The sequence below is a fragment of the Leishmania martiniquensis genome, chromosome 33, assembly GCF_017916325.1.
Source record: "Leishmania martiniquensis isolate LSCM1 chromosome 33, whole genome shotgun sequence".
Lineage (NCBI taxonomy): Eukaryota > Euglenozoa > Kinetoplastea > Trypanosomatida > Trypanosomatidae > Leishmania > Leishmania martiniquensis.
The window spans coordinates 49215-117976 of NC_090168.1; the positions used below are offsets into that span (position 1 = coordinate 49215).

Consider the following 68762-nt stretch of genomic DNA (forward strand, 5'->3'; position numbering starts at 1 on the left):
AATAAGAGGACTCCCACCCTTGAGCCCCCTACCTCACACAACCAGATCCAATTGTGACGGGGTGGGAGAGGGGAGGAGTAGGTGTGCACACCTCTGCTACACAGAAGCAGTGCTCTTCCGCGCATGTTTGTTGCTTCTTCTCTCGGTCTTTTTTCTGTCGTCTCACAGAGATGGCTGTATCCGCGTACGGCTGCGGGCACCGGGACTGTCCTCGCATGACACGTTCGCCATCGCTGTTCCATTGAGGCGGCGCTTCTCCCAAAGAAGTTGAAGCTGTGCAGCAGCCGCGTCCATAGCGACAGCAGCTCGTCTCTCTTCTCCCATCCGCTCTGCCACTTGGCGAAAACGCTCCCGTTCCGATGTCGATGCTGAGGGTACCCAATAAATGAATTCACAAACTCCGCCAGGTCGAGTTCGCACGAGCGCAGGAAAACCTTACGCGGCAGCGACGGAGCCCGCACAGGCACCCACCACCCCTTTTCCTACCCTCTCTGAGATTCAACAGCATGAGATATCCAGCAACGCAAATTATGCGCTTTCGCTGAGTGAGTAAGCAGGCTAATAGACATGCACAAGCTGATGTGGGAGTGCACTTCAGTACGAGTGTGCGGTACGGCAACAGCCATAGGAGAGGAGGCAGTAGTCGAACAAGGGGTGTTGCACGCGTTAGAAACGGTGCCGCACGTAATTGCGCGTTCGCGGCTTCAGCCGCACACTCGCCATGGTGATCCCACTGAGTATGAGAAACAAAACAGTGCATAACGACGGAAGAAATGCAAGACGGTAGAACTTAAGCTTCAGCACCGACTTCAGCTCTGCTTCACATGTCTGGCCATACTTGGCGTTCTCCGACGAGCACTGCGAGGCGCACATCGTCCGTGGCCAGTCCGCCTTCTCCAACGTGCGCATGTCGAGCGTCGTTCCGTTGGAGGCCTCGAGGTAGCACGCCGTGGGCGCCATGAATGCGACTCCGAAGACAACTTCGTCAAGAGAAACGCCGCGGCAGCACTCGCTCTCCTTGAAGCCGGCACACTTGAGCTGCTTCTGTAGGTCGCACACCATATCCGGCTGCGCTGCCACCATCTTTGCCCACGATTCCTGCAAGCCGTCGAGCTCGCGGAGACGAGCATAGAACAGGAAGCTCACCAACGCCCCGCACAAAACTCCGTAGAGGAGCAGCAGCGCTGCAAGGCACACCAACAGGGAGGAGCGCTTGCCATAACAGCCCACAACGCACCCGACGATGCTCGTCAAAAGGAGAAGAGAGCCCGCGATGAGCGCGAGCGTGCCGCTGCTCGAGCAGCTGAAAGCAACGAAAGGAAGAGCAGAGAAGAGGCAGCCGGAGAACCACACGAGAACCGCCGCCCCAAAGAGGCCAAGGGCGCCCGAGAGAAGACCGATGAGGATGCGGTACGTCTTGAGTCGCTGCCCTCGTGTACTTCTGTTACGATTCGGCGCGCCGTTTAGTTGCCTGTACACATCGCCCACCCAGTCGAAGTCGTCCTCCTCGACCTCCATGGCGGCAGACGCGGCAGGTGCACTTGGCTCCCTCTCCTCCGTGAGCAGACGAGCACTAACCAGAATGCTCATACAACGATGAATGATACTTATGTATATATATATATATATATGTGCACACAGAACTACATATATATGTGTGTGTAGAGAGATAATGTTCTTTTTCTCTTTTTTTTTCGGGACGCAACGCGACGGCGAACCGCTTCCTACGGCGGTCGTACGAGCAGAGAGTGTGCGATCTACTTTGAAAGGGGACGCGTGCGTAAGCGGAGAGAGGCAAGACAGGAGGGAGCGCAGCAGAGATCGACTGTGTACAAAAGAACGATGGGAAGTTGTGACAGTGGAAGGGCGTCAATGCGCGCGAAAGAGCGAGCGACGCGAAGCAGTAACTTCGCCACACGACACAGATTGTGCTGTCGCCGTGTCTGCTGTGGAACTTAGCACGGCTGAGCATCCCCGCCGAGAGAGGAGAGCTAGCAGAAGTCAGCGAGAGGCTGCCGATGCAAAGAAAAAGCAGCTGCACGGCGAATGCGGGCACTGTTGCAGCGCACCCCGATCTCTTTGTTCGTCACACAGCGATGTACTTTCACGGCCACTCCGTTTCGAGGTGTGTCTCTACGACTATCTGCCGTTCTTAGATGTGAGAAGAGGTAAAGATTAGGAAGGCGAAGCAGGCCCCCTCTCGTAGGCGTCATTCCACCTTGCGCGAAACGCGTTGGCTTCCGCGTCGTAGGCGACACGGAGCTCTGCCAGCGCCAGGCGGCCGTACCGACTCCCGTAGAGTGAAAAGGCGCGGTGCGGATTACCGTGCGAGACGGGGTGCCGCCGCCAAACGCTTGCGTGATTCAAAACTCGCTCGGTCACCTCAGCATCACTCGGATAGACGGGGAAAAGCTGAATGGCCACATAAGGCTCCGTGGTGGCGCCACGCGGCTGCAATGTGAAGATGAGAGTCACCTGCTCCACCTCCTCACCCGGCCCTTGCTCCTCTCGCACGCGCTGGTAGATGCGCTGCAGAAGCCCATCGGCAGCCTCTGCATAGAAGGATAGCAGCCGCGTTTCTACCTCGTCCATCACAGCAGGGGAGCCGCCACAACCGCCGTGCGCCTCTTCCACTTGCAGCAGCTCGTTTCGAAGCGGAGCACAGACAGTGCTGAGGGTGAAGCGGAGATCGGCGCGAGAGCGGTAGTGCACGTACAGCGGCTCCGACGGCAGACCATACACTGTCAGCTCTCCATCTGGGAACGCGGACGAGTCGCCATCGCTGCTCTGCCGTAGCGCGCTCGCACCGCCCTTGCGCAGCAGCAAGGACATGTATGTCTGCAGCTCCGCCCCTCGTGCACGATCCTTCAGGAGGATGCTGTACATGCCTCTGCTTGACACGCGGCCGTACGAGATACTCTGGTACGGGTTCTTGTCCGAAAACTGCGGCAAGCAGCGGTAGCGAAGCCCCACCACTCGCCGCGTCATCATTGTCGTGTCTGCCCCCGCCGCCGCGGTAACGCCGGCGAATATATTGCGCTCCAATCCCAGACTCCCGAGGGCTTCTGCAGTGAGCTCATCGCGCCCCACTAACGGCGAGCCAAGCACGGCTAGTCGCGGCAACGGATGATACAGGACCGGCGTAGTACTCTCCTTAGCCGCACCCCACGCCAGACCGCAGCCGCCAAGGGTTCGCAGCTCCTCCGGCTTCAAGCCGCAGTCCACACTCGCGCAGGTCTCACGCCCGCCCGCCTCGTCGCACGACTGCACCAGCGCCTCTACCCCAAGTGCCGAGACGCAGGCACGAGTAATATCCCGGTGCAACGGAAAGGGAACTATTTCTGGGCTCGCGTTGTTGGCCAGTGGCACCTCAAAAAAGTCTGTCACAGAGTTGTCTCGACTCCCTAGGAAGAGCGGGCGGCTTTCCAGCACACGGTGCGCGTCGCCATCGGCCTTGAAGGAAGGTAGCACAAACAGCGTCGCCGAGAAGCGCATCGGCGATTGGCAGTCCTCCAGGAAGGAAGCCGTATAGTGCTGCAGCATCGCATAGACGGTGGCAAGCCCGACGCCTGCGTCAGGCACAGCAGCATCCTTGTTGGCGTCTGGATGCGAGGCGCACTGCAGGTGCGCGAGGTACGACAGCATCAGTGAGAAGGTGCGCTCGGTGGCGTAGAGCATGCCGGGTACCGCAGGAGTTGATAGAGCCTTGCGCGCAATGCTGTCGCACAGGGCGCGCTCCGTGTTGCGCAGAGAAAGGGGAAACCGCTCCCAGTCGGTGTGCATAATGTTGGGCAGGTTCGGAAGCCGAAACCGCATGAACGCCCAGTCGAGTTGATCGTACGCCTCCTCCTGCAATGGTCGTTGCGGAGACGCGTCACCGCCACGCCCCACAACTCTCTTCTTTTGAGAGGCAGCCGTGTAAAAGAGCTCGCGCGGTCGCACCGCAAAGAGGGAGAGCGGCAAGGTCGGGGGAAGGAGCTCCTTCGACAGGGACAGTCGGGGGCATGTCTTTAAACTGTCGTACCACAGTTTAGCCTCGCCCGCAGTGAGACAGAGGCACAGCTGCGGTTCGGACAGAGAGGCGGGCCCTTCGTCAAGCAAAGAGATCTGCTGCGGGCAATGCGACGAGAAGCAGCTCCGCACCTGCTGCTCGAACAGCTCGAGCTCCCACTGCACCTCTTCCTGATGCCTCTTGCGGGCAGCCCACTCCTCTTGTACCACAGCCTCCAGTGCGACGAGAAAGCTCGCCTGCACAGCCTCGTAGACGGCTCCACTCATAGGCCACGGTATCATGGCAGATGCCGCGCTTGCCCCTTCATCGGAGCACCACCATCCCCGTCCAATGCAGCTCAGCAGACTTCGGCGAAACAAAGGCTCTGCGCGAGCCTCCAGTGGCTGCGGCGTGGCTCGCGGCACCGGGTCGCTCGGGAACAGCAGATCGCCAACAAGGCCGCGAACCCCATTCACCTCGGCCACTCCTACAGGCAGGATCACCACGTTCTCGTAGAGGAGGTCGTAGAAAGCACGTTGAACGCGCGCGAGCAGAGGCTCGCCAGCGCTGTTTGTGGCATCCTGCTGGCGAGCATCCACCTCAAAGAACAAACTCAGCTTGGAGAGGAAATGCCGAGTCCCAGAAGCCGCGCACACGCTCTTCCCGATACTCGCCGAGGAAAACTTCGTATCGGTCTCTGCAGCGTTCTTGCGCGTGTCATCATCAGCCTCTTCCTCATCCATCGTGTTACTCGCTTCGCCGTTGGGATCGGGTGAGAGCAAGTAAATGGCTCTATCGACCCCACGCTGCGTCCACGTCAGGGCATTCTCGTCCCTCCCCTCTACCACCACATCCAAGACAAATACTGTTGCGCTCTCGTTCGTACCATTGAGGGAGAGTGACGCCACGTATTCCGCCGTCTTCGTCACAACCCAGTCCTTTGAAGGCGCGTGCTGAGACAGCAGAAACGTTTTCTCCCGGTAATGGCTACACGACACGCGCAGTCGCGTCTCTTCGTCTTCGCTGGTGCCTGCCGCCGAGATGAAGACGTTGACACTATTGGAGAAGAATGTCTCCCTGGATGACGGGTAGAAATGGACGACGCTCGTGCCCGCATAGCCGGCGTTGCGACAGCGCTTCTTCCAATCGGCAGCTGTCGACACTGTCGTCACCTCCACCTGCAAAAACACCCGTGCACCATCGTAGCAGCGCAGGATGGCTGCCCCTTCCACGTACCCCTCCAGCCGCACCCGACCCAGTGCCAACCCAGCAAGTGGGAAGAGAGTGCGCAAAGGGCGGTGCAGGTACACATGTGGCTCATCATTGGGGTCTCGGTGAACATTGCCACACCACAACACTGTCGCCCACAGCTTGCGTGTCGCGCCTACAGCCGTAGCGAAATCGCGTTTAACAGGTGTCATTCGCCGTCTTACCTTCCCTCTCCGGAAGGCGTCGCCCCACCACTCTCCGCTGAACGAGAGCAGCCCGGCCACAGCGCTAGGTGGAAGGTGCAACGCCACTGCGAGAGCTGCGCCATCGTCTGCCGTATAGGCCTCCGCTGTATGCTCGGTACTCCTGTTGCTCGTGAAGCCGCTAGAAAGCGCCTCCGTCGCAGCGACGCCGACAGAACGACAGAGCTGTAACCAGTTGCTCGCACGCGGCACCCCGGCATCAGCAACGCGCCGAATCCATGCCAGCTCCAGCGTGACCAATACCTCCCCAACATCAGCCCCTTTCCGTTCCTCCTGATTTCCCCCGCAAAGGAGCCAAGCCGTTCCGCGGACGTTGGCGAGGTGCTCGTACGTCTCGAGTTGGGTGTTGAACGCAACATCCTTGTCGCTGGGAAAGACCGCGTGCACGTGAACGAGGAGCTCTCGGTGAAGAAGACCCCTCTGCGCCCACCGCATTGCAGCAAAGCCCTTCGCTGTCGACGGCGACTCGCACACAGTGGCGTCAAGAACCAAGAGTGGAGGAAGATGCACTGCATCGGCACACTTTCTCCCTGTTAGCCATGAAACGCGGTAGATATCCCCTCGCATGACGTCCTCCACAACACATCGGTGCACCTCGCGAAACAACGCAGACCGCTCGCGGGTGTGTAGCTGCGAGAGCCACGTAACGCCCAAACTGTCAGCATCAGCTTGTGACTCTGCCTCCAACAGCGAGGCGAACCTCACCACACTGGGACGCACGACGCAGGCCACCCCGGCACGTACGAGAGTCTCTTGCAAAGAGCACCAGTGCAGCTCCATGGTGCGGTCACACCTCGACTCTTCAGAGAAGAGCACATCACCGTACCCTTCCAGTGGAAAGTTGCTATAAAAGTCCTGTCGCAGGTAAACGCGCATAGCACTATTCACCTTTCTCAAGACAGCTGCTACGACGCTCGTCAGCTCCGCTGAGGTGCCGCGCGGCACGTCTACGGCCGTCAGTTCACAGCTCACTTTACGCCCATAGGACGGGACACTAACGAGAAAAACGTTCTTGGCAATCCACTCAACACCAGAGACGCACACGAGCGCTTCGTCCCGCCGCCATGGCTCATCACTATCGCCGATGTCGTGCATTATGTAAACTTCTCGTCGGAGGCGAGGTTCACGCGCCTGTGCACCAGGTCCGCGTCGCCCATCGTCACCACCGCAAGAAGAGCGATTTTGCCGCAAGGCGGTTATTCCGGCCCAACAGCGAACAGAGAAAAAAATGAGACGCCGCAGCGCAACGGTGCCCAGTCGGTCGCAGGGGCGGAGGAGGTGTGAGCGGTGGAAGGAGGAAGCAATGTGAACGAGTGCGCGCAGTTTCATCCAAGCGGATGGTCCTCTGCCATGAGTCTGTTGTTCGCATCCGCAATGCTGTTATTTCGCCCTGACTTTGGCGGGCCATGAAGCACCCAGCCAGCCACACGTATGGCCGGCAGGCGCGTACTGCGATGCAGTCGGATTCGACCGCTTTGTTAGACCATCGTGAGTGTTTGCGTAACCTCGTGCACGTGCCTCACAATAACAGTCTCCACGCCGAATCCACGCTCGAACATTTCTGTGAATTGCCTCTCAAGGGGCTCTATGCAACGCATCACATCGCTCCTCTCCTCCTTGCCGGCAAATACCTCCACAGAGCGTCAGTGAACCCCCTTTCTTGTACAACCCCCTGAGAACAGGCAGTCAGAGGCCTCACGCACACACGTCACTTAGTGATCCATCGACACGGCACGGCGGCCAAGGATTCACACATTGAATCAGCACAGGCCTGTGCGGCTCAGCCCTCGGAGAGGCGCGTACGCCATCTCTCCTCAGCGCCGCCATTCTCTGTCCTGACACACGAGGCAGATGCCCCTCCACCCCTCCTCCGCCCTCGCGTGCGGCAGGGCCATCGCGTGGTGCCGCGCGGCCCGGCAGACACAGAGGGGACGGCAGGGCGCCGCCGCGGCCGAGCGAGCGCGGCCTCTACGCCTACCCCACCACCACCCACCGCCCAGCAGGCCGGCCACCAAGTGCCGCATCCACGCCGCGGGCGGCTCAGGCCCCCCCTAAGCAGAAGGCTGTGGGGGCCGGGTGTGATACGCTCCCGCCATCTGACGGCCTGCCCCGCCACATCGATGGCGCAGGCGTCACCAGCTCCGTGAGCCGCTCCGGCGCGGCGCCATGCACGACCAGGCCGTCACACATCGTGCGCGCTCGACCCTGCACCACCGCCACAGGAGGCTCGGCACGGGCAGGGGGATAGGGCGGCCGCTTTGACATCCCGGCACCGGCAGCAGTGCAGCACCCCTGAGATGCCTCCGCGCTGTGGCAGTGACCTCGCGGCCATGAGAGGACGTACGCCAGCCGAGTGGTCACACGGAAATGTTTCGTGGGCTTGCCTAGAAGCGTGAAAAGTCATGCTCACTTACCACAAACGCAGCCTCCTCTAGGTTGGGCGCCGCGAGTGTCAGGAAACGACCTATCGGCGTCGCTGGCCCTGGCTGCGCCGTGCAAAGGGCTGGGGTACACCGATTGGGGCTACTCGGCGTCGGGCACAATAGCGAGGCACCGGCTTGCGTCCCAGGAACCGCAACGAGCCGCGCGAGCGCAGGCGACACGCCCAACGCTGCGAAGAGGCTAACGAGGCGAATCAAAAGGCACTCCGCCGCGATGACACTGCAGACGATGTCGGTCAAGTCGACCAATATCACCGGCGACAGCTCCCGATTTTCGGCGCCTGCCGCTGTGTCTTTGACGCAGACACGGTTAGAGTTCAGCAACGGAATCTCTGTCGATGATGCGCGGCTCATGTCGAGTATCCACTCAGCCGCGTGCTCCTCAACGACACGGAGCATGCCTGATGTCACAGACGCGCTGTTCTCTGCAAGATTTATCACGACAACAAAGGTCGAAGAGAGCTGTCGCTGTCGCTCCATGCGTTCTCTTCGCCGTGCCGTGTACCGACGCAGCAACGGAGCGGCGCATCGACGTGCCGTCCGCTGCACGCGGCGCCACCAACAAATGGCCTCAGGATTCACATTGGGCGGCATAGACAGCGGTGTGACGATATGATCGGGGTAGACGGCGGCATCGGTGCGGCTATAACGCAGCACTGCACCGAGAGCTGCGAAAATATGCAACGGACTTTGCCACAGTTGGCAGCGCTGGCCGCAAGGAAGGTGTGATTCGCGTCCTGATAGTAACTTAAAGGGCAGCCGCCCTGTGGCAGAAGAGTGGTGAGCTCCAGCGCTTAGCCTCCATCCGTGAAAGCTCGATGCGCAAGGAGCCCCATACCTGCGCACGAGACTACCGCAATCACTAAAGCGAGCATCGTCGAGAACGTGTAACGGCCCCACATCAACGATTCCCTCGATGTCGTGCATGAGGACCATCGCCTGCCTGCCGTCCACCGAGACCCCCACGCAGTGGCGTGTGACGAACCGCTTCCCGTGCCAGCCACTCAGCTTCACCTTCTGCACGTCCCAGTCATCAAGAGCCTGGCCATCCACCTCAGTGATAGTGCGATACACAATGCAGCACAATGGTTTAGAGACTGAGGACCCATTCGTCTCGTTGCGCTCCGTCAGCTCCGCCCACGCGCACAAGGCAGCCCTGCGTGCCTCTGTGGCAAGAGCAGAGATCGCTGAGGCCTCTTCCTCCTCCACCAATGTCACAGTGGGGCACACCACCTCAACCTCAGCTTCCACATCCAGCCACGCCCGCAGGCCTGCCAAAGCACGCAAGCGCAAAGTTTCTGACATGTTCACGAGCGCCAAACGTGGTCGCACGTCCGTAGGCGTCGGCGACTGATTCCCTTCATCTCTGCTCCACAGCGCTTGCGATACGCTAGCCTGTTGGCTACGCACAAGGCCGTAGCCAATGTAGCCGCTTATGCAGGCAACACCAGCAGCAACGGCAATCCTATGCCCTAAACCACGCTGCTCCACTCCCGATGGATCGAGCGTTTCTTCGGCGACGCGCAGCGCATCTAAGGTGGGCTCCACCATTACTGCAACTCCAGAGTAAGGCTGCCGTTCACCTCAGCTACTTGCACACGACAACGCCGTTGCCTTCCAACACTGAGATGTCGAGATAAAATGTGTGGAATAGACAATTACGCCCCCTTCACAGTGCATAATCGCAGGCAAAAGAAGCGCAAGGAAAGAGAGAGTCAGGAGTGACCTGCTGATTATACAACAACGAGTGAAATGTTTTCCTCAGAGCCGCCATTCTCTGTCCTGACACACGAGGCAGATGCCCCTCCACCCCTCCTCCGCCCTCGCGTGCGGCAGGGCCATCGCGTGGTGCCGCGCGGCCCGGCAGACACAGAGGGGACGGCAGGGCGCCGCCGCGGCCGAGCGAGCGCGGCCTCTACGCCTACCCCCCCACCGCCCACCGCCCAGCAGGCCGGCCACCAAGTGCCGCATCCACGCCGCGGGCGGCTCAGGCCCCCCCTAAGCAGAAGGCTGTGGGGGCCGGGTGTGATACGCTCCCGCCATCTGACGGCCTGCCCCGCCACATCGATGGCGCAGGCGCCTCGGAACGGGCAGGGGGGTAGGGCGGCGGCTTTGGCATCCTGGCACCGGCAGCAGTGCAGCACTCCTCCTCCGTCATGCGGGTGAGGAGAGGCAGAGGAGACACAAGGGGGCCCGAAGCAAGCACGGATTCAACGCTCAATGCGCAAAGACAACAACGGGAACAGGAAGGGAGAAGCGACCCGCAGGATGCTCGCAGAGGCGCAGTGGGCGACCCTGACGTCCATCTCTCCCGTATGGAACGCAGTTGGCTAGAAGTGTGCTACCGTCTTTGAGGCTCGCTTTATATATATACAAACGTCCGCGTGCCGATGCTGACTCTACTCCGTTGGGTACGCGGACTTTCACCTGCGGTACTGCCCTGATTCCCACTCGGCCTTGAGAGGGGGTGGTACAGAAGGGAGAGTGCGTTGGAGGTTTCTTGTTTTTCGTTGCTTGCAAGCTTCCCGTCGCGCGCTAGCCGTCTGTTGGCATCTCACAGGCGGCAGCGGCGGAGTGTAGCGTCCAGAAAAAAAACGCTAGCACGCGCGCGTAGAGAAGGCATATAAAGAGAGGGGGGACAGAGACAACGCGCAAGTGGACACACACTGTCGAAAGCGAAAAAAAAGGCAAAACGAAAAAAAAAAGAGCGCCGATGAAGACAATGATGAAAGTAGAAAAGATGTAAAAGGGCGGGTACACCACACCCTGCGCGTCCCTCGAGGCAGCGCGGTGTGAGCGTAAGCAGCGCATTGCGGGGAGTGTGTGCAAGAGAGGAAGCGAGAGACGAAGTGCGAGGAGAGGGGAGGGCAGAAAAAAAACGAAGACGCACACGGGCACAGAAAAGGCGATGCCCCTCCTCTTCGAAGACAGCGCTGCACAGGCCTCCTGTGCAGTCATCATGGCGGTAGTGCGTGTGAAGACACACGTACAATGTCACTCAAGGAGAAGGGCATACACGCAGAGCGAGAGAAGGGAGGAGCAACGGGCGCGCCCTACCAGCGCAGCACGGCACCTTTCGGAAATCCAAGACGATAGCGTTGCAGGGAAGATGTGAGGGTCAGCTCTGCAGCCACTCGATTACATGAAGAGATTCGTAGGGATCTCCTCCTCCACGCTGCTCGCGCTACTTCGGTTACTGTCGAAGTCGCCAGTAGCGCTGCCAGCGAAAGAGTTGAGGTCGGACCACTCTTGGTCGTCGCTTGTCGAGTCGGAGGAGGAGAAGGCGCTATGCTCGCTGAGCCCCGATGCGTTTGTGGCATCCTCGGCCTCTTCGTCATCCGCTGCCCTCCTACGCTTCTGTCTAGCGCTATTCGTTGTGCCTAAGTCATCGTCCTCTAGATCTACATCGGGGCTGTCCTCCACGAAAGAGATGTCGCTGCTGCTCGCGCTACCATCCTCCTCGCCTTGACCGTCCTCATCCTCTGCCAGGACACCTCCCTCACGGCAGTCCGCCATGAACAGGTAGTCCAGTGCTTCAACCTGCCCTGCAACGGAAACGAAAGGTAGCCCGCCAGTGCCCTCACTCGGTGCTGCCGCCCCTCCCGCAGGCGTCGGAGGCCCGCTTCGTCGCTCCCCTCGCGTAGCTACCGCGTACGGTCCCGCGCGAGGGGGAGCCGCCCACCCCTCCCTCTCGGAGTGCGGCGCGGGGTTCCTCGGTGGATCACGGCCACCTCCGGCAGCAGCGGTCATGCTCCACGACAGTTGCAGCGACGGGCATTTAAGTACATCGCTTTCGCCGCACTTTCGGTCGCCCTCAGCACTGTCCGCCCCCGAACCCGTCAGCACCGCCCACTGCTGGAAAAGAAGCGACAGTGCTCGCAGGAAGACGTCCCCCATGGCACGAAATACCGTGGGACTGTAGTGCACCTCTTGCCTGCACACAGCTGACTCGGGTGCCGCTGCGTCGTTGCCGTTGGCGCCCATGCTCGCTCGGAGCAGCTCGGGGACGCAGACCATTCCGCCCACCATTGTTGCCTCGAAGCCGTAGCTCATGCGCACACCGAATTCGTCATAGAGTACGACACGTGCAGAGCCTTTCTTGTCTTTAGTTACAGCGAAGGAGCTTTGCGAGAGGGAGAAGGACGGGAACAGTTGGGATAGCAGCGCCGCCATCATCTTCTCAGGCCCAGCGGGGACTCTGTTCGGCGCATCCCGAGTGCGACAGCGTCGACCGCCACCGTGGCCTTTGTGCCGAGAGTGCACTGCGACGCCCCGTATTGTTTCTACAGTGCACCCATACACGAGGAAGTTCTTCGCACGCGAGTGACCGTGAAAGTCGGCAAACATCACGACCTGTCGCCTCTCCTCACCTGTCCAATACCGCAGCAGCTGCTTCATGGCATAAAGTGTGGGATTGTGCTCGGCCCTCGGGTCCACGTAGTCTCGGTTGAGGTCTGCGCCGGCAAAAGAGCAGCGGTGATTGCCCATAATCACGCCGTCTGCGTTCAGCATGGGCACTACCTTGAAGACAAAATTTTCACACAGGTGCGAGGCGTATTCTGCTGCCCCTGCTGGCGGGCAGAGAAGGGTATCCAGCAGTCCCTGCATGACCCAGCTAGCGTTTGTTTCGCCAGGGTGCACTCGCGCAACGAGCAGCGCGATGGGGCGGCGCCGTATTTCGTCCGCTGTGTACGGCTCCCCAGTATGTCTATGGCGCAAAGCTGTCACCGTCAGCAGCGGCACCTGCACCCCGCCCGGCGTCCAGCACAGGCACTGTTGCAGCAGCGAGTGTGATGAACGCGCGGGAGCCTCACACGCCAGCCATGTGAGATGCTCTCGCAGCTCGGTGTATGTGAATGGGAAGCAGTTGGCGAGGTAAACTGTTCCAGAGACTGTCGTTGGCATCGTAACAGAGAAGGTGACAGTGAAATAACACTTCTGCTTCGGCGTCGTCGACTCGGAAGGTGCGGTGAGGGAATGAGGAGGCACCACAGGGGAAGCAGGAGCAACAGGAGGTGTGGAGGGTGTCTGAACGCGCTTCTTCGCGACCACCGGCGGCGGCGCGCGACCGCCGATCTGCGGCGCAGGCGCGCAGACGTTTCCAGGCAGTGGTCGAGGTCTCGGAAACATGAACAGTGGCGATGGAGTCGTGGCGCTGGCTGCCTCACCGTGTTTCCCGAAATAGTGCGCGCGCGCAGGACGCAGAAACGGGTTGCCGAAGTAGAAGATGCCCTCACCGGTGCGAATCCACTGAGGCCGCGGTGCGTTCGGGTCGCGGGGGGTTGCGCTGTCTGGCACGTGCAGCAGCAACGGCTTTTGGCCCTCGTTAAAAGTCGAGCTCAGCTTCTCCATGTTGACGATGTTGAAGCGGTACGTTTTACCAGGGGTAAAGCGGCGCATGCCAAAGCTGAACCACTGCGTGTAGGAGTTGGTGGCGGTGTCCCAGGAAAGGATGAGGTCGTACTCGCCGTCGCTGACTTCAACGGCGCGCTGCAGGTTGCCGCTTTCGTAGTCGGAGAAGAACTCGACTCCGTCAGCGCTCCGCTCAACGGCGCGGAGTTCGTCGCCGACTGCGCCGGGTGGCGCACTGCTCAGTCGCTCGAACACCACTTTGTGCCGATGCGGCGTCGGGCCACCATCGCACGCCGCTTCATCCAACAGTGCAAGTCTCGCGATGTGGTGGCGCAGCACCTGGACCCGGTCTTTCTCAGAGACATCGATCAGCGGAACGCTCAGGTGCACGTCCGCGGCGGCGGCGGCGACACGAGGCGAGGCACCGTACCAGCCGTCCGCTGTGGTTGGCGGTGCCGCGTCTGTGAAAGGCCACGGCAGCTGCGAGCTGTCGAACGCCGCCAGCGCTGACGCTGGATCGATCTCGCCGCTGCGCAGCTCTGGCGAAAAGGCATCGGGGCGTGTGTCTACGAGAAGCAGATTATTACGAACAACCCCGTTGTTGGCGCTCGCTGGCGTGAGTGAGGGAGAGGTAAGCGGCGTCAACGCAATGCCCGCCAGGGCACCGGCACATTGATCCAGGGGCGACTGCGTCGCCGACAGGCATTTTTGAGAGGCAGCGTCCACCCCCCTGTCGACGGCGCGAGCGCTGCTGTTTGTTGATTCCGCCCGCCTCAACTTTTCACCTAATGTCTTGGCAGTGTCGAAGGAGCGACGCAGGGATGCCGGAACACGCTCATCTACGTAGCATGCGGGGTGCCCGTGCCGCGACGGCAGCACCGTGTACCCGTACATGGAGCACAGCTGGAGGTAAAAGTGGTGCCACTGGTGCGACGAGGTTTCAGACAACGCCAAGACGCTCGCGACGACACCCTTCAGTCCACCGAGGTCTTTCATGTCCTCCAGTGTGGCCGCGCGGTCTGCGCCCAACAGCGCGCTCAGCAGGAGCAGCATAACGTGCACGCACTCACGCCGAGGCCTCAGCTGCAAAACGTGGCCTGACGCCGGTGTGAGGTAGAGGGCCATGCCGCGCGGCACGTGAAAACGCAGGGCAACCTCCGTCGCCATCAGGCGAACCTTGTCGACACTTGTCAATCGCTGCATCAACGCTACACACCACAGCAGCATGTACTCGACTCGCCGCAGAAGCCGCATCACCCACGAAGGAGCTGACTGCTCGGCATCGATTGCTGTGAGCGGCCCGGCGTCTGGATGCAGCTTCTGCTCTGATGCAGGACACTGGACGCTGATCAACAGTAGCGGTGCGATCTGCGTCAGGAAGAAGGTACACATGGCGATGGCGGTGGCGCAGAGTTCCGCTCCACGCCCGCCAAGATCGACCGCCGACGCGGGACTGCCTGCAAAGGCGAAAAGCGTAAAGCAGAAGTGTGAAAAGGCGGCGCATGTCCATTGCGTGCGAGACTGAAACCGGCGCAGCGCCGCCAGCGTTTCTTTACGGGTGTGTTTTCTTGTGTACTCCTGCGATGCGGCTGCGATCGTAGCTTGACTGAGGTCCACCTGCATTGATGCGTGATACCAAGCAAATTCTGCCTCCAGAAGCTGAAAGGTGAACGATGCGCAAGCGAACGTGCCCTCGAGACTTTGTGAAAGGCGGAAGGTGGCCATAAGCTTGAAGCTGAAGGTGCTCTTAAGGGTAAACAGCAGCGCAGCTGCCTCGCAGGCGCGGAGAGATGCAACGACCGCGGCGTCGACAACATCGTCAGGACGCGGTCGGGGCTTCCGTTCCTGAAGCACAGACGCGCACACTCGGATGACGCCAAGTTTTTCGCAGAGCAGCACCGCCTTGCGCTGCTTATCGCCCGACATGTGCCGCAAGACATTGTAGAGGAAGGAGAGCAGCACCGACCCCACCTTCGGCTCTCGCATCGCCCAAGAGGATCGACAGGCGTTCACAATAAGAGCAAAGGCGTGCGTGCTCTTGTGTAGGAACAGCGCCCACGCCTTCTTGCGCTCCTTCTTGGACAGGAAAACACCAGAGCCGGCGGGCACGAAGGAAAGGTCTCTCGGTGAGGTCCACGACATACTCCTAGCGTGATGCGAGTGAATGCCCTTAGATTCGCGCTGCGGCGCGAGCAGATTCACGGCATCGGCCGCGCTGCCACTCTGCAGAGACGAGAATAGCATGTCTTGCACCATCTCAATGTCCTGTACAACGGTCATGGCATCCTCTGACACTCCGGTGAAAGGCAGCGGCGCCAATCGGCTCGCGCGTCGATCACGCACGCCAGTTCCGGTGCCTGTCTTCATCAATGACTGAGCATCCTTCTCCGCGTCCCGCGCGCTATTGCATAGCTGTTTAACACGCTGGAGTGCCTCAGGTATGACGGTGTATGAAGGCCTGTGCGCCATCGCCGCTTCGCGAGACACGGAGTGGGAAGAGAGCGACCGTCGCGCGACTCGAAGAGAGGACGACGTGGGCTCGCCATTGGTGGTCGCAGGAAGGAGCGGAATGGGGCGCAGGTAGGGGAGGCGGCTGCGCAGCGCCAGCCGCCTTGCCGCCGTCCTCTTCGATATAGACGCGGCCGGCAGCGTCGAGAATTTTTGTTCACCTTTGGCTCCTTTCGAAGAGGAGCGCGTACTGCCGGCAGGAGGACGCGGTTGCAGTGCGCATGAGCGGACTGGAGCAGAGAGCCCGTCCCCTGCGTCACGGTCTCGCGTGGCTGTCGACACCGCGCGCTGGTTGGACTGTCTGCGGATACGTGAGCGCAGGTTCATCATGGTCGGCGTTCATGTACTCTCTAACTGTAAACGTTCATGAGCTGCCACAGAAACGACCGCGAGTAAGTGCGAAAATGGGTTTCAGCCGTCGGTCTCGTTACGCCACACGCGCCTGTCGTCGTGTTCTGAGGGGCTCCGTGGAGCCCCTCGTCGTATGCCGCCTTCGAGCCGCACCGACAGTTCCGCACGACGGGGAGAGGGAGGAAGGGGATTCGAGAGCTGATAATCAATAGAACGGCTGGAGAGAGAGGGAGAGACAGAGAAGGGGTGTGTATGAGCCACTGCCAATATGCGTCAAGCTCAACTCACGAACAAGAAGCGACAACAAAAAAAGTAACGCACAGCTAAGCGTCGGTGCCAGAAGAAAGCGGCGTAAGAGAAAAGGGGGAGACAGGAGATGAGCAGGCGACAGGTGTAAAGGGAGCGCAGGCGGGGGAAGGGGGGCGGGGACGATGGGAAAGGGAAGTACGGAACCGAAGAAGAGAGGCGTGAGGCACACGTGCAAAGGGGGCACAACGCGAGACGTTACAGCTTTTCCTTTTTAGAAAAGACGCCGGCCGCAAAGCTGAGAGACGTACAGAGGTGAAAAAAAAGCGAGCGCCTCCTTTAACGTAAAGCTCCGCAGCGAAAGATGAAAGCTGAGGTGGAGCGGCGTGTGTGTGTGAGAGAGAGCTTCGATTGCGTCTGTGTGTTAGCCAATGCGCGTATGTCCCCTGTAATGTGCGTGGAACCGATCCCAAAGCAGTGCCCGCCTCTATACGAATGTGTGCAAATCTTCGAATGTGTCGCAGGTGTGTCAAAGAGCGGCGATGACAGCGGCGAAACAGGCCAGAGGCCACGCGAGGAAAAGGGAAAGGAGAACGTGCCAATAGAGCCGCGGGGGGAGGGGGGGCGAAACGGCGGCGGAGCATAGAGCACGTGAAAGAGTCACGCAGATAGGCCGACAACTACGCAGGGGGGAAGAAGGAAGAGGGGACAAAGCGGCAAGGCGAGAGGAAAGTTTCCAAGAGAAGTCCACCAAATGCGATGAGGTACGCGGGACGTTGCACGAAGGAAACAAAGATGGTGTGCACCCCAGGGCAACTAGGAAGTGCCACTGGTCGCCTGCCCCATGAGCTGGTCTCCGAGCTACCGCACCGGCACCACTGCCCTGGTGATACCCCAAAAAAGCTTTCGCGCATACACGGACCATTAGTGGTAGTGCACAGAAAGCGGCGGGAGCCCCGAGATGCGCTGCAGCAGGTGAAGAGGAAGTCACGGGGATAGGCACATCACTGCGTAGATCCCACGCGCGCGGTCTCTCTTCTCCTCGCTGCATATGATTCGCCTGTTTCGTCTGCTTCAAGTCATGGCGCGCACTTGAGCGCACCATCGAGACCACATTCACACGCACATGCAGAGAGAGTGAAGGGGGGATGTATACACATGGATGAAGACATAAGAGAACGCATCAGGAGATGAGCAGCCGTGCACTTCCCCTCCCTCCCTCCTCCTCTCCATCACCGAGCGAGAAGGGGGAGAGAAAAAAGTCGGGGTAAAAGAGGCCGCCAAAGAAAGCGGAGCACACACAGATATGTACGACATGAAAAAAAAAACGGAGAGCCGCGCGACCGCACAAAAGAAAAATGGTGCCACGGAAGCGTAAATGGCACCCAAACAGGGCCCCACCACAGTTGATTACCGCGCGTGAACGTAATACACGTTGCACTGCTTCCTGTCATCTCTGCTCATAACATTCGTCGCTGACTTTTCGTTTTGCATTCCGCACGGCGAGGGGGGAGGACGGATGGGCCCGCTCCTCAAGCAGGCAGGTGCCCCTGAGCGAAAACACCACCGCATGCACGAGAACGAAACGGAGACGCACATGGGCGCCGGGACACGGCTGTGAAAGAGGACCGCGCGAAAATAGAAGCGGCATGGAAGCGATACAGCAGCGCAGCGCGGCAACAGCTCAGCAGAGGTAAAGGCAAGCGCATCTCCTCTAAGGAGAACGGGCGCGGGGTGGGGTCGGCGATTCAAAGCAAAGGTGCAGAGTGAAACGCAAGCATCGGGGCAGGAAGGAAACAGCGGACCGAAAAAGATCGAAGTTCCCGCGGAGGCCTCAGGAGGACACCCGAGAGGGTGAGGAGCCTGGAGAACGCTGTCAGTTATGGCCTCGTTAGCTAAGTGCTTCGGTGGGCCCCAGCTATCGCAACGGAATCACAGCGATCGTGAAGGAAAAAAGGCGAAGGCGGCGCGCCAGGCACGAGCGCCTCCACTTCAGGGCCGACAAACGCACCGAAGCGAGGATAACAGGCGCACGGAAAAGAAAAAAAGCAGCGACCAACGCGTACTCCGCAACGCGTCACCTCCACACTCTGGCCTCTTCCACACCCTCCGCACCTCCTTTGCTTGCTGCAATCTTCTCGCGCTGCACCGTCGCTTGCAGCACTCACACTCAGCCTCCAACGTGGCAGTGCGAGAGGAACACAGAGGAAACAGAACGAGATGGATAAAACTCAGTTGGGCGTCGAGCGAGCGCTCACAAAAACACATAGCGGAGAGGCAGGCCCAGACTACACGCACAACATATAAAAGGGTGAGGGGCGAGAGCGAAACCACCCGCCTCCCCCGCACGCACACACACAGAAAAAAAAGCGATGGCTTCACAGGCGGCGCTCGATCCGCTCAGTCAGTGGCGAGAAGAGGGCGAAGAGAGTCGACGTTAGTGCAAATCGTCCTCGCGGACGCACAGGTAAAGAATCTTTACAGGCAGCATTGGAAGGAAACAGCGATTTGCGCACCGAGTCCATTCCCACAGAGTGCTGGGGTGATCACGTTAGTTCACCAAAAGTGGGGTCCACTGAGTTCACACAGAAGCGAGCGAAACTGTAATGACGTCGCGTCAGGTTCGCTGACCTCTCCACATACGTGCAGAAGAGGCACGATGAGGCGCACACACATGAAAAGGGTATCGCCCCAAAGGTCAAGAGAGATGTGCGCCGATTTAGGGCTCCCAGCACAGTCCGCCATTTCAGTTTGGTGCACCGCACCTGGCCTACTACACCTCTTCCGTTTATCCGCCTCGCCCAGCCCACGCGACCTCTTCAATGGATAAACGCACACAGGGAAATGTGTCTTAACATCTGCGTACCCCTCCCCGAAAGCGTTCGGGCACGACCAAGCACGAACCGACATACAAGGCTGTCCGGCGTTCCCGCGGAGATATTTTTTTTAGCCGATCACACGTTGGACGCCGTCTCCCACCACTGCTAACAACGGCAGTCTTCATCTGCCCCTTGGCTGCACCACCACTGCATCCTCTTCGCCCAGGACGAGCCATCCAGCCGTCAGAGCACGGCGTGCGGCTACCAGGCCCTCTCCCCTACCCTCACAATATCCTTCCTCGCGCCCCCTCCGGGTACCTCCTCTGCGCGATCGGCGCCAAGCGCCCGTCGGCGGACTGCCCGCCATGACCCGCGCGGGCAGCGTCCACCACACGGGGCAGGCGCGGAAGCGGCCGCGTCTACCGTGCGGGCAGCAGCGGTTCGCCAACGCGCACGCTCGTCCACCGCGAAGAGCGAGCCGCACGACCCCAGGGAACGGCGCCCGGAGGCCTTGCACCCAGCCGCTACGTCGCGCCTCCGGCACCAGGGCGCCATCAGCACACATACTCAGATGTGACCGACGCCGCGCATCTCAATGCTTTGCACGGATGCGATCCGTCGTGCCGCCAATGCGTGGCAGCCCGTGCGCACACGGCTCACGGTCTCCATCCGGCCCTCCCTCACGCCTCGCGGGGAGGGTGTCTCTGGGCGGCTTGCCCGCATGTGCCTGTGCGCGCAGAGCTCACAGCGTGTCGTCTTGGGGGGGGGAGCTAACACCACAGTGCAGACAACACGGCAGGCAGCAATACACATGCATGCCACGCCGTCAGCGTCAGTCACCCACCGCGGCAGGGATCCGTCGTGTCGACAGGTGCCTGTGCGGAGCTGAGAGCGGGGGGTCTCGTGCCGCCCTCTAAGCTTGTCGGATGCGCTACACAGGTTAAGGGACGGCTGGCGTCGAAGAGGCTCTGTCACGGTGTGCAGGAGAGTGTGTGACTGTTGAGGTGGCGGATTTCGGCATGGCGTCCAAGACCCGTCGCCAAGCTCGTGATCTACACAGTTGAGGTCTCCTCCTCGGCCGATTTCCTTATTTTTTGGCTGTTCTGCGTGGCTTCAATTCACAGTCTGAGAGCTGCACCATGAAGTGATATCCATAGGGCCTTAACACAGATGACTGGCTGCATGAATTCCTCCAATGCAGCAGGTGAGTGCTGGCCGCCATAGGGAAAGGCGCAGCCCTCACAACATCGTCAAGTGCGCTGTTACGCGTTGGAGTCGAGCGAGTTATCCTCTCAGCTCCGCAAGTCCAAGCTTCATTGCCGCCTACTTGGCGCGACCGTTGCAAGGGGGAGGGGGGACGCAGCCGGGTGCCGCTGCACCTGTGAACGTAAGAGAATATAGCATCGCCACGGCACCAAAGAGAACGCCTGTCGACATCGAAGTGTTTTCGTCCTGAAACACGGGAGACGCCCACAAGAGAAGGAAAAAACGATTCGGAGTAAAACGAAGACAGGAGAGGAGGGGCTGGGGAGGTACCGAAAATGTCCTCAGCCCTGAGAAGGGGCGCCTGAACAGCGCGACGTGGTTCAAGGAATATATGTCGATGTTGTTGTTTTTACATAGCGCTGGGCACTTCGTCCTCTGCGCGATTCAAATCTTCCAGCATCATGAGCGCAAGTGTGATGTTGTCAGCGTCATCCGGTGAGGACGTGCTGTGCACGGCGCCCTCGAGTACCTGACGTGCGCCATTCACGTTACCCTGATGGAGCAGCTGCACCGCCTCCGAGAGGAAGCAATATTTCAAGCCGAGGTGCTCCTGCCGCTGCACCACGAGATGCCACTCCTCCTCCTTGGCCTGCACCACTTCCAAAAAGTCGTATATGACGAAGAACTGCCGGCTGGCCGGCTTTGTCGAGCTATCGCGAGGGAGAAGAGACTGATTAGGCTGCTTCACGCTCGCGCCAGGTTCTTTGTAGCAGTGGAGGCAGCACGGACGCGCCAGAACGTGGCTTGCGGTGCTGGTCCACGACCGTCCATCCAGCAAGATGCAGTGAAACAATTTCTCCTGTTCATCATGCGAAGCCTGCAGGGACGGAAGGCGGCGATACATGGCGAGGCCGCGGCGCAGAATCTGAGCTCCGAGAACGTGCTGGCTCGCATTGAAGAAGTGGATTCCACGATTTGAGCCGGAGCCGATGAGGCCCACAAGTGAGTGTGGGGCAGACACCACAGCCGCGACCAGCTCCTGCTGCGCGCTGCCGAAACTCGGTGGCGGCCTCGGGCGACTCCTGAAGGCCTCCATGATTTGACGCGCCTTTTCGATCGCCAACAGCACCGGCTCGCTGCTGAAAGGGATGAGTCCCCACACCAAACAAATCGCATCCTCGTACGCGGTGAGCATGTAGGCATTCGCGTCCGCATTTCCTCTCTCCCTGGCGTCTTCCAGCGCCTCCATCAAGGCCTCAAAGTTAGCCGATACAGTCTGCTGCTTCTTTCGGTTAGCAGCTATGCCGCGTTTTTCGTCGGACGCGATGGGCGCGCTCGTCACTGCATTGTCCTCGCCGAAGATATCGCGGTAGGCTACGTAGAGCATCGTCACCGTCTTCAGCTGCGGGACGGAGGTCATGATGGCGGATAGCTGAGAATTGCCGGGGTGCCCAGCGCTTCCGTTACCGACTGAGCGCGAATCCTGCACATGATTCCTGTTCACAGACAGCGCTTCAGATGAAGCCGAACGGACACGTGGAACGAAAATGCTGCTCCCTGTCGACGACCGCACAATCGAAGAGAGGGTTGAGCACGTATCGTCAGAGAGGATCTGCTGGAAGCAGGCGGGGAGCATTTTGCACTGCTCGCCTGCGCCGGCTGCTGCCAACGGCACGGCATCCCCGCTTGGAGCTGAAGATGGGCCAACAGCACGGTCTGAGCCCGCAAAGGATGATGGCTGATCGCATTGGTCAGGTGGCTTGTGCCCGGGCGCGACGACAAGAGACACCCGCTGCGCTGGTAGGCGCCCACTGAAATCTGCCGCAGCAGGTACCTGATCTGCCACCATCAGCACGCCCTCGTTGTCATGAACGCTGGCGCCGCGCATCTCCATAAGGTTGGCGAACGAAACGCCCATGATGACCACCATCTGGATTGGGGCGAGGTAACTTACCACACGAATTGCGTCCGGCGTCGCCTCGCCGCCGATGGAGTATGGGGTCCAGCGGACGAATTCGAGCGTGAGGGCCGCAGCGAAGACGCCTAGCGAGGCAATCCAGATGCTTAGCATGGCCAACCGGTGAGTGAGAAAACGTACCATGCGAGCATAAAAGCTCTGGGACATCGCCGGTGTGCTATCCAACGCCTTCTTCAGGGGTACGAGGTGTGTCCATAGCCACGGCACGCCTAGCGCAGGGCAGGCTAGAAAGAGGCAATGTGTATCGTACTCGAGCACGACGGAGCCGGCCAGCGTGACGACAGAAAGCGTTACTGTCACGTAGAGCAGGACAAGAATTTTGAACGTTGTGCGCGTGGGCCTCGAGGGGTCGGCCAGGCAGATGAAAAGGACCGTTGGGGGCAAAGACACTTGCCGTGTGTCAGTCGGGGTGCATGCAGGGTCTGGTAGCGGAGTCGAGAGCAGAGAGGTGCGCTGCGTGTGCTCCTTCAGCGAGCGCCCCTTTTCCCTATAAAATTTACTGGTGTCTCTCTCCACGACGATCTGCTCAGCCGGGGATGACTTTGAGCCGCTTGGCCCACTCGTCGGAGATGCGCATATGGCCGGAAACGCACCTTTCTTACACATATTGGCGATAGCAAACGGCGGCGACAGAATGTACGTCTCCTCTAACTCGGCAACGTCGACCTCGGCAGGGGTCTGTGAGGATTGCTGACGCGCAGCACACACAGTGCGGGCAGCATGCCTGACCGAGAGCAAAGGATTCACTGAGGCGCGAACACTGCCGTCCATCAGCCTCGAAGAGGCGCCCACCACAGTGGCAGTCGAGTTCGTCATCGTCGACTCCGTAATGCTGGACAAGATAGCATCCTCCTCAGACCGCTGGGCGTTCGTGGGGTTCCAGTTCCCATCGATGGCCGAAAGGTCTGTCCGCGACTTGGCGCTCGCCGCAGAAGAGCTCAGATGCGTCAGGCATGGAGCCTCATTCGGCCGTTTTGCAAATTTCGTGCGAGGCGGAGCCACCACCACAGCGATGATGGCGGCAACATTCAGTGCTGCCAGCACAGAAAACGTGAATGCAGATGCGATCGAGAAAGCGACGGATATCCACCGCCGATGAAGCCCGCAAACGATTGCGAGGGCCACGTAAAAGCAGATCGGCATCAGCCCAGCGAGACAGGCGATGCGCTGCTTCGCATTGCGGCTCGTGGAGGGCATGACCGATCAGATGCTCTAACGCTGACGAGAGGTGAAGGGAGCGGTGCAGTGGGAGAAAAGAGAACACATACGGAGCGCTGCGAGTCGACGTGCACAGCGACCATCAACGCACCGACGCTCAGCCCTCTATCTCTGAGCGCAGATGTCTGAGGTAAAAGAGGCGCGCAGATACTGATCGAAGAGAGGGTCGAAAAAAATAGAGGGAGCAGGAGGGGGAATGTTAAAACGCTGCGTTTACCTGTTTGCCGTGGGGCTTGAGAGGGGGAGGGGGGAAGGCGTGAGGGGCAGAGGCAGCGTCCTCAGCGGCACTGTGGCAGACCCAAAAAGGTGAGGTGGAAGCGGCACAGGAGACAAAGTTTGTATGAGGAGCGAAGGAGGTAGTGAAACTCACGATGAGCAAACGTAGCTGGCGGGAAAGGGGCGAGGCGGAGACCGGCGCGCGAAGATACAGAGAAGAGGGCGAACAGAAATCCAAAAAACGCGAGGGGCGCAATAGTGTTGAAAGAGAAGCGCGTTAACTAAGCGAAGCACGAGAATACCGCAACAAAGAGGTTTGCGATGAGCGGTGGTTGGTCAGGCTGCGCATGCACACACACGCACACATCGGTGTGTGTATGTGGGTGTGTGTGTGTGTCTGTATGTGTATTTGGGTGTCCTCAGACCCTAATGCTTACATCCCACAATGTCTCCCTGTTGCGCCGACAGCAACACGCGACGACTCTTTAGAGACGTGCCCACAGCTGTACCTTGGCAGCGCGCTTCTCAGCGGCAGCGGCTCGAGTACGTCAGGGAGGCATGGCGCGCGGGGTCATGCATGTGTGCATGAAAAGGCATCAAAATGCAGCCGCAGCAGCGGCAGAAACGGTGAGCACGCAGAAGAGGTGAGGAAGGAGGTGGAAGTATTCACCAGTCGGATCCAAAGAGAGAGAAAGAGACATGAACAGCAGCGCGGTCGCCTTCAACGCCAAGCGCATGCACTCCTGTTTTTTCTCTCTCCAAAGACGCGAACTGAGCGAGTATCATTGAAGGAACGCATGTGCTCAAGCGCTGAAGCAAAAAAAAAAGATTGCGCTCATCATGCACCCCCCTGTGCATCCCTGGAGAAGGTGCACCGGTAAATAAAGAGCCGCGCAGCCAGTAAGATGCCGGAGCGCGCAGAGGACAGTGATCACGCCCGCATTTGTGTGCTTGTATATATATATATGTGTGTCGTGAGGCTGACGACAGATACTGCACAAGAAGCGGGTCTGAGCACATTGGCTCGAATCTTTTTTTTCATCCCCTCTCGGCTTCCTCCGAAGAGCGCTCTTTTCGTGCAGAGCTTCCGCGTGCCCTTCAGCGCATCTCCTCACTCCCGGTGCAGCCCTCGTGAAAAAGGTGACACATCGCCCAGCAAGCCGAGAAAACTCAGCAAGCAGGCGACAGGAAACAGTGTAGAGCAGAGGGGAGAGGGGAGGGGAGTCCACGGCCGAAGTTCGAAGAGCCGAGTGTAAAAGCGACATCACCGCCAAAGCCACCTAGCACGCCCACCGTCGAGGACGCCGCCCTGCACGTTAAGAAGGAGGAAGAGCGGAAGGAGGGAGGGGGGGCTGCAAGAGGCAAGCAGGGCTTCAGCCGACTGACAGAGGCAGCAGAAGTGCAGCAGAGACGGCGACAGAACCTTCAGAGAAAGAGGCTGTGGAGAGGAGAAAAAGCTGAAACAGTCTCATGCGAGGGCCTCCTCCACACCAAAGGGCCGCGAGGCCACTGCACGGACAGGTCCACGCGCTCGCTGCCGTCCTCGTTGGTAGAGAAGCCACGCCCGCCTCCTTAGGCCCCACCCTATAGCGTCGTCCCCTTTGGCTTCCGCTCCGCTTCCGCTTCAGAGACGGTCGCGGATTGGCCAGCGCGTCCACCGGCCTTCTCGCGATCCTCAACGAACTCCACTTCCAGCGCACTCTCAGTGCTGTAGTCCTCCACCGTCTCCTTTGGAAGACTGACATCATCCGGCTCCAGCTGCTCCTCCACAAAATCCTTGCTCACCCTCCCCGTCTTGAGATCGTAGGACAGCTTTGCAGCCCGCGCCACTTTCTTCCCTTTTTCGTTTTCGCCCATACCGAACGCCATCATGCCGACTGAGCCCCCTGGCATTCCATCACCACCTTGAAGTGCCGATTGCAGCATAGACGCCATGCTTTCACGCATCTCTGGTGTCAAGTTGGCTCGCAGCGTGCGCTGCATCTGCGATATGCTTTGGGGGTCGATAAAGCCGCTTCCGGGCTCGAATCGGCCATTGAAGAGCTCTGGCGCTCCCCCCTGCTCTGGAGAGTGGCGGGGTGCACGTGCCTGAGAGAGTATGTCAGAGAACTGCTTGTAGCGGTCCTCGTCGCTCATGAGGCGCCGCGCCAATGCCAGCGGCGCCGTCCCGACGCGGGGCACCACAAAGCGGCGCATCGCTTTCGCTAAATATCAAAACAGATTTGTCACCAGAGCAGTGAGAAAAGAAAAAGAGACACACGGCAGTGCGCGCGCAGCAATTGTCAATATGGCAAGCGTGTTGTGCGTGCACAGCACGCGAAAGGAAAGGCCAACGCGACAGCTGGCAAGCCTGGCGCATGTGCCCATGGCGTGCGCGCGCACCGCATCGGCGGAAAGGAAGAGATGAAGAAAATGATATCGCCGGCTGGCGCAAGGGCAGCATCTGAAAGAGAGCCGATAACGATGTCAGCGCCGACGGCTACTGCACCACGCATGAACGGCGACCGGTTTAACGTCTATCCATCAAATCATCAACGCAAGAGAAAATCAAGAGATGAGGGAGCCGAGGCCCGCACTCGGCATGCCGTGATGTGCTCCTCGGTGGAATGTCGAGCACGCCGGGCACTATAGATACAAAGCTGGCGCGGAGACACAGGAAAGCGCCTCTTGTCTGCAGAGAGCACCCGCTCCCGCTGATTTGTGTTTCGTATGTGTGCGTGTTCGTCACATAGATCGTGTTTGGCACCACTCCGTCATGCCCTGCCCCCCACACCTGTTCCACACAGAGGGAAACACCAATGGATGCACTTCGCACGCAGAATGCGAGAAAGTGCCCCGTCGCTCGCCCCCTTACCCTCCCCTCCCCAGTAGTCGAGGAAAGCGATGCCATTCCTACACGCAACACACACACACAAAGATGAGCAAGATACATGAAAGTGAGAGTGCCATCAATGGTAGAGTGATTTCTTTTTTTTTAGCTCCTGTCCTTTCACTGGCCCGCTCGATGCGTGTCGGCGTAGAGGCAGCGTAGGAAGAGAGAGAGAGGGAAGAGTGGAGGGGGGATGATGGCAAAGGGGGGAGCCGTTACGGGATAGAGAAGAATAGAGGAGCGACGTATGTGTGCCAGCAGGGGAGAAGCGGGCGGACAGAGAGGCGCACGAATGGCATAGGCCGAGCAACGGAGTGAGTAATGAATCTAAAGGAGAACGAAACCAGAGAGGCCTTGCATATATATATATATATATGAACAGAGGAACGCAACATGACGGAAAGCGCGAGAGACACCCAGCATAGGTAAAACAGAGACAGGCGGGCAGGCGGTCGCAGCGTCAACTGCAGCGGTTGCGCTCCTCGCCTCCTCGGCCCCCACCCTTCGACAATCTGTCAAACTTCTCTCAGCACACCGACTCCTCGACGTCGAAGCTCGTGAGATACGGCCTTCATAATACTGAGTGGACTGGGAAGGCAGCACAGCTAGAGGACGTTATCACAACCCTGAACGACACCTACAATGGTGTACGCGCACCACTCACGTAGGTACGCATACACATGTTGACATACTGTTGAGGTCGGACAAAACCGCGCACTGTGTAAAAATTATTAGACAGAGGCAACAGCACACGCGCATACACACACGCACACACGGGACGACATGCGCGCGAAAAAAAAAGACATTGCTCGTGCGAACAGCAGCGGCCCGACGCCTCACCGCTGTCCATCCAAGTGAAGGCCCATGGCTGATCGTGTGGGGAAACGCAGCCCGAGCAGTTGCTCCTCCTCCACCCCTAGCTCAGTGAGTAGTGAGGCTCCCGTCACAATGCTCGGCGCGGCTGCGCCAGTGCCTTCTTCCCGCCCCTGCATCGTGCCGTAGCCGGCGTGGCTTCGCGCTGCCATGTGGATGGAGCTGCTAGCGGAGTACGTCGACATGTCGATCTGCTTCCAGGTGCGCTGCGGTGGGTATGCGGCCGTTGGCAGAAGGCGGAAGAACCAGCGCACCACGAAGCACCGGTGCCGCGGAACGTCACTCTCCATCCAGTCAGTGTAGCATCGGCGTGGCAGCGGGTTGCCGTCGACGTCCTCACCAGGGTTTGTGAGCTGCGCATCACCGAAGATCTGGAGGAGGTTACGCCGCACACCGAGGTCATAGATGTTGCGGCGCATGAACGACTGAAGTGTGCGTGTATGGTAGGCAGCCGAGTCCGCATCGCTTCTCGATGTCCCGTCCACGTCGCTGTCAGAGTCCCCTGACGTTCCCTGAGAGGAGAGACGCCGCTCATTCTCGTAGATCACCATGTCAATCGTGGTGATGTTGTGTCGCGCATACGTGAAGTGCCGCTTCAGTAAGTACGTGGTCATGGCGAAAAAGAGAGCACTCTGCGCCATGCACACCATGACACCGAAGAAAGGCGGGCCAACATCGAGTTCTTCAAGAATGTTGGCCCCAACACCGAGGCCCTTGCGCGGTGGTGGTGTCGTTGATGAGCCCGCTGGAGAGGCGTGCGGTCGTGCAATGCCGAAAAGATCTTCTCTTGAGTCGAGCACGTACACCGTGAGCGCAATCGACAGCAACATCAGCGCCCACGCCGTGAGAAGCCACGTGTACATTAGAACCAGAAGGTAATTCTTGTAGTTGTAGAAGCCGACGCACTGGCCCAGCCATGGGCAGTGATGATCGTACTTGAGGATGCACACATTGCAGCGACTACAGTGATGGGCGCGCGGCGGCTTGTACGTGGTGCACATCGGACAGAAGTTCAAGTGGGTGTTCTGAACACTCGTGTAGCTGTTTGCCTTGGGATTGAAAAAAAACTGCTCGTACAACGGCTTCGTCGCTGGCGCGATGGCGTCCGCTGGCGGAAGAGTTGACCGGCTACCTCCCTCCTCCACCGTCACGCTTGCCCCAAACGTCCGCAGCCGACGGTGCTTCTGGGCGCTGAAGTGTGTCCGGTCAGGCGGGTAGAGGGCCACGGGAGAATCGGAGCGGGCCAGCGGCTCGTAGAAGGTGCTGAGCGCGAGCGACGCGCTCTTCGTTGCACGCTGGCGAAACACAGCCGGGACCCGACCAGGGGGCACCATGACAGCCATGGTGTAAGCCCATATTTCCATTAACAGCAGGAACACTGAGGTGAGGAAGAGCAACCATCCCCACAGCTTCACATCGTACAGATTGGTCATCCGCATCGGCGACACGCTCGACCAGCGCGTCTTCTTACCTGCCGCGGAAGGGGCGGCTCCCCGTGTGGCGAGTAAATCATCGGCACTCACGTCGATGAACGGGTGAAGAAACGCAGTCGCGAGGGCCTCCAGTGTGTTTGGAAACAAGTACGTGTAAAAGCTCTGGGCAGAGTACATGGTGGTGCACACTAGAGCAGTGACCACCACAATGTCGCTCCAACTACGCTCGCAGCAACACACCATTACCTTACGCCGGCACCACAGCCAGCCTTAAACCAAGAGACGAGCCAAAAGAGCCTCCGAATCTTCCTACAAGTGCCAAGTACCAGAGGGTCGGCGGCCCTCGTTTCGAGATATCAACAGCTTCGTGCCGGCGCTGAGGAGCCGCTACAACACGCAGCAAGCGCACGATATTCTTGACAGCGGAGAGTCTCCAATAATAAAGAGAAAAGGGCCAAAAAAAACAGAAAAGGGAAAATGCACGACGTTGATTACGCCCTCTCGTTGGGTGGTGAGCGGTCTCTGCGGTTGCGTATCGGAGGGGGAGGGTACGGGGGGGCGTTACGACAGGCCAGCGCCAAGTCGCCAGCCCTTTAGCTTCCTCGCGCACGCGTTCGCCTCCTTCGGCTAATGCCACCCAAGGGTTTTACTTGTGAAAAAGAGCGGGTCCTCATACACGTGTCGGTAAGCTACGGAACGGGTCTCGATGTCATTCCTATGCACACGGGATAGCGGCAGCGATGTGCAACACGCCGAAGAGCGGCGGCTGGCGAAGAGCGGGACACGGCAGCAATCCTAATGAAGAAGGCTCTCTTTGTGCGGCACGCAGAGTGCCACAGATCGTGGGCGTGCGGTGATACCGAGAGAGAGAGCAACGAAGCTAGAATCAGCAAGGTTCGATGCACACCGAGTGCATTTTGAGCTCAGCGTTTCCCCACAGACGAGAAACAGAGAGGAGGCACAGCAGCAGCGGCGCACAGAATGCGCATAAGAAGGGTGAGGAGAGGTGAGGAGGGAGGGTAAGGTGAACAGGGATGGAGCGGATTGTTGCAGGTAAGAGAAGGAGCAATGGCGGTGTATTTTTTTTGTTTGTGACAGCCGTTGCACAGAGGCGCACACTCGAAAACGCACGCGCCCCAAAAAAAAAAGAAGAGGCGAGCATATTTTTGGCCGCCGTTATGCACGACAGCATTTGGAAGGTCGCGGTGAATGCCGACACCGAATGCGATGGCCGGGGGAAAACGGGGTAAAGGGGGAGTGAAAAAAAAGAGAGGTGCAGGAGCGGCGGAGTACGGGAGCGGACGCATTAGAAGAGGCATGAAACGAGCGTCAAGAGGGGCCACAAGAAGGCTTTGCAAGGGGTGCATCCGCCTTTCCTCGCACGCGGCGTGGCTGTGAACCATCTGTAGAAACACTTGGGCTAAAAATTGGTACAGAGCTCCTCGACGAGCCCTCTATGCCCCTTTCACAAACACCGCAGGAGGCCTAGCACAGCCATGAACGATGTCGGCACAGCGAGCATACCTCAGGCCGCGGGATGTATCATGGATGGGCGTGGAACGCTTACACGGTATCCCTTCACGCCTCGCCACCCCCCCCCGCGTGCCTCCATTTTGGAAGCAGAGGATTCTTATTCACTCTGCTCGCAGCGCACGCTGAGAGCGCGTGGAAAGATGGTCGACCTATACCTCGAACGGCGCCTCACACGCACTACCGACTCGTCCCTACGCGACTGAAGAAACGGATACCGAGACGGAAGACCAAAGGCGGCTGCGGAAGTACCATAGCCAAAGGAGCCATGTGCTGAACGAAGAAACGAGAGCGCCGGCGTGCCTGCATCTCGAGTGGGGCAAGAAACAAAAAAGCATGTACATTTACCCACATACATCTCGTGCCTACTCAGCGATGGCCACAGCCGCCGAAGCACGAGCGGCAAAGTAGCCCAACACCATACCGCGAGCGATGAAGGTGTACAAGCCCTAAGCACATGCACACGCACACTCGGCCTCTTTGTCTACACCGCACACTCACACAGAGACCACGTCGGCAGCAGAGCGAACGTGGAGAGCACCTGAGAAAAAAGGCATGCGCCATTTTTCACTCAGAGTGTGCTGATTCCTCATCACCCTCGCCGCCGAAAAGTCAGTGATCGGGCACACATTGTCAGTCTTCATCTGCCCCTTGGCTGCACCACCACTGCATCCTCTTCGCCCAGGACGAGCCATCCAGCCGTCAGAGCACGGCGTGCGGCTATCAGGCCCTCTCCCCTACCCTCACAATATCCTTCCTCGCGCCCCCTCCGGGTACCTCCTCTGCGCGATCGGCGCCAAGCGCCCGTCGGCGGACTGCCCGCCATGACCCGCGCGGGCAGCGTCCACCACACGGGGCAGGCGCGGAAGCGGCCGCGTCTACCGTGCGGGCAGCAGCGGTTCGCCAACGCGCACGCTCGTCCACCGCGAAGAGCGAGCCGCACGACCCCAGGGAACGGCGCCCGGAGGCCTTGCACCCAGCCGCTACGTCGCGCCTCCGGCACCAGGGCGCCATCAGCACACATACTCAGATGTGACCGACGCCGCGCATCTCAATGCTTTGCACGGATGCGATCCGTCGTGCCGCCAATGCGTGGCAGCCCGTGCGCACACGGCTCACGGTCTCCATCCGGCCCTCCCTCACGCCTCGCGGGGAGGGTGTCTCTGGGCGGCTTGCCCGCATGTGCCTGTGCGCGCAGAGCTCACAGCGTGTCGTCTTGGGGGGGGGAGCTAACACCACAGTGCAGACAACACGGCAGGCAGCAATACACATGCATGCCACGCCGTCAGCGTCAGTCACCCACAATTACCCGTGAATGAAAGCCCAAGCACAACACAGACGGCGTGAGGGACAGCGGAAGAGACGGGCGATCAAAAGTGGAAATGAAGAAGAGGCAGCATGCGAGTCGAAGAAATGTGTGGCAAGAATCCACCTCTATATTCGACCGGCGTGCAGAATCTCAGTGGTGCGCGACACACAGAGTACCGCACCCGAGTATCATACGGGAGCCGTACCGCACAGGAAGCAACTGCGATGGCCAAAGAAGCAACTGAAATAGGGCGGAAGGCGCGCATCGACTACGAAAGCTCTCAGTGGCCGAAACATTTTTACTGTGTCGGTGTTTGGGTGGGTGGTTGGGCGTACTTGCCGTGAAAGGGCCCCAAAGCGGCGCCGGCTCGGTGGAGAATACCCCACATTTCTGCTTTGGTGGGGGAGAGGGCCTCAAGCCAGCCATCCCTGTCAGAGCAGCGCATGGCTTGCGGCCAGTACCAAACGTCTCGACTCCCTCTCGGCAGCACATGCACCCGCGGGCGTTGAATCTCACTGTGTGGCTTCGCGCTTCTCGGCAGCTACGAAGATCGAATCAGGGCAACCTATCTGTGGCGATGATGCCCACAGAAAGCGTACCGAGTCCCCTTCAGTGCACGACGGCTGCAGGTGACAGCGATGCACGCGCTGGCTCATAGAAAGACCCTCTGCGTGAGAGGTGATACTGTGGGAGCCGCACTCGCCAGTTTCAGCCGAGGAGCACGATGCCGAGGCCGCGCTCAGCGTCAAGGAAGGGGATATCAGCGCGGCTTCTTTGTGTGCCGCTTGCAGCCGCTGCACGCGATGGCCCATCCACGGACGGGAAAGCGGGCACTGCTGCCACAAACTCCCAAAGAAGGTGCAGGAGAGCCTCGCCAGTGCACGCCCTGTCATTCCTTGCGGCAGTCCGGCCTTCGTGTTCAAGACAAGAGAGCAACGGTAGTCTCCTGCGGAATGGCCAAACTGCCAGCTGCAAGTCACCTCGCCTGAAGTCAGCGCTCCTGCCTCCTCACCACGCCCGCGCTTGCGGTTCGCCGCCGCAGACCTGACGCACAGCCACCGACTACGCGAGTAACTGCTGTCACTGGGCAGATTGGAATCGGGTGGCCACGCGGCCGCTGACGGGCGCGCTACGGCAAATTCTGCACTGCTAAAAAAAGCGAACCCAGGAGCCGGAGGCGCCGTCTCGTCTCTGTCTGCATGAGGCCACCACCTGCGACTCCGCCACTGAAACGTAGCTGCTGCATCGTCCGCCGCTGCGCGCATATCCCCATCGTCCCCAGGCGGGGGCCACAGAATGTGGATTGAGGACAGCCGCATCGGCACCGGAAACAGAGAGGCCCGGCGATGGCCTTGCACCCCAAGTGCACACCACCGCCAAACCTTATCTGTGCACGACATCGAGAGGTTTGCACGTCCTTTGCCGGGCTTCACACGTGCAGCGTACAAGAGTGGTGCCGCCCCGTTGAGCGGCGAGTGGTGGGCAGCCAAGGAGTAGCCGCCGACGCGCGTGACGGGGGGAGACTCATGCGCAGAATCGCTTTCTGAAACCTCCGACCGAACAGTAGAGTCGAGCCAGCAGCCGCAGGCGGCCCGCAAGAGGAGGTGGCCGCTGCGGCCCGAGCGGCCTGCCACCGCAGCCAGCGAGCCACACATCCATCGAGTACACACAAGGTGCACTGCAGCGGTCTCACGCAGCTCCCACTGCGGGCCGCTCGAGAAGCCGGCCGCCGCAGCTCCACTGCAGTAGCCGTTGCGTCTGCGCAGAAAGGGGTCTGAGAAGGCGCGGTCACCGCAGCGTGCATCGGCCTCTGCCATCTCCAGCAGAAATGCGATGAAGCCACGGCGCGCCATCACCTCGGCATGGCCGTCGCGCAGTTCAAAGCGTCGTCTCACGTTCTCAACCGCATCAGAGGGGGGCGCGTCGTGGGCGGCGAGGCATCGGGAGCCCGATCCGAGCGAGACACACACATAGCGACGCGCTGAAGCCTTCACGCTTCTCTCCGAGAGTGCTGCATCTTCGGCGCATGGGCACTCGAGGAGTGGAATGCTGAGTACAAACGCAGCAACAATTATGACGTCCCCTTTGCCCTCTGTACCTGCTTCCTGATCCGGCGCATCCGCCACAGCACACGACGGGCCCGGCCTCCGTGCACCATCCGCTAAGGCTTGCTGCCATAGCCAGCGCCACAATGGCTGAGGCTGCGCCTCTACCGCGCGGTGCACGGCGCCGTGAGGTGTGTCGCTCCACAAACCAGGAGCGATCCAGCTAAGCGGCGCTGCCCTCTCCGCTGATGTGCTGGCGCCGCTGCCTTCCATGAGTATAGGTCGGTGTACACCTCTCTGCTGGAGAGATGTGAGGAAGAGGAGCAGTCCCTCCGAAGTAGCGAAGTGCCATCGAGCGCCGCCGCCGACGCAGTGCTGGGGTGCGGCTCTCGTGCGGATTCCTTTGCGAGGCGAAGGCCCTGGGGCGGAAAGATGAGAGGAGCGAGGCATACCAAAGGGCAAAGCGGAAGAGGGGAGGGCAGCAGTTGGAGAATGCATCCGGTGCGTCGGAGAGACACCCCGGTCGCCACAGCCTGTGCAGAAAGCATACCGTGCCTGGCAAGCAACGCAAGACTGCGGCGCAGCGCCACCCCCCTCCCCCCGTGAGAGCCCCCAACCCCTCCCGCAGGTCGTGCACCGCACTCTCGCTACCTCTGAGGCAGAAGTGGGGCGAGGGCATGAGAAGTCTTCGCCCAGCAGTAACATCGCCGGCAGCCTTCAACGTCGTGGATGGAAGCGAACGCGCTTTTGCACTCGCACGTACGCGCACATCGATACGTGTGTACGAGCGACGGTCGCAGGGGGGCGCACCATGATGGCCATAAGCCGTCTCTTTGGGGAAAGCCCGGCAGTCCCCTGCACACGTGCTGAAGAATCAGCAACCTCGAGCCACACAGACTCACGAAAACACGGCCTGCCCATCCCTTTCAGCGTCATGAGTGAGCACAGCTGCTCATCGCTCTCACAACAGAGCGCTTGCAGCGAAGATCGCACAATACCCTGCAAGCGGTGCACCATAATGCACACGGTTTTCCACAAGGAGCGAGGGAAAAGTGGTGAAGGCGCTCGCCTACACGAAGCGGCGAAGGCTGCTGAGGAAAAGGGGGCGGACGGTAGCACGACCGGGAAAGGGGAGAAAGAAACACAGAAGAAATAAAAGAGACGCTCGCGAAGTCACCGAGACGACGCTGTGTACAAGCTGGTGCAGGCGCGAGTTCCACAGGACACGCAGCATCTCGCTGGCTGACGCCGCACCACTTGAGCTTGTGAAGACTCACCCTAAATCGCATGTGCCGCAACACAGATATGCTGAGCTGCTCGAATGCGCGCCCACAACACGCCCGGCAAAGCGAAGCACTCGCGAGCGAGCGATCGGGACGAAGGCACCCGTTGCCACAGTCGCCTCCAGCCATGAAGAGCATGAAAATGTGCGCCATAAATAAAAGCAGCAAGCAATTAAAACCTGATCTCCGCACGAGCGCATCTATTTTCTGCAAAGGAGAAAGCAGCCCATGCGATGAAAAGCCCCCCCTCACCTCCTCGCACCGCGTTGCCTTCTGTGTTTCCGCCAGCTTTGCTCGTGTGGACGTGCGCGCGCTCGACCAGCCGAAAAACAAAAGCGTGACTATTGCGCCATTGAGGCCCAGTGGCCGTCACGTAGCTGTGCTCTGCTCAAGCAGAAGAGCACACGCATAGAGACGACCGTAGAAATCAGCAAAGACACAAACGCGACGCAATGCAGAGATGAAATATATATATAGATATAGATATGTTGGCTCGATTGGCACACGCTTACGGACTCACCGTGCCGTTACTCCTCTGGGGCCTTCTGTTGAAGGCGATGCATGTGCGCCCTGTACTCCTCCGGCGTACAAAATACGTCCCTTGCCTCTGGTGTCGCCATGCCGGCCTCCATCAGCCCATTCAACAGCGGAAACTGATCGAAGAACTTCACTCCTCCCGCCACTTCCAGCCTCAGTGACTTCGCTCGCAGCAGGAACGGTAAAACGGCCACATCGCCGGCATTCATCCTCTTGCCGCCAAAGAAGGGGCCATCGCCAAACGGATGCTTCGCCAGATGCTTCTCGAGCTCGCCAGCAGCCCATAGAAGCTCAGCTTGCGCATCCTCGCCGCCTCCGAAGTACCACGAGAGGAGTGCTCCAACAAAATTCTCAGCGTTTTCCATGAAGAAGCCCACCTCGTACTCACTCTCCATGTCTCCACGCGGCATCAGCACAGCACCCTCAGTCGCCACGCAGTCGATGTACTGGGCGATCAGCAGCGACTCGTGTATGGCCTCGCCGCACGGTGTGAACAGCGTTGGTACCGTCTCGCGGGGATTGATATTCTTGTACCACTCCGGCTGTGGATGCAGCGGCACCTCTACGAGGTACACCTGGAACTGACGCATCTGGCACGCGAGGCGCACGCGGTCCGCAAAAGGACATAAGCGATTGCTGTACAGCACGTAGCCGCCATTCGCGCCCATCATCGGTGCGTCCTCTGGCACTAGATGGCGGTAGTTCTCCACGCACTGCTGTGGCGTGGGTAACGTGTCGCGCACAGACGCACGCTTCACGGCAGCAGCCCATAGCACCTTCATCCGCGGCGCCTTGCAGAACACGTCGTATCCTGCGTAGTACATCAGCGCCGGCCTCAGCCGCACCAGGAACGGCACGATCGCAACATCTGCCATCGTGAAGGTGTCATCACAAAAGTACGGCCCCGTCGTCTGGTTCGCCGCGAGCAGTCCGTCCACGTAAGCGGCGTTGACGCCCACAGCCTTGCGCTTCTCAGAATTTAGTGGATCGCCAAGCAGCTGGTGCGCAGCACCAATGAAGTTGCCGATCTGACTCAGGAAGAACTCGATCTGGTGACGCTCTATCGCAGAAGCGCCCATCAGCGCGCCCGCAGGCGCAGTACTGTTGTCCAGGTACCGCGCGATCAGCAGTGACTCGAACACGACCCGCTTCTCTGAACCGCCAACCTCCAGCGTTGGCACCGTCTCGCGCGGGTTTATTTCTTTGTACCATTGCGGCATCTCTTCGCGCAGCCCAACAAGAACACGCTCGTACAGAATGTTCCTCTCCCGTGCAGCGATCTCTACGCGCTGGCAGAACGGGCACGTTGCCGAAACGTACAGCTTGAGCGCTCTTGTCGCCATCCTCGAAGCAAGAGAAGCGCGGGTTCCGTTGAAGGTGGCTGGCGCAAGATGCGTTGGAGGAGGCAGACACAGTAGAATGCAGCAGGTGCCGTGCGCACGGGCGAAAGACAAGTGGCGAGAGCACGTGTGTGGGGAAAGCGGAAAGAAAGAGGGGAGGGCTGAGGGTGTACACAAAAGGCTGCAGCGGCCTGATGGCTGCGGGCGCGGCCGATAGGCGGCCGATGCGACCACGCATGCACACAGGTGGTAACGAACAAAAGGACAAAAGGCGGGTGAGGCGGACAGAGAAGAAACACGGGATGGGCACGCCAGTGAGAGAGTGGTAGGAAAGACAAGGCGAGAGCTGATAAGACACAAGCTCGTGAAGTCATCTGCCCTCGCACTGCCTAAGCGTAGGCGCGTCGCGTGCGAACGCGGTCGTGCAGAGCGGACAAGGGGGACGCAATGGAAGCCCTGGAGTGCTGCTGGCCGCGACACAGCGCAAGCCGTTCAAGCGTGGGAGCGAAATATGGGAGCAACAGCTGCGGTCCAGGCGCTAGAAGCGCCCCTGCGGGCGCCTACATCCTTGCGGCATGGTGTTGGGTAATGTGGGCTAAACTAGAGCATCTGTGGTGACGTAAGCCAGAGAGGTGAGACATATGAAGGTGGAGCGTCACCGATGTGGCTTGGAGGCGGAAGACTCGCCAACTGCGTCTCTGCCGACCTCCGAACAGCATCTGCTGCCGCTTTCAAGCGGCGCTGTCCCCGTCGGCAAGGCGTCGAAGAAGAGTTTCAGCGAGGTAACGCGTGTGGTCTCGGCTAAGGCGCGCATCGAGAACGCTGTCACTGTAGTACGCGTTAAGGACGGCAGTGTCTCGGGTGGAGAGCATCGAGTGCTGCATTGTATGCCAAAGACGCAGGTTTGCCGTGCTGTCCGTCAGGGCCTCTGGTGCAGCCGTGACGGAGGCAACATACTCGGCCGCCTTCACAGGATTCACACTCCACAGGGCGGCCACAAAACTACAGAGCGGTACGAGGAAGCGGCGCGCATGCCGAGCTTCGCCATGAGCAAAGGGAGCGCTGGTCCCGTGTTCGGCGCCTATGCCGATCTGCAGGCGAAAAGGACCGACAGTGGAACGTTTGAACAGCCGCACGGCGTCCGACAAGTTGAGCATGCCGGGAATAGTCAGGGTAGATGGAGAAGTGGTGCGTTTAGTCTCTGCGGCATCTGCGCAGAGGCGCACCACACCGAATGGCAGTGCCTCCCACGCAGATACGAGAAGAACGTCCTCACTGCCTAAATGCCGATGAGACTGAGCGACGCGAGCAACTGCCTCACCCCGCATCGCCTCGGGCACGTGCGGCTCAAGAAGGGCGCAGCGCGCAGGATGACGGGCGTCCCCCAGAAGGAGTCTGTCACACCAAACACCCATGAAGTCCACCACTCGGCTCGAGTCCCACGTCTGTGGGCTGCGGAGCGCCTCGGTGCGGCCACGCCGGCCCCGTCGCGCCTGCATCGTCTGTGCATCGTAGAAGTTGCGGGGACGTCCTTGGCGATCGCGTGCGTGTACCCGGGTTGTATCGGGGTTGTGTACATCACTCGGAGAAGGGTGGCATCGCAGCAGCAGCTGCTTCGAAACGAGTGTGGCCACCGCGCCACGGCTCTCACGCGCCTCCGAAACTTCGCCGAGGCCCAGGCACACAATGAGCTTCTCTACGCGTGGCTTGTTCAGGGAAAACTGAACGCGCTGAGCAGCCTTCATGTTCCATGCGCACCAGCCGCAGTCCGCATGTGTCGCCTCTGTCCGCCCCTTGTTCCTTGGCCCTTCTCTCTCACCGCTCCGGATGCGCGGTGCTCTTCACACGCCGTGAAGGAGAGGCGGTGGGGGCCAGTGTGCACTCCGGTGAGGTGTGGAGGAGGGAAGAGAGAGCTAATGTCACTGCGGCACCGCGTTCTGTGTTCCGGCTTCCTCGCGTTGCTGCGAATCCTTTCTGTTTACCTTTGCGGCAGTGCCAGGCAAGGCAGCGACACAAAGAAGACGCCCGCCACGGGAGTCCCGCTGAATGGCGGGCGGAAGTGCAGCAGTGTGCCGGAGTTCGTCTCGGGCGAGAAGAGAGCCTACTCTCGTGGCACTTAAGGTGAAAGAAAAGAGCTGCAACGCTCCGCAGTGGGGAGAGGGGGGGAAGGCGACACACAGAGAGGGAGAAGGGAGAAGACAGGGGGAAGCAGTATGGCATTCAGACCTCTACAGGGAGAGGGGGGGCACAGCGAAGAGCTTTCCATGTGCCTCAAGAGGTGGCCAGAGGCACATGTGAAGGTGGAGTCGAGAGAGCGTTATGCGGCAACGATGTGGCTGCCAGTGGGGAGGGGGAGGGGCTCGGAAAAGGAGTAAGGCGCCCCGCCAAGGAAAGTACGGAGGATGAGCACTCCACACATCCGCTTTCCACCCCGCCCCCATCGGGGGCTCGAAGTCCATCGCTGATGTCCTCTGAGTTAGCCGCCCACTCGATAGTAAGCGCGGCCAGCGCCTTTCTGAGGAACACAGAGGGCCTGTACGCGTGGGCGCCCTCAGCAACGCCCTCGACACACCGCCAACTGCAGTCGCTGCTTCTCGTGAGTGTGCGACGCAGTTACCGGCCCTGTTGCCTCTCCCTCGGGGTGCCTTTGCGTTGCGCGCCCTCTTCGTGGCTCACCGGGCTCTGAACGACCTGAACACACACAAGAAAAAGAGGCGGAGGATAAACAGAGGGCGTCGTTGCTGCTTAAAGTAGTACGGTAACGCGAGCGAGCGCCATTGGCTCTGCGCCACACTATTTAGTAGGAAGCTGATCATCTGCAAGGTCGCTGAGCCACATGGTACCGCCCACGCACACACACACACACACACATCCACATCCACAGGCCATCCACCGAAAGACACCACAGTCACACAGGCTGACGCCAAAGAGCAAAAAATAGAGCTCCAGCAGACCGCTATGAACTGCAGAAGAGGCGGTATCTACCCGGCACTACATCCCGCGCGACAGCCACCTACACACTCACGAGCAGAGAGGCATCCTTCTCCACTGCGATGAAGAAGAGAGTCGCCTGTGGTCGCGCAGACGCCGATTCTCGGGTTCGCAGGGAATATCGTGCTCCCCCCACCACCACCACCTCCGCTTCTTGCTACGCCACGGCACGCTATAATGGCACGAGAACAGCACGCGGGTTTCCCTGAAGAAAAGTACAAAGAGGATGAAGCAAGCAGGAGCGTTGACGCGGACCGCCACGCTTCGAAGACGGATATCACTGAGCTGATACCGAGTCGTTGGAGACGTCGCCCTCAGCTATCGCCTTCTCCCGGCGCAGCTTCTCCGCCTCCTGCTTGCGCGCCCGAAGCTGAGCTTCGCGGGCCTCGCGAATCCTGCGTCTTGTGTTGATGAGTACGGTATCCTCGCGGTCCTCACGGAGGTACAGCGTGGCTCCCTCCAACTCAGACGCCTGCAGCTCCGTAATGCACCGGGCAGCATCCTCGGGGACAGCGAACTCCACCATGCCGCGACCGCCAGAAAACAGGCGGCAAAACGTGATGTCCCCGGCCTGGCGGAGGTGATCCTTCAGGGTGTGCCACGTCGTTTCGTCCGACAAACCTGACACCAGCACGCGCTGCCCCACTAGTTTCTTCACCCCATCTACCTCCACCTCCACCGCTGTCAGAGTCAGTGGGTCAACGCGGCGCACCGGTGGTTGGAAGCTGGGCGGAGCTGCATTCCATGCCTCTTCGTCCGCCACAGCAGGCTGCCCCCATACGCCACCGCCACCGCCACCGCGGCCGCGACGAAAGTTTCCACGCATATTTCGCTGCCGGCCCCCGCTAGGGGCGTCTCGCCAGCCGCCGTCACCACCCCAACCCGAGCGGCCAGAGCCTCGACCGCCGCCGTCACTGCCCCACCCACCGCCCGAGCTGCTGCCGCCACCCCAGCCATCGGAGCTGTCCTTGGCGCCCCAGCCGCTCCTTCCACGGAACCCGCCACCGCCACCGCGACCGCCACCGCCACCGCTTCGGCCTCCGTAGCCACCCTCGCTGCCCCACTGCGGAGTCGTAGAGTCGCCAGCACCTCCCCAACCACTACCTGCGGAGGTCGCATCGCGAGCGCTTCCCCAGCCACCGCCTGCCTGACTGTCGGCCCCTCCCCAGCCGCTGCCACCGCCTGAGCTACCCCAGCCTTGCAGGCACACAGCGCTCCCGCGCATCAGCAACGATGCAAAGCTGCGGCGTAGCATCTTTTTTTTCTTCGGAATTGCTTATACTGCAAGGCAATCCTGTATCGGTATGGTGGCAAAGCACCCTTATCGTCCGCAGGATCAAGGCCGACTTCTATCCAGGACGCTCCCACACAGCCACAGGCGAACAACACCTGAGCCGCGGCACTGAAGGAGGAAATCGCCCTCAAGTAGGGATGCGAAGGGGAAGCTGCGATGAAGACCCTCAGCGCAGAATATTTGCAGAAAAGGGGGGCTCTATCGGCTAATTTGTTTCTCTCGCGTTTTCCTCCGAGTGGCTTGACAGGATTTTTGCCCTGCTTTGCTTGCAGTCTCTCTCGTTCTTTCTTTCGTCCTCTGCATGCACGGCCGTGAGGAGGCGTGTAAGATTCGGCAAGACGGAAAGAGAAGGGAGATCAGACACATACACACACGTGCACGCGCTGCAACGCAAGCACCCCCCTCCGAAGGCAGGCGCACAAACACCAGAGATAGAGAGTTGCCGATGCGAAAAAGTGCAAGAGAGAGGTACATTGTCACTTGAGCACATCGCCGGCCTTCACGTGCAGAGGAGGAGTGGCCGCTGCAGCCCAGTGGGCCATCTCAGAGCGCGCAGCCCCTCGCCATGAGCGAGAAAAGGAAGGAAAGAAAGGGCAGTCTTGAGGCCAGACGATGGGCGCACGCGCCGCTCCCACTCTCTCCACCCCCTCCAGCTGACATTCTTCTCCTGCTGGCAAAGGTCCATGAGGCAAGTTGCCCACCACTGAGGGTCGACGGCACGGAGAGAAGGACGCGAGGTCAGTTTTTCTTCCCGTTTCCATTTCTCTGCCATTGTCAGAGAGCTCCTCACACTCCCCATTGGGGAATGTGGGGAATACTCGGGTCAATCGTCTGTTAAGCTTCTTCATCTTAGAGATCCTCACATCGTCGTCCCCCTACCGCCGTCATTCTAGTCAGCATGTGCATGCCCATCCTCTCGTCGCTTCGCCAGCGTCGCAGAGAGGATGACGGAGGGAAGGGGACGAAATGAAAAATGCAGAGTGTGCACCGCTGGCGCTCAACAGTCAGACCGTCCCACCTCCACCGATTCGACCCTTTACGGTGTGTGCAATCGTGCCGCCTGCACAGGGGCCATGCCGGAAGGAATAGAGCGCGTCGTTTATACAACTTAGGCCTTCGTACACACCTTTTCCTGTGCACAGAGGAGCGTTCGAAGCCGTATGCCCTTTCAGCCCCATGTATCGCCACTGGAAGAGATGACGGGGGGGGCGGGGCGGGGGAAGAGCTTGCTCTAGAGACACGGACAGCAGAACTGACGCGACCTACCGGGCCACAGGGTGGCTGAGGAGGGAAGAGCAGAAAGGGGTCTTCTTTTCTGACAAAGACTGCAAGCAAAACTGCCAGATAGCGATGCCGCCTCTACTGGAGAAACCTGCTTGCCGCGCACCTCGATGCCCAACCGCCTTGCCCACATGAACACGCACACAGACCACAGCACGGGTGTTTCGTTCGACTAACTTCCGCAGCAAACACCTCCACTCGCGCCGTCGTGAGAAGAGGATAGCAAAGCGCCAGCGAAGAAGAGCGTAGGAGTACGTCGTCTACATTCACCGTTCCGAACACGTGTTCATCACCACACACCTATCAACACCATCTCCATCATCGCCCCAGTCGTCAACTAGTTGGGGACATAAACAGAGCGACTAGCAGACAAGCCGAGGCGAGAGGTCATGGCGGCACCGCGAATGACAGCGGGCCAACCCCAAGAGCAAATATACGAGGTGGACATAGAGATAATATGCAGAGGGCCTGAAAGAGAAAGGGAGAGGGAGCGTAGGCGGCACACGTAAGAAAAAAATGAACATTGAAGTCTCTCGTCCCCCTCTCCGCCCGCACATTACAAAAGACAACCGAGCAGCAAACGCACAAGCGATGGATGAAGTTAAGCGTGCAACGCTTGAAAAAAGGGACCGACAAAATGCACCACAGCCGAACATGCGACACAGACAGAGCGAAACAGTCGCACCATTATGTTGCAACGCACCTTCTGTCTCTTCTACAGAAACGGCGCCCCGCCTCAACCCCTCCTCCGCCCTCGCGTGCGGCAGGGCCATCGCGTGGTGCCGCGCGGCCCGGCAGACACAGAGGGGACGGCAGGGCGCCGCCGCGGCCGAGCGAGCGCGGCCTCTACGCCTACCCCACCACCACCCACCGCCCAGCAGGCCGGCCACCAAGTGCCGCATCCACGCCGCGGGCGGCTCAGGCCCCCCCTAAGCAGAAGGCTGTGGGGGCCGGGTGTGATACGCTCCCGCCATCTGACGGCCTGCCCCGCCACATCGATGGCGCAGGCGTCACCAGCTCCGTGAGCCGCTCCGGCGCGGCGCCATGCACGACCAGGCCGTCACACATCGTGCGCGCTCGACCCTGCACCACCGCCACAGGAGGCTCGGCACGGGCAGGGGGATAGGGCGGCCGCTTTGACATCCCGGCACCGGCAGCAGTGCAGCACCCCTGAGACGCCCCCGCGCTTTGGCGGTGTCCTCTCTGTTCTCTGAAGGGCACGCGGTAGCAGAAGAAGACAGAAAAAACGCCCTCGCCATTATTGTTACGCAAAGTCCTTCACAATTACGATCACCCGCGTTTCGCTTGGCCGATGGCAGCACAGAGAGCAGCCGCGGAGAAACGGGGGTGGGGGTGCAGCAGCCGTAGCCGCTGTGACATTCACATGTACCCTCTACTCGATGCGCACTTAAGGAGTTGGGAAGCAAACGAAGGCGCAGAAGAAGAAACCAACGAAAAGTATTTTAACGCAATCTGCTGCATGTGCCTCGCCTCTCAAGCTTTTTTCTCGGTGTTGTGTGGTGTGTACATCGCATACCACTCCGCTGGGCAGGTGGAGATAGAAGGCCGAGGGATGCGAAGCCGTTTTGTCACCCGGTCCGACGGGGAGGCCGGCGTCCATTGGGTCAGCAGTCGCGGCAGTCAGCAAGAAAGCCTGCAGCTCCGACTACGGCTTCCCGGCTCGTCCTCGCGCCCCCCATACACAGACGTGCGCACCCGCGGAGACGACTGCGCTCCTATTTGTTGAGCTGCTGCCAACCCGCAGCGTTTTGACGTCGGCGCCTCAGCACCACAGCCGCCTAAAGCGCCTTCACCTTGTGGTGCCTTGTTGGTCGGCAGCCCGCTTCATTCGTCTCCCTCTTCTCCGTCTTGTCCACCGGACTACGTAGTGCGGTGCGCCCGCCTAGCGCGCAAGGCGATACCGCAGTGCGTTCATCACGCAGGGCCTTCCGTGCAAACGCGCGCGCTCCGCAGCGAAGCACCACAGCGCCTGTCGCACAAAACGGCAGCCGGCACGCGCTAGAGGAACCGCTGTGATTGAAGAACGAGAGACACTGAGCTGCGGCGATCTAGTTCGGTGCGGTGACGCGAGCATGGCCCGCTCATAGGCAAAGAGGAATAGGTAAGATCAACCTTTACGGCGTAGGGAGATGAGCTCTTTTTGACTTCGCGTATTTTCATTGGGCGGATGGAAGGGGAGCCCCATCACACCGACTGGCCACAAAAACGCCTTTCAGCCGGTGGTTTTTCTACATTAAGCTTGAGCACGTCACAACTCTTTCTCCGTGATGAGCGCCGCCCCCACGCCCACCACGCCGCATCTCCCCCCTCGCATCTACAGACACACACACACACACACTTACCTACAGTGTGTGGAGGCGCTGCTTCATGCGAGTGTCGTCGCCGTCGATCTTTTTCCAGCGATGCAGGATGTGGGACATGATCCCGCTCCATATCACCTGCAGGCCAGACGAGTAGGCAAGGCGGAAGTGGCCTGGGATGTAGTAGAACATCGGGAGCCAGTTGAGCGACCAGAAGACCAGCGCGTACTTCATGATGTCGGGAAAATCGTACACGAGCTTCCGCTTCACATCGAGCGACACACACGTGAGGTACTCGTGGACATTGAAGTCGTGATTGTCAACGATGCGGTAGCAGTAGCCCATCTTGTGCACTGTCGTCTGATCCAGCTCACGCGCGGTGTTGCGGAGAGGACTGAAGACGAAGCTAAAGCGCCCGGCCCTTCGCTGCCCATCAGCCATGCTTGCATCATCATCGCCCGCCATCACCAGATGCTCTTGTGCCCTGGGAACTGCATTCATCGGAATCGCCATCACGCGTCGCCGCCCGTCTCGGCCATCGCGGTAGATAAAGAAGTGGTCCATCGCGGTGACGTAGGTGAGGTAAATTGGGTTTGTCAGCTGCGCCGCCACATAACTCAGGAACCCCTTCCCAATCGCGCTACGCTTCGTGATCGACGCTGGATCGATGAGGCGGTCGAGATGGCGGTACACCCACAGGAAGTACGGCACCCCAAAGAGAAAGGTGAAACTACAGAAGATCATGCTACGGCGCAGGTCGAGGAGTATGGCGGTGCTCTCGCCCGCCACGGAGGAGGAGGTCGCCACCGCCGCACTTTTCGGCCCCCCATCAACAGAGGACGACGCGGCCGCGCCACGACTCGCTTGGTAGGCGCGCCACCGCTGGCGAGCACAGAGGAACGGAGAGTGAACGGTTATGAGAAACGGGGAGCTTTGGCTCTCATCGGGCAGCCGCTCACGCGTCAGCGGTGGGCGCGACTGCGTCCATGGCTCATAGATGGTCTGGCACACCACATCCCCACAAAAGCCCACCGTCGTGCTGAGTGCCATGTTCGTGCGGAGCGGGTACTCCTTCAGGTAGTAGGAAAGAGAGTGAATTATGAACCTCATGGTGGTGAAAAAAAAAAACGGTGGCTGTGTTGCAAGAGTGAGCTGTCTGTGCACGTGAAGGAGGGCACCGAAGAGTCGGAGAAAGAGGCCGCGCCCACAAGTTCGGCAAAAGAGAGAGAGAGCGAGAAAGCAAGCAAGCGAGAGAAGGACCTTGGCGAAGACAGGCACACAGGGAAACGCGGCGACTGCCGGCACGCCGAGGGGACGAGACTGGTCAGTCAGGAGGAGGTCGAGTGCGTCGCGGCACAAAAGCAAACAGAAAGGTAAACAGAGCTGATGCGGCAGCGACCGAAGGAGCAACCCCGAAATACAAAGAAAAGCCCGCACACCCACCTGCCAACACAGACGTAAGGAGCGAAGAAATAAGCTGCTTATATACGAGCAAGAGAAGGCACACACGGCAAAGGAAATACGAGAGTGTCCCCCGCTTCGTCGAACAAAAGTGCGTGCGCGTGTATGCGGTGCAGCGATCAAGACGGCGTGACGAGGAGAATAGACAGTGGAGGTAGGAGACACCCGACACAGAGGGTTTTTCCCGGGGCGACAGCCGAGGACAACCAGCGAAGGCGATTCATTTTGCCTGGAGAAAATGAGGAGGAAAGAAAAAATTGGCAGCGAGTGACGACGTCTCTGCAAGAAGCTCACACAGCCTCCCCCCACTCCCTTGGGCCCTTCCTCCCTTCGCCCTCAACACACAGACACGCCTTTCTTCTTCAGCAAGGACCTCTCTCTTTCTCGTTCTCTCTCGCCCTCGATTTTCTTGGACGGCGGCCCTCGCCAACGCAAAGCGGCCGCAGCAGCGCAGCGCAGCGCCGCGAGTGTGTCGGTCTGGAGAGGCGGGGGCAGCGAGGGCGCAGGGGGTGGAGGAATTCGTCTCCTTTTCGTATTCGAGGTGTTTGTCGTTGTGGACGATGGCGCCGACACGTGCACGCTCGCGGCCAGCACCACGTAGGTTGGGCATAGAACGAAGGAAGACAAGTCGAACTCACCTTTGCCCACTTCATGCATGTCAGAGGGGTAGAGAACGGGGCAGGGCACGACCGCCTCCCTTCCCGGTCGGCCTGACGGCGTCATGCCGCTTTCATTTTGTACCGCCACTCAATCTAACCTCGAGATTTCTCCGTGTCCTTGACGAGTCAGGGAAGGGGAGGGTGGCACGACTTGCTCCCGCACGTCAGGTATCGCGGGCCGGCACAGCGGGCTTTCAGTAGAAGTCACCTCTGCTCCCCAACCGTCTATCCAATTAAATGCGCCGACGAACACACACACACACACAACGAGAGCCGCGCACATACGCAAGGCACCTGCCTCCTCTTCACGACGGGAGCCATGCTGGCGTCCACAGACGCAGTCGACTGTCATCACCCCCTGTGACGATACAGTTGGCCCACGGGCTGGCGGCGATTCCTCTCTGCATAAAGCTTGGCTGCGTTGTCAAGGTGGAGGCGACCACCCCGGTGTAAACGCAGTAGCTGTGTACAGCCAGGAGGGTGGAGTCGTGGCAAAGCACGTGGCTTTCATTAGCGGAGAACACCGCTCGTATACTTCGATGCTCACACTTAGTGGGCTCGCCGAAAGAAGTCGCCTCTGGGCTCTGGTAGTTGCGCGATGTTGCGTGGAGTCGCCGAAGGTCCCACAGGCGTGCCGTCGAGTCCATGCCTGCCGTTAGCACGATGTTGCCGGTTCGGCTGTAGGCGACGCTCGTCACAGGGACTCCAGAGTGGGCGCTCTCAGCGCGGTAGATCACGCGCCCACTCACGCCGTCGTAAAGCATCCAGGTGCCATCAAGGCTTGTGCTTATCATCGTTCGCCCGTCGGGAGCGAAGCACACGGACGACAGCGCAGCGCTATGTTGAGCTCCACGATCGGTTGGCCGGTACGAGGCCGCTGCAGTGGCGCTTTCCTCGCTCTCCCACTGTGTCCCTGTGTGAGCGGTCGAGGATGCGTAAGTGCCAGGGGGGGTGAGCACCTTCTCCGTGCGCACGTTGATTAGCCGAGGCAGGTGATGATTGGCCGCGACAACGACGTACTCCCCAGACGGGTGAAAGGATGCGTCTCGAATGGGGACGGTGTCGTGCACCTTCATGTGCACCTTCGAGTCGGGATAAGCGTAATTGCGCAGGTGCAGATCACCTTCGCGTCCTCCGGAGAGGATGATAGGCTGCGTGGGGTGGAACCGCATCACCTCGACAGACTGCGTATGCTCGTGAAATCGGCGCACCATCGCAAGCTCCGTTATCTCGTTGGCATTGCGGATAGCAGACCCTTTCGGAGCCGTCTCACCATTGCCGAAGTTCCCAGCCTCACGACTACCATCCAGCGCTCTCGCACGGTTCGCGTCGCGCGCTTCGTCAAGAGCGCTTAAATCCTCGATCGTCTCGAGGGAAAAGATGGCCGCAAGCCCATTGGTGCCGGCGCACGAAACGAAGGCGCCATCGGGAGAAAAGCAGACGTCTCGCACAACACCGCCAAGAGAAGCTGAGATGAACCGCTCACGCATGCGCAGGCATCGACGTCCCACTGACCATCGGCTGGACAGCGAGAGCGGTATGTACAACTTCGACGCGCTGAGATGACGCTCCACCACCTGAGTCAAGTGAAACTCCTCCTCCGCACGCCGCTCCATCTCGCTCACACTCAGTCCCGCCGCCACGACCCGTGAGAGAAGGTCGCCCTCGTCCTCCACGTTATCCACGACGACTCCAGTGGCATCGCAGACAGCAGAAGCAGCGGCCATAAACCCATCGTGGTGGAGCTGGCGCACCATCATCTGATAAACTTCACGAGAGAGCGGATCCACGAGGACGCCTTGTCGGGGACGCTTGCGGTGAGGTTGCGATCCACCTGCCATCACCTCTGTATGAGGACGGCCCACTGCCGCCATCGGTGTCGCCGCGGTCCCCCTCGCATTCCCCGCCAAGCCCGCAGGTCCTCTAAGGCTGGACGTCGCGTGCATCACGAGGACCAAGAGAGACTGATACGCTGCACAGTAACGGAAGAAGCGACCGGATAAACGATCTTCACTTCCGCCACACAGACCGCCAATGCCACGTTATCGCTGAAAAGGGTGCGCAAGAGAGAGAAAAGCTATCGCCCCGTCCTATCCGCCATTCAGAGCCCTTTCTCGGAAACGCTACGATGCGAAAACCGCAGACACCGTCTGCAGAGTTCAACGCGGTGAGGCGCACCACACTAGAAAACAATTTGTGACCTAAATGGCTCCCCCACCCCGATCAACCGCGAAAGTTTCTCACGCGTGGCCGATAGCAAACAAAACCGAGACAGAGGGAAAAAAGACGACAGATAAGACGATTGACTTCATTTTTCTAATACCACCAAGCATCTTCCGATAGGCCGCGCGCAGGCCTCGACGCGTTCAGGCACGCGTCCACAAGTACGATTTTCCTGCGCGGCCACATATAGATTTTATGGAGAAGAGAAGACCATCACTAGGAAGGCGAGTGGCAGCAGCGCGCCTTTCACACACACGACGATGCGGTAGAGCCCCATCGAGCGGCAAAGGTGTGATCCCGTTTGATCCGGTGCAACGGCGCTCCTCCGCCCCGGCCGCTGCCTCGCTCGCGCCAGATAAGGCAGGCAAATCGCATAGAGCGGCGCTGTCGACACAGACAGACAGACAGAGCATCGACCACACAAGTGCAGCGCACACACTCGAAGCCGGCAACCCCACACAGCAGTCGACAACCATCAGCTGGTAGTGCATGTTATCCTTGTATCCGCACAGTGCGCAGCAGTCCGCCGCCACGCACGCGTCAGAGTGAGTATTGATTTGTCTGCATCATCGTCGCAGCTCGCGCGCATCACGCGCACCACCCCCGCCTCCCGCCGCGCGCACGCAAGCACACACGCAGATGCCCCAGCGCACATCAGAGATTGTTCACCCATGAAATACAGTAGTCGGTTACGCGCGCACAGCCGGCGGCTACGCGACATGCGCCTTCTGCATCGTAATGGGCGCGAGGATGACTGTTCCGGTGAAGCACACGACTCTTTCGGCAGCTAAACCGGCGCTTGTCTTCGCCTCCGCCGCACGGCCAGGTCAAAGGCCACGAGTGGCAGCGCCACGGAATTGATGCGCCGGGGGGAACGATTCACCTGCTAAGGACTTGTCCCATGTCGCGTCCGCTGTAAGAGTCCTGCCAGTGAGCCAGTTTCTAGTTGGCGTGCGCCCTGCTGCTGCTCCGCAGATGGGCAGAGCGCGAGCGTACCAAACGGCTTAACGAGCGAGAGCCCTTGCCCAAAAACCTCAGCACGTACGCCGGTGAGCTTCGCCCCAGAAGGCCGCCAAGGGAGGGCCTAAGGTGCCTGGTCTTTTGGCTCCCTAAGCTGTGTATGCTTACCGCAATGAAACGGGTATAATGTTTGTGTACGGGCGCAAGGTGCGGAACAGTTTCCTGTCGATTTCCGGTCTCTGTGCACGACCTCCCGTGGCCACCGCGCAAGGTCTGCAGTTTTGTCTCAGCCCACGGCGCAGAAAAGATCCAGCTTAAGAGGCCTGGTCCGACTAGCTCAGCCCCCGCCCCAAAGCACCACATTCTCTTGCTGCCGTGGTGCACAGGAACACCCCAAGGGCCCGACAGCAGTACTATCCTTCTGGCGGGCGGCAGTCTCACATACGTGAAGGACCAGGAGGCTCATGTGCGGGTGGACGTCTCGACAAATTTCACTGAAGGAGTCCCGGGCAGCGGAGCCAGCCTGAGTGAGAGACACGAACGCGTCCACCGGTTCGAAAGCCGTGCCACGCCTACGCAAGGGATTGATGAGATGGGGCGCATGCAGGTGTGTGTGTGTGTTGCCTCGCACGACGCATGCAGGCTTCGGAAAGGCCAAAGGGCCTTGCTATCGCCCGCCGGAGGGTTGCTCGCACCGGCGAACAGCCGGGGCAGCGTTCAGAGCGCATGAGGTGGCCTCCACGTCGTATGGCATTGGAGAAATAGCCGCCGCGTGCTGCTCAAGCGAGGTAGTGCTAATCGTCGGTGCGGTGAGTGTATGCTGGTGTCGAGCTGCGTCAGCGTGGGCGTGCAGGAATACCGTCGCTAGGCGCGGCCTGCTGCCTTCCTTGTGCTGGTGTGCGCCGTGGCTCTCTTCCGACGCTGCTGGCGCAGTGAAAGCAGCACCCTTCATTTCCTTCTCCTCTGCACGCACGTACAGTCCCTTGCTACCGCCCCCCTTCTTTCCGTCGCTCCTGCCCATCACGAACCGTGAGGCTCCCGGGGCTCTTCGTCTGCACGAGCCGGCAACGGCCGCGCCGCCGGGGGTGAACACATGCAAAAACGGCACTGCGATGAGCGGAGGAAGTCGAAGACATCGTCCACCGTCAGCGCAGTGCCCCAGCGCTCGCTCGCTCGATCGCTATGGCAGCGCCGCTCGTCGCCCAGCAAATGCGACGCCGCAGATTGTCAAGATAATGGCGCAGACCTGCATCGTGTGCGCGACGGAGGGGGCTGCGCAGGACCAACTCTGAGGATGGGGGCGGGATTAGCGTCCAGTGGGTCCCCATTCACAATGCCCGGGTGCAAACAGGTCCATACACGACAGTCCTTCCCGGCCTCGTCAAAAGTGGGCTTCCCAGGCTCCGGGGGAATGTTAAGCGACGTTGACATGGTCATGAGCCATGCGCGTAAGGCGCCGGACCAGCCGCAGCTGCGTGCACGGCCGCCTACTGCGCATTCGTTCGCTTGGACCTTGATGTCACCAGGCGAAGGCACCAGAACCGGCTGTGTGAATGGCTGTCGATGAAGTATTGCCGGCACTCATCTGGCTGAGCAGGAGAGAAGCTATTCGAAAGAGAGCGCCCGCGGATGCTATTATGAGCATCTTTTTTTTTTGCGCTAACACACCTCAAAGGCGGTACTATACAGACCCTCACAGAGTTGCCACAACTCATCTCCAGTCCGCATCCGCGTCCTCTACTGGCAGCGGGCGGGGGCAGCTTCACGGAGGCCGCCCACAAGGACCTGGCTGCGGGTGTTGTGGGCGAAGTCGTCGAGGCGATGCATGCGCTCCTCAACCACCTGCACACCATATTCCTCCGCTGCGCTCCGATTGCGTCATACAGCACCAACATGTCCACCGGCGTAGGATGTTAGCCTCTTCTACACTTCTCGAAGACACTGGAGGGCATGATCAGCCGCCGGTGTCATCTTTGTGATGTGACTAGAAGGTGAGGCGGTGCGAGGCCTACTCGTGCACGCGCATCTCACGCACAGCGAGCTTTACGGTATCAACCGAAGGGGGCTCAACGGAAGCGGGAGTCTGCTCACGGCAGCACAAAGACTGCAGCTGCAGAGAGAATATACGCCTCATGTGTGTGTGTGTGTGTGAAACAGGGGGGCCAACGGAGTGGGGCTGGTCGAATGCCGTGTGGACTTTCGCCGTCTTTTTCAGTTTGCTGCAGCGACACATGCGCTCATCTGCTTGCGTGAGGCAAAGAGAAAAATGAAAGGAGAGAAAGAGGGAGAGGGAGAGACATGTCGCCAGCCGTCACAGCTCAAGCCACCCTTTCTCCATGAAATCTGCAAGGGGCAGCGCCACGATCGCAGCAGAGAGCGAGACGGTCCGAAGAAAAGAGATGGGGAAGCAAACAGGCATTCGGGACACGACGCAGATCGTAGTTGAGTCTTTGGAGAAGCGTAAAGGAAGAAAAAAAGGGGGATGAAAGAGGACGAGGCATGCGGATACAATTTATAAAAGAAGTCGTCTCCTTCAACGGATGTTTGAATGAGTGGTGAAGAGAGTAGATCCAGAGGAAAATCGAGCATATAGGATCGAGAAAGCGGCCAGAACAGGAAGACGAGCATTGGATGGGACAGATCGCCGCGTGTTTTTCTGCGTCTACTGCCGGAAGTGGACACGGACTGAGGCACAACGACAAGAAAAGGGGGAAAAACAAAGGAACCTTTTTGGACTTTTGAGGGCAGTGCGATGTACGCCATGTACTCAGCGGCGCACCTGAAGGAGCGCCCTCCCCCCTCCCCTCTTTCCTCTTATTCCGTTGGGGTGCAAGAGAGAGAGGGGAGGGAGGGAGGGAGGGGCTGCGACGGTCAGAACAGGAGGCATGATATACATGGAGGACGCGTCCTGCGTAATCGTCGCTGTTGCTGATCTTTTTCCTCCGTCTGCTTGGGTATGTACGTGTGTGCATGTGTGTGTGTGTGTGTGCCAGTGCCGATGAATATCGAAGCCCCTACCATCCTTTTCTCGTCGCGTGTCTCACCGGCGTATTCGAGAGCAAAAAAGGAGAGTGGCAGAAGAAAGCAAAGGGAATCAGAGAGTGCTCGCAAAAAGGGGACGGGCGGGAGCGGAAAGCAACGATGCTGCCGTGTGGCTATCCCACATACCGCACGTTGCACAGCTTGTACGAAAACTGCGCGCTTTCGCTTCCGTGTCTGCATGCACCGAGACAAGCAAGCGAAGTACACCCATACAGATTGCCGCCGATTCCATCGCACGCGCCACGGCGGCGCCAGCATCGGAGCGGGAGAGAAAAGGAGCGTAAAGAGGAAAAAAACCGGTCCAACAGAGGGAGGGAGGAGAGCATTGAGGAGGCGGCACCTTAAGAAGGAACGGAGGAAGAGCGGAGCACTTACACAAAGACACACGAAAAAAAAGGAGCGTATGGGAGACACACATTGCCATGTTCACAAGAGTCCATTCCATGTACGGTCACGTGTACTGTTTCCACACCGTATCCTCGAAAGGGCGGCAAATGGGGTATGGGACGGGAAGCGCGCACTACGCCGAAAGAGAGACAGGCGGGGACGCAGACCAGCACATCGCTAAAAAAAAAGGAGCAAAATACGGCACATTCCTCGACGCACACGCGCAGAGACACACGCACACAAAGACCGTAACGGATCCAATAGAAGTGAAAACAAATGCCAAACCACTAAGGAGGTCAAAAGCAGCGAAGCAACGAAAAAAAAAAGGTCAGCCATGAAGTGTTAGCATATTGAGTGTGTGCGTGGTTTCCGTTACACCATTGGGGAGATATACATATACATATATATATATGTAGACGCGTACCTTCAGCTGTACATGTGAGAGACGCGACTGGTGGTGGCTGCTTCGTTTCGCTCTCTCTTCGTCAAAGGATAAAGGAGGCTGTAGGTCGTCAGCACGTCACTCACTCCGTCATCACTTCCTCTCGAATTCAGCATGGGTATCAAAGAAAAATATTTTCACGCATGCCCTGCAGTTTTTTTTTGATCTTGTACGACCATCCGTGCAGGGGTACCTGTGTGCCTGTGTCTACAGGGGTACGCTTGAGTAGCCCTCGAAGCATTGCGGGGAGGCAAGAAGCACAGTGAGACCGAAAGGAGAAAGCCCTCCCCCTCACCCACACACACAAGTTCCATCTTCTCGCAATGGTCGCGCCCCTTTATCATGTGGCCGACGTCCAAAGATGGTCGCACACGCATTCCCACAGTGGCGCTGTCGGCCACGCAGCTGACGGGGACGGGGTGCGAAAGAAACAAAAAGAGAACGAGGGAGAGCGCTCATGCGCAAACGGAGGTGGATGGGCAATTTGAAAGCTGCCGCACAGAGGCGGAGGGATGATATATCAGCACCGAGAAGAGCGGGAGGGGAGTCACGGCGAGCAAACTCGCGCTCTGTTTGCGTCTGCTGATCCGACAGAGAGGTCGAGGGGCGAGCGGGCGACAAAGAAAAATGAGCTGGAAGCGAGACGATAACCAGGCAACGAGCTGACGACTACGATAACTGCTTGGCTGCAAGTTGACGTGAGTCGTTGCATACGGGGCGGTGGGCACGTGCCGCCGTCGACTTCGACACAACCAGAGGAAAGGCTGCGTTCGGTGTCTCTGGGCGCCACCACGACAAAGAAGGAATGAGTATGGGAAGAGAAAAAAACACAAAAAGAAAAGAGAGAGAATGGGAACGAAAAAGAAACGAGACGAGGAAAGAGGTCGAAGTGGGGGGAGGGGAGGGGAGGGGAGAACGCTACCCATAAAGGGAAAGGAACAACAAAAATGAGAAATATATATGACAAAAAAATAGAGGGGAGACGCGCACAGAACCAAAGCAAAAAGCGGTCAAAGAGGGGCAGGCACGGACTGGAAGGTGAGGAGGTGTGTGTGAAGCGCCGCCTTCTCTCTCTCTCGTGTGTGTGTGTATGCGCATACCCAACAGCCACACCAACCAAATATATATATATATAATATGGTACTCCACACCAACAATTGTGATGAGAAAAAGAAGTAGGGGGAGGTGCACGCTTGGGCTCTGCAAGAGGTCTGCGTTGTCGTGGTTACAGTGCACAGCAGCACGGCACGAGGAAGAAAAACAAAAAGATATTTCTGCCTTTCATCTTGACGGCATGACCAATCGAAGAGCACACAGAGCATACGTACATGGAGAGAGCGACCGAAACGCCGCGCAAGCGTGCGCCGCCCACACATAGCGGCTAGGATGCGTCAGTGACGTTGCCCTCCTGGACAGCCGCAGCATCAAGGCCGCCCGTCTTCTTCGCCTCTGGCTCCTCCCACGGTTTCAGAAAGAAGTACTCTATGACACAAGACACGACGCCGATGCAGCCAAAAAAAATGAACGCGACAGCCTGGCCCTTATTCTGGTTCCCCGACGGACCGCCAGAGATGGCCTCCGTCGCTATGGGATAGCAAATATTGATGATCAGATTGAAGATGAACATCACGCCCACGGTGATCGACGAGCCGATAGGCCGGAACGACTCAGGGAAAACGTCCACCGCCAAAACGTAGAAGCACGGGCCCACACCCATCTCGTAAAGAGCGATGAAGATGGCAATGCCCGTAATCGCAATGCCGCTCACTGCCTTGTCCGACCTCGTCACGCCAGGGTACACCGGGACACCACCCAGAAACAGGCAGCACAGTGAGCCAACAAAGCCGCAGAACAAGAACAGCGTGCGCATAGAAAACCTCCTGGAGAGTGGGATCACGCAAAATGTTGCGAGCATGTTCCACGTCATGACGATGATGTTCCCCACCAGAGGTTGCAGCCCAAGGTTCGACATGATAGTCGGGGCGAAATTCATGTTTGCGTTGATGCCAGTCAGCTGCGTCACGCACCCCATCGCCACACCGTTGAGGATGGGTCCGATCATCTGCGTCATGGTGTACTGCTCCTCCGCTTCCCTCCTGGACGCGTCTTCATCGTTCTCCTGCTCGTAATCGCCCCTCTTGCTTTTACTGTAGCCGTCCTTCGTGATGAGTGGCAGGAAAAGCACCAAAAACGACAAGAACGTGGAGACAGAGACGAGGCCCTGCATTCGGCCCATGGTGTTGGCCGTACGGGCGGCATCGTAATCGATCGTGTTGCCGAGAACCAGACCGAAGAATGAAGTAATGAAAATGCCTGTCGAGACCGAAACCTGAAATAGTGTGCCGAGCGTCTTTGCATGATCTGCAGGGGCAAACTTCTCCGTGTAGTGCGAAGAAGTAATCGACTGCCACCCCAACGGAAACCCGAGCACGATGCGAGCAGCGAAGAGCAGCCAATAGTGGAACAACCCTGTTGCCACGTGCGTCAGGATGTTGCCGAGGATGCTCAAAACACCGATCATCATGAAGCTCTTGCAGTAGTCAAGCCGCTTACTCAGGTAACCACCCATCAGCGCACCAACGGTGGTTCCGATCACCAGAGACCCAGCAAAGACACCGCTCTGGATCGAAGAGTAGCCGACCTGATTGCCGCAGGTGCTTGCCGAGTAGCTCCACTTACAGGCAGCGTCTGACAAGCAACCTGCCTCGTCGCTGTATTTCAGGAAGCACGTCGTCTTCTCGGCCCACCCGCACACCTCGCCGTAGGTTGTGTCGTTCACATATGTCGACGCGTTAAACCACCGACACTTCTCCGCGGTCAGCGTCTCGCATGACTTCTTGGTTCGGTACAGCTGACAGTTGGATGCGTACGCGTACATGGTGACGTGCGGGCCGACAAATCCGAGGTTGTATCCATACAGCAGCGGTGTGAGGATGATGGGAATCGCGACGATCAAGTTTCTCAGCGAGAAAAAAGGAGTTCTCAACGAGAGCTGCGGAGTATACTCTTCCTCGTCGTCAAGGGATATCAGCAGCTCCGGTGCCGCGGCGCGCTCTTTGAGCGTCATGGACGACGAATTCGCCGCAGCCGACAACGCTGGGAGCTGCACGTTCCCCTGCGCGGATCCTTTGCCATCACTAAGATGCCCCCCGAGGGACCTGTTTGCAGTATTGGGTGAGGTGGGGGTCTCTGCTGCTCGTGCCATGTCGTCCATCTCTGCTATACAAAAAGGCTCTCGATGGCCTTCACCTTTTTCGATCCCGAAGTCCATGATGGCGAGGTTTGGTTTAAAATGATGAGAAAAAGAGAGAAAGACCAGCGCCGGTGAGAGTGAAGCGTTACGGGCGCTTTGCTTTCTCTTCCCCTTTGAATGTCCAAATCGACAGGCAGAGCGACTCGATTACAGCTTTTTTTCCAGCGCAGCTATTCCAGTGCCGCCGTGCATAGGTTTCAAAAGAACGAAAAGAGCGAGGGGAAAAGAAAGAGCCGTGCACGTATGGAAACGCCATCAACAACATTAGGACCACTCCCGAGTCCCCCCCTTTATCGGCTACCGAGGCGAAGGCTGATCAACCGAGAGCTTTCCGTCCACCTCAGTGGGAAGAGCTCCGTCTCACCTCTTCAAATAGAAACAAACACCAGACGCTTTGAGGCGAAAACGAAAGCATCTCACAAACTTCTTGCAAAAAGCTGCCATTCCTAAACGCTGTAAACTCCAACCAAAATTATAACAGCAACTCTCAGCGACACTTCGCATTGCCATCCACAACACTTTAGTAGCCAATCGTTAGCCCTTACTCCCCCCTTTCATTCACCTCACGCGACTCTCAGCTGGTAGTGCATGTTATCCTTGTATCCGCACAGTGCGCAGCAGTCCGCCGCCACGCACGCGTCAGAGTGAGTATTGATTTGTCTGCATCATCGTCGCAGCTCGCGCGCATCACGCGCACCACCCCCGCCTCCCGCCGCGCGCACGCAAGCACACACGCAGATGCCCCAGCGCACATCAGAGATTGTTCACCCATGAAATACAGTAGTCGGTTACGCGCGCACAGCCGGCGGCTACGCGACATGCGTCTTCGCACACTCTGTACATCATCACACGCGCGCCAAGCCACAACACACGCACACGGCAGCGACAGCGTTCGCGCACGCAGCGCGCATCTCGCACCACCGATTGGACACAGTCGCCAAGGTCGAAAGGGCGTCATCCTGCCCGGAAGGTGCAGGTAGCGGCACAACCAGCGCATCCCCCCACACGCACGCGCAGAGCATCATCCTCGGATATCGGTGTAGTATAGTATTCACTTGCATCGCATGTAATCATCGACGGTCGTTAGGTGGAAGACGCAATGTAATCATGCAGTTCCCGCAGCAATGTCGGCGCACACGCACACACAAGCACACACGCATCAGCTGGTGTTCTTAGAAGGTATGCAGTCGCTCACAGGCCCCGAAGGCTCGGTAAATGTGCAAACAGTTACTCATCCAGTCATCACCGCGTGTCACGCACAGCGATTTGTTCACATGCACGTCTGCACGCGAGCACCAGCATTGGGAGGAGGGAGGCGAGTGGCAGCAGCGCGCCTTTCACACACACGACGATGCGGTAGAGCCCCATCGAGCGGCAAAGGTGTGATCCCGTTTGATCCGGTGCAACGGCGCTCCTCCGCCCCGGCCGCTGCCTCGCTCGCGCCAGATAAGGCAGGCAAATCGCATAGAGCGGCGCTGTCGACACAGACAGACAGACAGAGCATCGACCACACAAGTGCAGCGCACACACTCGAAGCCGGCAACCCCACACAGCAGTCGACAACCATCAGCTGGTAGTGCATGTTATCCTTGTATCCGCACAGTGCGCAGCAGTCCGCCGCCACGCACGCGTCAGAGTGAGTATTGATTTGTCTGCATCATCGTCGCAGCTCGCGCGCATCACGCGCACCACCCCCGCCTCCCGCCGCGCGCACGCAAGCACACACGCAGATGCCCCAGCGCACATCAGAGATTGTTCACCCATGAAATACAGTAGTCGGTTACGCGCGCACAGCCGGCGGCTACGCGACATGCGTCTTCGCACACTCTGTACATCATCACACGCGCGCCAAGCCACAACACACGCACACGGCAGCGACAGCGTTCGCGCACGCAGCGCGCATCTCGCACCACCGATTGGACACAGTCGCCAAGGTCGAAAGGGCGTCATCCTGCCCGGAAGGTGCAGGTAGCGGCACAACCAGCGCATCCCCCACACGCACGCGCAGAGCATCATCCTCGGATATCGGTGTAGTATAGTATTCACTTGCATCGCATGTAATCATCGACGGTCGTTAGGTGGAAGACGCAATGTAATCATGCAGTTCCCGCAGCAATGTCGGCGCACACGCACACACAAGCACACACGCATCAGCTGGTGTTCTTAGAAGGTATGCAGTCGCTCACAGGCCCCGAAGGCTCGGTAAATGTGCAAACAGTTACTCATCCAGTCATCACCGCGTGTCACGCACAGCGATTTGTTCACATGCACGTCTGCACGCGAGCACCAGCATTGGGAGGAGGGAGGCGAGTGGCAGCAGCGCGCCTTTCACACACACGACGATGCGGTAGAGCCCCATCGAGCGGCAAAGGTGTGATCCCGTTTGATCCGGTGCAACGGCGCTCCTCCGCCCCGGCCGCTGCCTCGCTCGCGCCAGATAAGGCAGGCAAATCGCATAGAGCGGCGCTGTCGACACAGACAGACAGACAGAGCATCGACCACACAAGTGCAGCGCACACACTCGAAGCCGGCAACCCCACACAGCAGTCGACAACCATCAGCTGGTAGTGCATGTTATCCTTGTATCCGCACAGTGCGCAGCAGTCCGCCGCCACGCACGCGTCAGAGTGAGTATTGATTTGTCTGCATCATCGTCGCAGCTCGCGCGCATCACGCGCACCACCCCCGCCTCCCGCCGCGCGCACGCAAGCACACACGCAGATGCCCCAGCGCACATCAGAGATTGTTCACCCATGAAATACAGTAGTCGGTTACGCGCGCACAGCCGGCGGCTACGCGACATGCGTCTTCGCACACTCTGTACATCATCACACGCGCGCCAAGCCACAACACACGCACACGGCAGCGACAGCGTTCGCGCACGCAGCGCGCATCTCGCACCACCGATTGGACACAGTCGCCAAGGTCGAAAGGGCGTCATCCTGCCCGGAAGGTGCAGGTAGCGGCACAACCAGCGCATCCCCCACACGCACGCGCAGAGCATCATCCTCGGATATCGGTGTAGTATAGTATTCACTTGCATCGCATGTAATCATCGACGGTCGTTAGGTGGAAGACGCAATGTAATCATGCAGTTCCCGCAGCAATGTCGGCGCACACGCACACACAAGCACACACGCATCAGCTGGTGTTCTTAGAAGGTATGCAGTCGCTCACAGGCCCCGAAGGCTCGGTAAATGTGCAAACAGTTACTCATCCAGTCATCACCGCGTGTCACGCACAGCGATTTGTTCACATGCACGTCTGCACGCGAGCACCAGCATTGGGAGGAGGGAGGCGAGTGGCAGCAGCGCGCCTTTCACACACACGACGATGCGGTAGAGCCCCATCGAGCGGCAAAGGTGTGATCCCGTTTGATCCGGTGCAACGGCGCTCCTCCGCCCCGGCCGCTGCCTCGCTCGCGCCAGATAAGGCAGGCAAATCGCATAGAGCGGCGCTGTCGACACAGACAGACAGACAGAGCATCGACCACACAAGTGCAGCGCACACACTCGAAGCCGGCAACCCCACACAGCAGTCGACAACCATCAGCTGGTAGTGCATGTTATCCTTGTATCCGCACAGTGCGCAGCAGTCCGCCGCCACGCACGCGTCAGAGTGAGTATTGATTTGTCTGCATCATCGTCGCAGCTCGCGCGCATCACGCGCACCACCCCCGCCTCCCGCCGCGCGCACGCAAGCACACACGCAGATGCCCCAGCGCACATCAGAGATTGTTCACCCATGAAATACAGTAGTCGGTTACGCGCGCACAGCCGGCGGCTACGCGACATGCGTCTTCGCACACTCTGTACATCATCACACGCGCGCCAAGCCACAACACACGCACACGGCAGCGACAGCGTTCGCGCACGCAGCGCGCATCTCGCACCACCGATTGGACACAGTCGCCAAGGTCGAAAGGGCGTCATCCTGCCCGGAAGGTGCAGGTAGCGGCACAACCAGCGCATCCCCCACACGCACGCGCAGAGCATCATCCTCGGATATCGGTGTAGTATAGTATTCACTTGCATCGCATGTAATCATCGACGGTCGTTAGGTGGAAGACGCAATGTAATCATGCAGTTCCCGCAGCAATGTCGGCGCACACGCACACACAAGCACACACGCATCAGCTGGTGTTCTTAGAAGGTATGCAGTCGCTCACAGGCCCCGAAGGCTCGGTAAATGTGCAAACAGTTACTCATCCAGTCATCACCGCGTGTCACGCACAGCGATTTGTTCACATGCACGTCTGCACGCGAGCACCAGCATTGGGAGGAGGGAGGCGAGTGGCAGCAGCGCGCCTTTCACACACACGACGATGCGGTAGAGCCCCATCGAGCGGCAAAGGTGTGATCCCGTTTGATCCGGTGCAACGGCGCTCCTCCGCCCCGGCCGCTGCCTCGCTCGCGCCAGATAAGGCAGGCAAATCGCATAGAGCGGCGCTGTCGACACAGACAGACAGACAGAGCATCGACCACACAAGTGCAGCGCACACACTCGAAGCCGGCAACCCCACACAGCAGTCGACAACCATCAGCTGGTAGTGCATGTTATCCTTGTATCCGCACAGTGCGCAGCAGTCCGCCGCCACGCACGCGTCAGAGTGAGTATTGATTTGTCTGCATCATCGTCGCAGCTCGCGCGCATCACGCGCACCACCCCCGCCTCCCGCCGCGCGCACGCAAGCACACACGCAGATGCCCCAGCGCACATCAGAGATTGTTCACCCATGAAATACAGTAGTCGGTTACGCGCGCACAGCCGGCGGCTACGCGACATGCGTCTTCGCACACTCTGTACATCATCACACGCGCGCCAAGCCACAACACACGCACACGGCAGCGACAGCGTTCGCGCACGCAGCGCGCATCTCGCACCACCGATTGGACACAGTCGCCAAGGTCGAAAGGGCGTCATCCTGCCCGGAAGGTGCAGGTAGCGGCACAACCAGCGCATCCCCCACACGCACGCGCAGAGCATCATCCTCGGATATCGGTGTAGTATAGTATTCACTTGCATCGCATGTAATCATCGACGGTCGTTAGGTGGAAGACGCAATGTAATCATGCAGTTCCCGCAGCAATGTCGGCGCACACGCACACACAAGCACACACGCATCAGCTGGTGTTCTTAGAAGGTATGCAGTCGCTCACAGGCCCCGAAGGCTCGGTAAATGTGCAAACAGTTACTCATCCAGTCATCACCGCGTGTCACGCACAGCGATTTGTTCACATGCACGTCTGCACGCGAGCACCAGCATTGGGAGGAGGGAGGCGAGTGGCAGCAGCGCGCCTTTCACACACACGACGATGCGGTAGAGCCCCATCGAGCGGCAAAGGTGTGATCCCGTTTGATCCGGTGCAACGGCGCTCCTCCGCCCCGGCCGCTGCCTCGCTCGCGCCAGATAAGGCAGGCAAATCGCATAGAGCGGCGCTGTCGACACAGACAGACAGACAGAGCATCGACCACACAAGTGCAGCGCACACACTCGAAGCCGGCAACCCCACACAGCAGTCGACAACCATCAGCTGGTAGTGCATGTTATCCTTGTATCCGCACAGTGCGCAGCAGTCCGCCGCCACGCACGCGTCAGAGTGAGTATTGATTTGTCTGCATCATCGTCGCAGCTCGCGCGCATCACGCGCACCACCCCCGCCTCCCGCCGCGCGCACGCAAGCACACACGCAGATGCCCCAGCGCACATCAGAGATTGTTCACCCATGAAATACAGTAGTCGGTTACGCGCGCACAGCCGGCGGCTACGCGACATGCGTCTTCGCACACTCTGTACATCATCACACGCGCGCCAAGCCACAACACACGCACACGGCAGCGACAGCGTTCGCGCACGCAGCGCGCATCTCGCACCACCGATTGGACACAGTCGCCAAGGTCGAAAGGGCGTCATCCTGCCCGGAAGGTGCAGGTAGCGGCACAACCAGCGCATCCCCCCACACGCACGCGCAGAGCATCATCCTCGGATATCGGTGTAGTATAGTATTCACTTGCATCGCATGTAATCATCGACGGTCGTTAGGTGGAAGACGCAATGTAATCATGCAGTTCCCGCAGCAATGTCGGCGCACACGCACACACAAGCACACACGCATCAGCTGGTGTTCTTAGAAGGTATGCAGTCGCTCACAGGCCCCGAAGGCTCGGTAAATGTGCAAACAGTTACTCATCCAGTCATCACCGCGTGTCACGCACAGCGATTTGTTCACATGCACGTCTGCACGCGAGCACCAGCATTGGGAGGAGGGAGGCGAGTGGCAGCAGCGCGCCTTTCACACACACGACGATGCGGTAGAGCCCCATCGAGCGGCAAAGGTGTGATCCCGTTTGATCCGGTGCAACGGCGCTCCTCCGCCCCGGCCGCTGCCTCGCTCGCGCCAGATAAGGCAGGCAAATCGCATAGAGCGGCGCTGTCGACACAGACAGACAGACAGAGCATCGACCACACAAGTGCAGCGCACACACTCGAAGCCGGCAACCCCACACAGCAGTCGACAACCATCAGCTGGTAGTGCATGTTATCCTTGTATCCGCACAGTGCGCAGCAGTCCGCCGCCACGCACGCGTCAGAGTGAGTATTGATTTGTCTGCATCATCGTCGCAGCTCGCGCGCATCACGCGCACCACCCCCGCCTCCCGCCGCGCGCACGCAAGCACACACGCAGATGCCCCAGCGCACATCAGAGATTGTTCACCCATGAAATACAGTAGTCGGTTACGCGCGCACAGCCGGCGGCTACGCGACATGCGTCTTCGCACACTCTGTACATCATCACACGCGCGCCAAGCCACAACACACGCACACGGCAGCGACAGCGTTCGCGCACGCAGCGCGCATCTCGCACCACCGATTGGACACAGTCGCCAAGGTCGAAAGGGCGTCATCCTGCCCGGAAGGTGCAGGTAGCGGCACAACCAGCGCATCCCCCACACGCACGCGCAGAGCATCATCCTCGGATATCGGTGTAGTATAGTATTCACTTGCATCGCATGTAATCATCGACGGTCGTTAGGTGGAAGACGCAATGTAATCATGCAGTTCCCGCAGCAATGTCGGCGCACACGCACACACAAGCACACACGCATCAGCTGGTGTTCTTAGAAGGTATGCAGTCGCTCACAGGCCCCGAAGGCTCGGTAAATGTGCAAACAGTTACTCATCCAGTCATCACCGCGTGTCACGCACAGCGATTTGTTCACATGCACGTCTGCACGCGAGCACCAGCATTGGGAGGAGGGAGGCGAGTGGCAGCAGCGCGCCTTTCACACACACGACGATGCGGTAGAGCCCCATCGAGCGGCAAAGGTGTGATCCCGTTTGATCCGGTGCAACGGCGCTCCTCCGCCCCGGCCGCTGCCTCGCTCGCGCCAGATAAGGCAGGCAAATCGCATAGAGCGGCGCTGTCGACACAGACAGACAGACAGAGCATCGACCACACAAGTGCAGCGCACACACTCGAAGCCGGCAACCCCACACAGCAGTCGACAACCATCAGCTGGTAGTGCATGTTATCCTTGTATCCGCACAGTGCGCAGCAGTCCGCCGCCACGCACGCGTCAGAGTGAGTATTGATTTGTCTGCATCATCGTCGCAGCTCGCGCGCATCACGCGCACCACCCCCGCCTCCCGCCGCGCGCACGCAAGCACACACGCAGATGCCCCAGCGCACATCAGAGATTGTTCACCCATGAAATACAGTAGTCGGTTACGCGCGCACAGCCGGCGGCTACGCGACATGCGTCTTCGCACACTCTGTACATCATCACACGCGCGCCAAGCCACAACACACGCACACGGCAGCGACAGCGTTCGCGCACGCAGCGCGCATCTCGCACCACCGATTGGACACAGTCGCCAAGGTCGAAAGGGCGTCATCCTGCCCGGAAGGTGCAGGTAGCGGCACAACCAGCGCATCCCCCACACGCACGCGCAGAGCATCATCCTCGGATATCGGTGTAGTATAGTATTCACTTGCATCGCATGTAATCATCGACGGTCGTTAGGTGGAAGACGCAATGTAATCATGCAGTTCCCGCAGCAATGTCGGCGCACACGCACACACAAGCACACACGCATCAGCTGGTGTTCTTAGAAGGTATGCAGTCGCTCACAGGCCCCGAAGGCTCGGTAAATGTGCAAACAGTTACTCATCCAGTCATCACCGCGTGTCACGCACAGCGATTTGTTCACATGCACGTCTGCACGCGAGCACCAGCATTGGGAGGAGGGAGGCGAGTGGCAGCAGCGCGCCTTTCACACACACGACGATGCGGTAGAGCCCCATCGAGCGGCAAAGGTGTGATCCCGTTTGATCCGGTGCAACGGCGCTCCTCCGCCCCGGCCGCTGCCTCGCTCGCGCCAGATAAGGCAGGCAAATCGCATAGAGCGGCGCTGTCGACACAGACAGACAGACAGAGCATCGACCACACAAGTGCAGCGCACACACTCGAAGCCGGCAACCCCACACAGCAGTCGACAACCATCAGCTGGTAGTGCATGTTATCCTTGTATCCGCACAGTGCGCAGCAGTCCGCCGCCACGCACGCGTCAGAGTGAGTATTGATTTGTCTGCATCATCGTCGCAGCTCGCGCGCATCACGCGCACCACCCCCGCCTCCCGCCGCGCGCACGCAAGCACACACGCAGATGCCCCAGCGCACATCAGAGATTGTTCACCCATGAAATACAGTAGTCGGTTACGCGCGCACAGCCGGCGGCTACGCGACATGCGTCTTCGCACACTCTGTACATCATCACACGCGCGCCAAGCCACAACACACGCACACGGCAGCGACAGCGTTCGCGCACGCAGCGCGCATCTCGCACCACCGATTGGACACAGTCGCCAAGGTCGAAAGGGCGTCATCCTGCCCGGAAGGTGCAGGTAGCGGCACAACCAGCGCATCCCCCACACGCACGCGCAGAGCATCATCCTCGGATATCGGTGTAGTATAGTATTCACTTGCATCGCATGTAATCATCGACGGTCGTTAGGTGGAAGACGCAATGTAATCATGCAGTTCCCGCAGCAATGTCGGCGCACACGCACACACAAGCACACACGCATCAGCTGGTGTTCTTAGAAGGTATGCAGTCGCTCACAGGCCCCGAAGGCTCGGTAAATGTGCAAACAGTTACTCATCCAGTCATCACCGCGTGTCACGCACAGCGATTTGTTCACATGCACGTCTGCACGCGAGCACCAGCATTGGGAGGAGGGAGGCGAGTGGCAGCAGCGCGCCTTTCACACACACGACGATGCGGTAGAGCCCCATCGAGCGGCAAAGGTGTGATCCCGTTTGATCCGGTGCAACGGCGCTCCTCCGCCCCGGCCGCTGCCTCGCTCGCGCCAGATAAGGCAGGCAAATCGCATAGAGCGGCGCTGTCGACACAGACAGACAGACAGAGCATCGACCACACAAGTGCAGCGCACACACTCGAAGCCGGCAACCCCACACAGCAGTCGACAACCATCAGCTGGTAGTGCATGTTATCCTTGTATCCGCACAGTGCGCAGCAGTCCGCCGCCACGCACGCGTCAGAGTGAGTATTGATTTGTCTGCATCATCGTCGCAGCTCGCGCGCATCACGCGCACCACCCCCGCCTCCCGCCGCGCGCACGCAAGCACACACGCAGATGCCCCAGCGCACATCAGAGATTGTTCACCCATGAAATACAGTAGTCGGTTACGCGCGCACAGCCGGCGGCTACGCGACATGCGTCTTCGCACACTCTGTACATCATCACACGCGCGCCAAGCCACAACACACGCACACGGCAGCGACAGCGTTCGCGCACGCAGCGCGCATCTCGCACCACCGATTGGACACAGTCGCCAAGGTCGAAAGGGCGTCATCCTGCCCGGAAGGTGCAGGTAGCGGCACAACCAGCGCATCCCCCACACGCACGCGCAGAGCATCATCCTCGGATATCGGTGTAGTATAGTATTCACTTGCATCGCATGTAATCATCGACGGTCGTTAGGTGGAAGACGCAATGTAATCATGCAGTTCCCGCAGCAATGTCGGCGCACACGCACACACAAGCACACACGCATCAGCTGGTGTTCTTAGAAGGTATGCAGTCGCTCACAGGCCCCGAAGGCTCGGTAAATGTGCAAACAGTTACTCATCCAGTCATCACCGCGTGTCACGCACAGCGATTTGTTCACATGCACGTCTGCACGCGAGCACCAGCATTGGGAGGAGGGAGGCGAGTGGCAGCAGCGCGCCTTTCACACACACGACGATGCGGTAGAGCCCCATCGAGCGGCAAAGGTGTGATCCCGTTTGATCCGGTGCAACGGCGCTCCTCCGCCCCGGCCGCTGCCTCGCTCGCGCCAGATAAGGCAGGCAAATCGCATAGAGCGGCGCTGTCGACACAGACAGACAGACAGAGCATCGACCACACAAGTGCAGCGCACACACTCGAAGCCGGCAACCCCACACAGCAGTCGACAACCATCAGCTGGTAGTGCATGTTATCCTTGTATCCGCACAGTGCGCAGCAGTCCGCCGCCACGCACGCGTCAGAGTGAGTATTGATTTGTCTGCATCATCGTCGCAGCTCGCGCGCATCACGCGCACCACCCCCGCCTCCCGCCGCGCGCACGCAAGCACACACGCAGATGCCCCAGCGCACATCAGAGATTGTTCACCCATGAAATACAGTAGTCGGTTACGCGCGCACAGCCGGCGGCTACGCGACATGCGTCTTCGCACACTCTGTACATCATCACACGCGCGCCAAGCCACAACACACGCACACGGCAGCGACAGCGTTCGCGCACGCAGCGCGCATCTCGCACCACCGATTGGACACAGTCGCCAAGGTCGAAAGGGCGTCATCCTGCCCGGAAGGTGCAGGTAGCGGCACAACCAGCGCATCCCCCACACGCACGCGCAGAGCATCATCCTCGGATATCGGTGTAGTATAGTATTCACTTGCATCGCATGTAATCATCGACGGTCGTTAGGTGGAAGACGCAATGTAATCATGCAGTTCCCGCAGCAATGTCGGCGCACACGCACACACAAGCACACACGCATCAGCTGGTGTTCTTAGAAGGTATGCAGTCGCTCACAGGCCCCGAAGGCTCGGTAAATGTGCAAACAGTTACTCATCCAGTCATCACCGCGTGTCACGCACAGCGATTTGTTCACATGCACGTCTGCACGCGAGCACCAGCATTGGGAGGAGGGAGGCGAGTGGCAGCAGCGCGCCTTTCACACACACGACGATGCGGTAGAGCCCCATCGAGCGGCAAAGGTGTGATCCCGTTTGATCCGGTGCAACGGCGCTCCTCCGCCCCGGCCGCTGCCTCGCTCGCGCCAGATAAGGCAGGCAAATCGCATAGAGCGGCGCTGTCGACACAGACAGACAGACAGAGCATCGACCACACAAGTGCA

General features: G+C 59.4%; 14 protein-coding genes across 14 annotated transcripts; all 14 read right to left on the bottom strand.

Moving 5' to 3' along the window:
- Positions 1-666: 666 nt before the first annotated feature.
- Positions 667-1590, bottom strand: LSCM1_02492 (uncharacterized protein; the record flags this gene model as incomplete). The annotated part of the gene is made up of 1 exon (XM_067320075.1): positions 667-1590. The coding sequence occupies one exon, from the start codon at positions 1588-1590 to the stop codon at positions 667-669; it is 924 nt and encodes a 307-aa protein (XP_067175450.1).
- Positions 1591-2175: 585 nt separating this feature from the next.
- On the bottom strand, positions 2176-6558 carry LSCM1_02493 (uncharacterized protein; the record flags this gene model as incomplete). Its single annotated transcript, XM_067320076.1, has 1 exon — positions 2176-6558. The coding sequence occupies one exon, from the start codon at positions 6556-6558 to the stop codon at positions 2176-2178; it is 4383 nt and encodes a 1460-aa protein (XP_067175451.1).
- Positions 6559-7847: 1289 nt separating this feature from the next.
- LSCM1_02494 (uncharacterized protein) lies at positions 7848-9455 on the bottom strand (the record flags this gene model as incomplete). The annotated part of the gene is made up of 1 exon (XM_067320077.1): positions 7848-9455. One exon carries the CDS (start codon positions 9453-9455, stop codon positions 7848-7850), a length of 1608 nt encoding a protein of 535 aa, XP_067175452.1.
- Positions 9456-11042: 1587 nt separating this feature from the next.
- LSCM1_02495 (uncharacterized protein) lies at positions 11043-16094 on the bottom strand (the record flags this gene model as incomplete). Its single annotated transcript, XM_067320078.1, has 1 exon — positions 11043-16094. The coding sequence occupies one exon, from the start codon at positions 16092-16094 to the stop codon at positions 11043-11045; it is 5052 nt and encodes a 1683-aa protein (XP_067175453.1).
- Positions 16095-20795: 4701 nt separating this feature from the next.
- LSCM1_02496 (uncharacterized protein) lies at positions 20796-23561 on the bottom strand (the record flags this gene model as incomplete). Its single annotated transcript, XM_067320079.1, has 1 exon — positions 20796-23561. The coding sequence occupies one exon, from the start codon at positions 23559-23561 to the stop codon at positions 20796-20798; it is 2766 nt and encodes a 921-aa protein (XP_067175454.1).
- A 1821-nt stretch (positions 23562-25382) lies between these two features.
- On the bottom strand, positions 25383-25994 carry LSCM1_02497 (uncharacterized protein; the record flags this gene model as incomplete). Its single annotated transcript, XM_067320080.1, has 1 exon — positions 25383-25994. One exon carries the CDS (start codon positions 25992-25994, stop codon positions 25383-25385), a length of 612 nt encoding a protein of 203 aa, XP_067175455.1.
- Positions 25995-27503: 1509 nt separating this feature from the next.
- LSCM1_02498 (uncharacterized protein) lies at positions 27504-29216 on the bottom strand (the record flags this gene model as incomplete). Its single annotated transcript, XM_067320081.1, has 1 exon — positions 27504-29216. One exon carries the CDS (start codon positions 29214-29216, stop codon positions 27504-27506), a length of 1713 nt encoding a protein of 570 aa, XP_067175456.1.
- Positions 29217-32324: 3108 nt separating this feature from the next.
- LSCM1_02499 (uncharacterized protein) lies at positions 32325-34130 on the bottom strand (the record flags this gene model as incomplete). The annotated part of the gene is made up of 1 exon (XM_067320082.1): positions 32325-34130. The coding sequence occupies one exon, from the start codon at positions 34128-34130 to the stop codon at positions 32325-32327; it is 1806 nt and encodes a 601-aa protein (XP_067175457.1).
- A 1537-nt stretch (positions 34131-35667) lies between these two features.
- Positions 35668-37020, bottom strand: LSCM1_02500 (uncharacterized protein; the record flags this gene model as incomplete). Its single annotated transcript, XM_067320083.1, has 1 exon — positions 35668-37020. The coding sequence occupies one exon, from the start codon at positions 37018-37020 to the stop codon at positions 35668-35670; it is 1353 nt and encodes a 450-aa protein (XP_067175458.1).
- A 728-nt stretch (positions 37021-37748) lies between these two features.
- On the bottom strand, positions 37749-38762 carry LSCM1_02501 (uncharacterized protein; the record flags this gene model as incomplete). Its single annotated transcript, XM_067320084.1, has 1 exon — positions 37749-38762. One exon carries the CDS (start codon positions 38760-38762, stop codon positions 37749-37751), a length of 1014 nt encoding a protein of 337 aa, XP_067175459.1.
- A 1523-nt stretch (positions 38763-40285) lies between these two features.
- On the bottom strand, positions 40286-41263 carry LSCM1_02502 (uncharacterized protein; the record flags this gene model as incomplete). The annotated part of the gene is made up of 1 exon (XM_067320085.1): positions 40286-41263. The coding sequence occupies one exon, from the start codon at positions 41261-41263 to the stop codon at positions 40286-40288; it is 978 nt and encodes a 325-aa protein (XP_067175460.1).
- Positions 41264-44946: 3683 nt separating this feature from the next.
- LSCM1_02503 (uncharacterized protein) lies at positions 44947-46014 on the bottom strand (the record flags this gene model as incomplete). Its single annotated transcript, XM_067320086.1, has 1 exon — positions 44947-46014. One exon carries the CDS (start codon positions 46012-46014, stop codon positions 44947-44949), a length of 1068 nt encoding a protein of 355 aa, XP_067175461.1.
- A 1315-nt stretch (positions 46015-47329) lies between these two features.
- LSCM1_02504 (uncharacterized protein) lies at positions 47330-48970 on the bottom strand (the record flags this gene model as incomplete). Its single annotated transcript, XM_067320087.1, has 1 exon — positions 47330-48970. The coding sequence occupies one exon, from the start codon at positions 48968-48970 to the stop codon at positions 47330-47332; it is 1641 nt and encodes a 546-aa protein (XP_067175462.1).
- A 6489-nt stretch (positions 48971-55459) lies between these two features.
- Positions 55460-57349, bottom strand: LSCM1_02505 (uncharacterized protein; the record flags this gene model as incomplete). Its single annotated transcript, XM_067320088.1, has 1 exon — positions 55460-57349. The coding sequence occupies one exon, from the start codon at positions 57347-57349 to the stop codon at positions 55460-55462; it is 1890 nt and encodes a 629-aa protein (XP_067175463.1).
- Positions 57350-68762: the final 11413 nt, after the last annotated feature.